This window comes from Lucilia sericata, unplaced genomic scaffold, assembly GCF_015586225.1.
Source record: "Lucilia sericata isolate MDLA Ls3-8-SP2 unplaced genomic scaffold, ASM1558622v1 Contig002124F_arrow, whole genome shotgun sequence".
NCBI classification, from domain to species: Eukaryota; Metazoa; Arthropoda; class Insecta; order Diptera; family Calliphoridae; genus Lucilia; species Lucilia sericata.
Window position 1 is genome coordinate 1 of NW_023995971.1, and position 62926 is coordinate 62926.

Genomic DNA, 62926 nt, shown 5'->3' on the forward strand with positions numbered 1-62926 from the left:
ACTTGTCTATATTCTTTATTACTTAATGTCTTTTGGAAGCTACTAAGTGTGACTAAATACACGTACGGTGTCCGATATAGCTTACAGAGAAATTTCATTTTAACACTTATCTGAATAACGCTTATTTTATTTAATATACATTTTTATGAAAGTAATACTGTCATCACAACAAAAGTCTTGAATTTTCCAACAATGCCTCCTATCAATTCGAACAAATGTAGGGCATCATTTGAGGGAAGAACAATATTTGTTTTCCAACTTTGTATCTGTTTCCAATCCATTACGTTGGTAGTACATATCGTTTCGTATGCAAAGTTTATTGCGTGCATTTTGAGTTTTTACTAAAGTTGTTTTCTTCTTTGCAGTCGTCATTGATTTATTGGTTTTGTGTGTCAAAATTGGCAATATTATCTATAGATGGGTCACTTAGCCAAAAAGTGTAGAAAAAAAGAAAAAAGTAGAAAAAAACGTAGCATAACTTATTTCTATTTCTATAATTCTATTTATTTTAAACTTATGCAGTGATAGATTTTTTCACATTTACTTTCTCGAATATGTACGTAGATGTGTAGCAAATTTCCTATTAACTTTTTATGGATAGGCTTGAAATGCATGATTATGTTTTAGTGCCAATTTTTCCCATTAGCCATAGCCGAAAATGTTTCCTTTTGTTTTTAATGTGTGTAGGTCTGTATGTGTTATTGAAATGAAAGAAATGTACATACAGTAAAATATACATGTCTATAAACAGTAACCCACATTGCTTGCAGGCTTCAGCCAAAAACTATAAACTAGCAGAACTAATGGTAACATTTTACTTTAAGTCCACTCAACATGGAGTACATGTATGACGCAACATTTAAAACACTTTAAAGTTTTTCTATTCTATTCTTTCTTGGGCTTTAGTTTTGTATTTAAAATTTATATCATTCTGTATATCTTTTGCTCTGTCTCATTTGGCTGTTATCATAAATTTTAGTTAGACGAAAATACTTATTGGTTGCTATTGTGAAAGAAATTTGAAAAGTTTTATTGCAATTTTGTCATTGTTTCTTTGTTGTTTTCATTTTTTTTCTAAGTCAGAGTTTGAGTAATATTTTTCAATTTTATAAAGTTAAATTGATTTGAAACGCGTGAGTTAAACAAATTGATATACAAAAGTATCAGCAAGTTAAAGAAAAAGCTGCAACAATAGGAACCCTTTTATATTTTCTAGACATCAGTTGTTATGTGGATAAATCAATTTATGATGTTGTGATTATTTGTAAAAGAAATAAAAAAATCGTTTAAATTCTACTGTCAAAACCAAAATGATTGATTTTGAACATTTCACATGGAAATTGTAGTCTATATAAAGAGTTTTTTATGAAAAAATATATATATAATTTATGTGACTATTTTCACCATATAATAGGCAGGTTTTAAAAATATTTAAATTTTTTTGAAAAGTACACTTCATTAGCTTTCCAATGATATATAATAAGTGGTATCAGCATGTTATTTACCCTTTGATATACATACATCAATTTATACATGCCTTAAAAAAGGTTCTTCAAGTTTTTAAGTTCATAAAAACAGTGCTTACTATGCGCTTCTCATATTTTCATGTACCAACTGCTTATAAGCTAGTTATGCATTGTTGTTGTTTTTTGTTAAAGAGGCCTTAAGTAAACTTTTCTAAACGACAAAGCGGTTACTGAGTTTTGTAGCGTTCATAGAATGAATATAATATAGATTTGCTCTAATGCAAAAATTAAAAATTTTTTATAGAAAATTAAATTATACCTAGAAAAATAAACTTTCACTAAAATTAAACTTAATTTTAATAAATTCATTCTTTTCAAATAAAATGAAAAATTTTCTCTAAAAATTAAATTTTTCATATAAAATTCAAAGGAATCAAAGTTCTTAACCGATTTCAATATTATGCACACCTACTAACAACTACCTTTCAAACATGTATGAAACTATAGTCAGGTGTAAGCGACCATATGATACCCAATTTTGTGAAATTATCCTGAAAATTGCTACCTGCTACGGACAAACAGGCGGTGATAACTTAATCGAATCAGAAAGTGATTCTGAACTGAATTTCATTGTGATACTGGAGTTTTAAGTAATTTTTTTAAGGGTTTTTTATATGCATGCTAGTTCCTCCGGGGCATGTTTCCTTGATGATAGATCCCATCTTGATGTATTGCTTTCCCGGGATAAAGATATACTATCAGTAGCACTAGTCTACCGGGACAATAAAGTGCTGATGACCAAATGTATTTTGGTTGTACCATAGCACCAGATAATCTGGTACTACGCGTGGTCAGTTGCCCGCAGGACTTTGTCCTGGCCGGTGAGTTAGTTGAAATTCCTTCGGGATCCACGTAGTGTCTGTGGTTTAAACAAAAATTGCATGAATCCGCAGGGTAAAGCTGTGGATTAATAAAATTTTAGATTTGAGCTGATAATGCAAAGATTGGGTATCCGTTGTACCATCAGATACTTGTAATATTATGTATTAGTGGAGATCTCGGACGGTTGAAGTAGCGATGGAGTTGGTTGAGACGTTGGTATTAATACCTTTATCATTAATTTATCAGCGATTTTCCTTCATAGTTGAGTGTATTGGAGTTTACTCTAAAACGTGCCCAACTTATCACAGTAGGTTCTTGTAGCCATTTACCAACAAACAAAATAATGGATCCGAGCTTCCGACAACCTATTTTTGTCCCTAGGTGCTATTGCAGAAAAAATAGAGTCATCACAACAGGGGGCTTGGCCACCTTTAAGATGTTAAGGAATGCACCAGGGCGAGTCTTTAGATGATGAGAATGTTGGTAGGGACAGGGCATTCCTCATAACATGATGTTGGGTCCGCCACTTCTATCGACTCTAACCAGTGATTGCTTTTTCCTTTGTCGTTGTTTGATTGAGCTTGACACAGGTACAGTAGGTTCTTGTGGCCATTTTCCAACAACAAAAAAATGGATCCGTGTTTCGGACTACCAATTTGTTGTCCCTAGGTGCTGTTGCCGTAACAACAAAGCCATCTCAGTAGTGTGATTGGGCTCCTTTAAGAGGTTAAGGAATGTACTGGTATGAGTCTTAAGATGATGAGAATGCCGGTAGGGATAGGTTATTTTTCATAACATCATTAGGCCATTTTCACTTGATGTTGGGTCCGCCACTTCTATCGACTCTAACCAGTTATTGCCTTTTCCTTTGTCATAGTTCGATTGAGCTTGACGCATAATACCTGTCAATCCCCTCAATGGGACTGCTATGGCAAGATATTAAATAGCTCGGGATCTTAAGAAATATGCTTGTATATGAACCGGAAAAACCATATACAAAAATTGACACTTGCGTATAAGATGCACAAAGGGGCGTTGGTGAGTCGAGAAGCACACCATGTAGGTAAAAAAGACCACCGTGAAATGAGGCCAACATTGCAGGTGTTCACGTAAAGCACTTCGACATTCTGTTTGGAGGCTATTGTCAACTGTTTGAATCACGCCCTAACCGCAATTGCCAGAAACATTGTTATTTGTCTGTTTCAGACTACTTCAACTTATAATAGTCGTTTATTTTACTCTCATCTTAAATTTGAACTCAAAGTGATTGTGTTACAACTTTTAGACATATAACCAAACTCAGACAGGGTTAATATACAAGTAATAGGTATCGTCTTAAAGACTGATTTTAACATAAATTTGACGAAGCAATGCATTGCAGTGTTTTACATGTTGATTGTTTTTCGTTGTTTCATTTAGAAACCTACAGAATTAGGGATATGAATTAAAGCTAATAAGGATCCAAAAGATACTTTTATAGTTTAATAGCTATACGACCAATATTTCTAATATCTTAGCTGGAATATTTAAATACGCTAAACATATTCTCCAAGAAACATCATTACGTATAAGTAATATATAATCCTATTCTTATTTAATAACACTCATACTCTTAGTGTGACAAAAGCAAGTAATTTAAAAGCGTATGATGAATATCTTTAATTTAAAAATTTGCTTCAATACATTTATAACAGACACCAAACACTGCCTCCAAAATCCCATTTTAAATTACATCATCTTTTTATTACTTAACATTCAGGACATAACGCAATTTTCCAATACATATGTGTGTATGTAATTTATATTTATTCTATTTTATTATTCAGTATAATGTTTTCCAATATTTTTTCTTCTAATGAATTAAAATTTTATCCAGACAAATATAGTGAAATAGAAAAATTTTGTAAGAAAAAGTGTATTACAATCTGATTAAACTTGAGAAACTGCTGCTAAGGGTTTCTGACTTATTTTAATAAATTTTTGTTGTTTTTGCAGTTACTCGTTGTCCTGTTGCAACATAATCAACTAACTAGCAAAACATTGTATTATAGGATGCAATCAACTGTTCATAATGGCAATAAACACATATAACCTTTCAACAGAGTGGTAATAATAGACTGATGTACATGGGTATTTATACATTAGGGTGATGACAAACTTTGTAGCCTTAAAGAAAAAGTACAAAATTTTTGAAAATTTTAGATAAAATATAAGAATTTTTATGAAATTTTATTAAAAGTAAAGAAACCTTTGAATATTTAATCCTATAAAATGTTTTCCTTCATATAAATTGTACCACCTTAATGCCCAAATGTTGTCGAACTCACGTAGTACATACTTACATGCCACATATGGTGTATAATGTCTATATTAGGGCGTTTGCATGTGAGAATACACATGTGAGTAAATATGACTGTAAATCTATGTGTGTCTTGAATCTTATTTGAAGCCAAAGTAAACATGAATGGACACGTTAAACCAAATAAAAGAGTACCTAAAACGACAACTGTCTTTACAAAATTACATTTACTAGCTTAGAGTCTTTCTTCGTTCTTGCGCTTCTTTATTCTTTGTCTCTTCTGTTTAACTGTATAGGGGTTTTATACACCACCATCAGTGGTGATAGGGGGTATACATATACACATATGTTTGTCATTACGTGTGCAAGACCTAACTACTACTAATAACTAACTAACTAACTAACTAACTAACTAACTAACTAACTAAACTAACTAACTAACTAACTAACTAACTAACTAACTAACTAACTAACTAACTAACTAACTACTAACTACTAACTAACTAACTAACTAACTAACTAACAACTAACTAACTAACTAACTAACTAACTACTAACTAACTAACTAACTAACTAACTAACTAACTAACTAACTAACTAACTAACTAACAACTAACTAACTAACTACTAACTAACTAACTAACTAACTAACTAACTAACTAACTACTAACTAACTACTACCTACTAACTAACCTAACTAACTAACTACTAACTAACTAACTAACTAAACTAACTAACTAACTAACTAACTAACTAACTAACTAACTACTAACTAACTACTAACTAACTAACTACTAACTAACTAACTAACTAACTAACTAACTAACTAACTAACTACTAACTAACTAACTAACTAACTAACTAACTACTAACTAACTAACTACTAACTAACTAACTAACTACTACTACTATAACTAACTAACTAACTACTAACTACTAACTAACTAACTAACTAACTAACTAAACTAACTAACTACTAACTACTAACTAACTAACTAACTAACTAACTAACTAACTAACTAACTAACTAACTAACTAACTAACTAACTACTAACTAACTAACTAACTACTACTAACTAACTAACTAACTAACTACTAACTAACTAACTAACTAACTAACTAACTACTAACTAACTAACTACTAACTAACTAACTACTAACTAACTACTAACTAACTACTAACTAACTAACTAACTAACTCTAACTAACTAACTAACTAACTAACTACTAACTAACTAACTACACTAACTACTAACTACTAACTAACTAACTAACTAACTAACTAACTAACTAACTAACTACTACTAACTAACTAACTAACTACAACTAACTAACTAACTAACTAACAACTAACTAACTAACTAACTAACTAAAACTAACTAACTAACTAACTAACTACTACTAACTAACCTAACCTAACTAACTAAACTAACTAACTAACTAACTAACTAACTAACTAACTACTAACTAACTAACTAACTAGCTAACTAACTAACTAACTACTAACTAACTAACTAACTAGCTAACTAACTAACTAAATAACTGACTAACTAACTATCTCTCTTCCAAGTATATACATTAGTGGTTCCTAAAAAGTATCTATTAAGTGTTAATGGATCTTGTTCTAAAACATATACGCGTTTTAGATATTATTATTCTGAACATTTCCATCAAATTTTGTCTTTTAGATACTGTTTCTGGCAGGTGTTCCCGTTATTCGATTGGGCAGAAATTTTATACTACTTAACTTGAGACACTGATAAACAAAATGATATCAATTCCAGCAACATTCAAGGCTTTATTTTTTCAATCGATATGGTGCATTTGAATATGATTCCAACATTTAATTGTAAACATAGTCAGATCCATACTAGCTGCACTTCAATAACTACAGTGACATTTATTACAACTGAACAATATTATAAAATATCGTATGCTATGTATTACTACGAATACCGAAGATTACAAAAGTAGATTATTATTATTATTCATCGAAACATACAAGACAAAGACTATGTTCGCAGAAAGGATAGTAATAACCTAGTAAAACATTTAAAGGGTTACAACACTTTTGGAGAATAAATGTTTAGTGGCAGTTGTAGTTTATTAATGATTTCATCTATTTATATTGCATCTTCTTCTCCAAAAAGTTTTCTTAAGTCTTGATTTGATTGACAATCAGACAGAGTTATGTTTTAATCATTGAAACACTTAAGTGCTTAACGTTGTAGCAAGATTATCAGCGGCAGCAACATTTAAATAGCACGAAATACATGGTATGCATTAGGGTTGTATATTTTTTCATAGAACACATTAGATACAATCTAACATCGCACAGTGGGGCAGAATGGAAATTTTTTGGAAATAAATCTGGCATTTCTAAACGGCTGATCCGATCGGGATAAAATTTGGCGTGAGCGTAGCCAAGGAGTATTCGAGTTTAAGTTTTGAAGATGAACCCTGCAGATGCCCCAGGGACGGCGCTGTGGCGGCTCAAATTAGGGTACCTACGACATGTAAAATTTTTAAACTCGTGCCATTTTTTTGTTTGTCACCCAAATACAAAGATTTTTATATTTTCTGAAAGCGCTCGACGAGATCTTGAAAAAACATGCTTGGACATACTACTTATCTCTTACGATATCAGAGTTATAGGCATTTAAAAATTTAGTGATACAAAATTTACCATACCTTGGTCCGCCTTTTATTGAATACCGGGCGTAATTTTGGGACCAAATGGACTCAATTTTTTCTTGTTAGTTAGACAACAAAATTTCCAATAATATACAAAAAATTTCAGATCAATATCATTTACAGATCCAAAAATATACGTTTTTTAATTTAAAAATTCAAAAAATTTTAGATTTTTGCCGTTTTTTTACCAAAAATGTGTCTTAACTCTTTTATTAATAAAATAAAATTTTCTTTAAGAACATATAACAATTTTATAGTTTTCTAAAAGGTATCTTTACGCAGAACGCTTTGGCGTAAAAAACTTGTCCTATTTTTTGAAAATGTTGCCACTGCGTCTTTCCGAATATGACCTATTTTTTATCAAAACTTCAACTTTGGGCGACATGTTCTAAAATCCCAAAGCTGGGATCAGAAAACTGAAAGCACTTTTGGAAACCTCAATATGTTTTCTATTTACTCCAAAAGTATTTTCCCAGCCCTGAAAGAAATGTGGACCCTATGGGCAAAAAAGTAAAAAATCCCATTTTTGGGATTTTCATTCCTATTTTTGGGAATTGCGGGATGCCCTTTGACATTTTCAACTTTTTTTTGCATATTCTTATTTGAAATGACAAATTTAACAATGAAACAAAATTTCATTGAGTTTTGTTCATAAATAAAGATTTTGTCATATATTACATATTTGTTTAATTTCTAAAACTATGATTTATATCAAAATTTTAATAGGGTCGCAGATAGCTACAACAATTTAGTCCATATTTATCCCTTAATATCATTTTTTAGTTACATATGGAAATTCTCGACCCTTTACAAAAAATTTCAAGCCAATATCTCAATTACATTCAAAAATATGTTCATTTAAACCTGTATCCTTTAATTTCATATATTTCATATTTTAGTATTAAATATGACAGAACATATTTAAATCTTATATTTACCTATTTTCTATTTGTTTGCTAATCCTTATAATTGAAAGGTCCTATTATGCTTAAATTTTCAGAAATTTATAACTATTTTTTACCTAACTTTTTCGACAGATCATTTCGTTTTGTTTCGTTTATGATCATGTAGGTAAAAATATACAGGTAATGATAATTTCGATTCATTCACTAATAAGAAATATCAATGACTGAATTACAGGTTATAGTAATATAGTCCTAAATGTTAATAGGTAACCAATTCGTAATTTTTTACTTTGGATCCACTTACGATCCAGGAAAAAAACAAACTATCCTACCATCACCTATTGCTGTTAATGATGTGGAAGCTTGTATTGATATATCATCTTTGCTCGAAAACACAGCATCAAGAATTGTGTCAGACTTTTCAGAAGACCAACTAAGGAAAATTCATAACTGTGATGTTGTCTTAATGTGTAAGTGGGGATGTGACGGTTTATCAGCACTTCCAGAATACAAACAAGCTTGTGGAAGTCGGACATTAGCAGACTACAAAAGTGTATTTATGTCATCATTAGTGCCATTACGAATTCGTTCATATTCCCTTAATCCATCATCGTCAAGCATCGGAAATTCATTTGATGATATATATATCAATACAACTCCGGGTTCAAAAAATTTTTGTAGACCCATTGGATTTGAATATATAAAGGAGTCAAAGAAAACAACAAAAGATTTAGTGGAATATTTAAAAGATGAAATAAATGCACTGGAGCCCATTTGCATAAAAATAAAGGAATTCTCTATTAACGTATCATATCAGCTAAGCTTAACAATGATTGATGGAAAGGTCAGCAATGCCATAACAGAAACTTCTTCCTTCTGGAGATGCTCAATATGTAATGAGAAAAAGTCGCAATTCTCAAATATAAACAAAAGCAGAAGTATTAATGAAGAATTTCACCACTTCATGCCAGAATACGATTTTTGGATTACTTTTTACACATAGCATACGACCTCAAATATAGAAGTGGCCAGAGAATCTCACTAAATCAACAAAAAATAATGAAGAATTGAAAGAACTGAGAGAGCTGAGAGAGCAGAATCCAAGAAGAATTTAAAGTTCAGATGGGATTAAACATCGACAAACTACTTCCAAGTTGCGGTAGTACAAATGACGGTAATATGGCGAGAAGGTTTTTGAAATTACTTCAAAAATAACTGGAATCGACAAGGAGTTGCTTCGAAGAGTTAACATTATTTTAATGGCACTGAATAGTAAACATAAAATTAATGGAAATTGATTTGGGGAATACACATCTGAAATTACTTGTATCTCTGTATCCATGGAGGGAACTAACACCAACAGTACACAAAGTATTGTGTCATGGTCAAATAATAATTGAATCGAATATTCTTCCACTTTAAGCATGTTCAACTATTCAGCTCAAGAAAATGCTCCAGGCAATCACAGAATGAAGATATTTTTAATAGTTTACTTCTATCTTCTGATCCTGTTCTTTCAACTATGCGAAAAAGATGGATTTGTTATGAAACTCTATCATCTCAAAACAAGGAAGATTTAAAGGACTTATATTACCTTTTGGATATGTATACCGATATGACAGATTATTTTATAGAAAATAAGTAGTGTTAGGAATTAACTATATAAGTAGGTTGTAAGAATTAATTGTATTATGTTTAAGATAAACAGTTCAAATAAAAAAAGCTATTATACTAACTGATGATATTGTATTAAATTGTGTTTTATATTTCGGTGGGCGGGAAAGGTGGTTTGTGTGGGGTGATGTTGTGCGTGGCTCATAATAAAATTATAATTTTTTTATTGTATATACAATGTTATAGTCTTTAATAAAATAATTAACCAAATAATTTTTAAAAATTGTCCAAATATTTTATTCAACACCAAATGTATGTTCTGTCATACTTAATACTAAAATATGAAAAAGATGAAATTAAAGGACACAGGTTTAAATGAACATATTTTTGAATGTAATTGAGATATTGGCTTGAAATTTTTTGTAAAGGGTCGAGAATTTCCATATCTAACTAAAAAATGATATTAAGGGATAAATATGGACTAAATTGTTGTAGCTATCTGCGATCCTATTAAAATGTTGATATAAATCATAGTTTTAGAAATTAAACAAATATGTAATATATGACAAAATCTTTATTTATGAACAAAACTCAATGAAATTTTCAACGCTTGTTAAATTTGTCATTTCAAATAAGAATATGCAAAAAAAAATTGAAAAGGTCAAAGGGCATCCCGCAATTCCCAAAAATAGGAATGAAAATCCCAAAAATGGGATTTTTTACTTTTTTGCCCATAGGGTCCACATTTCTTTCAGGGCTGGGAAAATACTTTTGGAGTAAATAGAAAACATATTGAGGTTTCCAAAAGTGCTTTCAGTTTTCTGATCCCAGCTTTGGGATTTTAGAACATGTCGCCCAAAGTTGAAGTTTTGATAAAAAATAGGTCATATTCGGGAGGACGCAGTGGCAACATTTTCAAAAAATAGGACAAGTTTTTTACGCCAAAGCGTTCTGCGTAAAGATACCTTTTAGAAAACTATAAAATTGTTATATGTTCTTAATAAAAAATTTATTTTATTAATAAAAGAGTTAAGACACATTTTTGGCAAAAAAACGCCAAAAATCTAAAATTTTTTGAATTTTTAAATTAAAAAACGTATATTTTTGGATCTGTAAACGATATTGATCTGAAATTTTTTGTATATTATTGGAAATTTTGTTGTCTAACTAACAAAAAAAAATTGAGTCCATTTGGTCCAAAATTACGCCCGGTATTCAAAAAAAGGCGGACCAAGGTATGGTAAATTTTGTATCACTAAATTTTTAAATGCCTATAACTCGGATATTATAAGAGATAAGTAGTATGTCCAAGCATGTTTTTTCAAGATCTCGTCGAGCGCTTTCACAAAATATAAAAATCTTTGTATTTGGGTGAAAAACAAAAAAATGGCACGAGTTTAAAAATTTTACATGTCGTAGGTACCCTACTTTGAGCCGCCACAGCGCCGTCCCTGGGGCATCTGCAGGGTTCATCTTCAAAACTTAAACTCGAATACTCCTTGGCTACGCTCACGACAAATTTTATCCCGATCGGATCAGCCGTTTAGAAATGCCAGATTTATTTCCAAAAAATTTCCATTCTGCCCCACTGTGCATCGCCACACAGACTCTCAAGTTTGTAAGTGTAAAGTTGTAGTTCAACGTTTGCTTACACCTATAACTTGCTGAAAGCTTGACCGGAAACTAAGGGAGTGAGGTAGTGAATAATATAATAGGAGATATCCTGTACCAACATTGCTAGTACAAATCAAATTCTATAAAGAGTTAAAAAAAAATTGTTATAGCCCTCCAATTATGGGTCCCATCGTGTTATCAAAAGATATGCACTAATACATATAAAAGCAAGCTTTATATAGTTTGAGGCATGTAGTATGTATTAGTAATATATGGTACACCGGAGAATTGGCATATACATAGACTCACTATATAGATACGAATACTACTATATTTATTTAAAAAAAGACTCAGTGACAATTAGAATCTCCTTTTTGTGATTTGGCGACAATTTAATGAGCTTTAGTTGGTATATAAGGCTTTACTTTATTTCTTTATTTTTTCTTTGTTTTCATGTGTTAAAATATTCTTAGAAAAACATCACTTGCACTTGTAAGAAAATACCATTTTCATCTCAAGGCATAGCAACTCATTTCTCCTAAGAATCAAATAAAGAATTTAAAACTTTTCACATTATATCAAAACTATAAAATGTGTCACATGAAGGAGTTCCCAGCAGTTTGGAGTGTCTGTCTTAGAAAAAGCATTTTATTTATGGTTACGGCACTAAACTATAGACTAGACTATAGACTAGACTATAGACTAGACTATAGACTAGACTATAGACTAGACTATAGACTAGACTATAGACTAGACTATAGACTAGACTATAGACTAGACTATAGACTAGACTATAGACTAGACTATAGACTAGACTATAGACTAGACTATAGACTAGACTATAGACTAGACTATAGACTAGACTATAGACTAGACTATAGACTAGACTATAGACTAGACTATAGACTAGACTATAGACTAGACTATAGACTAGACTATAGACTAGACTATAGACTAGACTATAGACTAGACTATAGACTAGACTATAGACTAGACTATAGACTAGACTATAGACTAGACTATAGACTAGACTATAGACTAGACTATAGACTAGACTAGACTATAGACTAGACTATAGACTAGACTATAGACTAGACTATAGACTAGACTATAGACTAGACTATAGACTAGACTATAGACTAGACTATAGACTAGACTATAGACTAGACTATAGACTAGACTATAGACTAGACTATAGACTAGACTACAGACTAGACTGTAGACTAGACTATAGACTAGACTACAGACTAGACTATAGACTAGACTATAGACTAGACTATAGACTAGACTATAGACTAGACTATAGACTAGACTATAGACTAGACTATAGACTAGACTAGACTAGACTAGACTAGACTATAGACTATAGACTATACTATAGACTATAGACTATAGACTATAGACTATAGACTATAGACTATAGACTATAGACTATAGACTATAGACTATAGACTAGACTATAGACTAGACTATAGACTAGACTATAGACTAGACTATAGACTAGACTATAGACTAGACTATAGACTAGACTATAGACTAGACTATAGACTAGACTATAGACTAGACTAGACTAGACTATAGACTAGACTAGACTAGACTAGACTAGACTAGACTACTAGACTAGACTAGACTAGACTCAGACTAGACTATAGACTAGACTAGACTAGACTAGCTAGACTAGACTAGAGACTAGACTATATAGACTAGACTATAGACTAGACTAGACTATAGACTAGACTAGACTATAGACTAGACTATAGACTAGACTATAGACTAGACTATAGACTAGACTATAGACTAGACTATAGACTAGACTATAGACTAGACTATAGACTAGACTATAGACTAGACTATAGACTAGACTATAGACTAGACTATAGACTAGACTATAGACTAGACTATAGACTAGACTATAGACTAGACTATAGACTAGACTATAGACTAGACTATAGACTAGACTATAGACTAGACTATAGAATAGACTATAGACCTAGACTATAGACTAGACTATAGACTAGACTATAGACTAGACTATAGACTATAGACTAGACTATAGACTAGACTATAGACTAGACTATAGACTAGACTATAGACTAGACTATAGACTAGACTATAGACTAGACTATACTAGACTATAGACTAGACTATAGACTAGACTATAGACTAGACTATAGACTAGACTATAGACTAGACTATAGACTAGACTATAGACTAGACTATAGACTAGACTATAGACTAGACTATAGACTAGACTATAGACTAGACTATAGACTAGACTATAGACTAGACTATAGACTAGACTATAGACTAGACTATAGACTAGACTATAGACTAGACTATAGACTAGACTATAGACTAGACTATAGACTAGACTATAGACTAGACTATAGACTAGACTATAGACTAGACTATAGACTAGACTATAGACTAGACTATAGACTAGACTATAGACTAGACTATAGACTAGACTATAGACTAGACTATAGACTAGACTATAGACTAGACTATAGACTAGACTATAGACTAGACTATAGACTAGACTATAGACTAGACTATAGACTAGACTATAGACTAGACTATAGACTAGACTATAGACTAGACTATAGACTAGACTATAGACTAGACTATAGACTAGACTATAGACTAGACTATAGACTAGACTATAGACTAGAACTATAGACTAGACTATAGACTAGACGATAGACTAGACTATAGACTAGACTATAGACTAGACTATGACTAGACTATAGACTAGACTATAGACTAGACTATAGACTAGACTATAGACTAGACTATAGACTAGACTATAGACTAGACTATAGACTAGACTATAGACTAGACTATAGACTAGACTATAGACTAGACTATAGACTTAGACTATAGACTAGACTATAGACTAGACTATAGACTAGACTATAGAATAGACTTAGACTAGATATAGACTAGACTATAGACTAGACTATAGACTAGACTATAGACTAGACGAGAGACTAGACTATAGACTAGACTATAGACTAGACTATAGACTAGACTATAGACTAGACTATAGACTAGACTAGACTATAAGACTAGACTATAGACTAGACTATAGACTAGACTATAGACTAGACTATAGACTAGACTAGACTTATAGACTAGACTATAGACTAGACTTAGACTAGCCTATAGACTTAGACTATAGACTAGACATATAGACTAGACTATAGACTAGACTATAGACTAGACTATAGACTAGACTATAGACTAGACTATAGACTAGACTATAGACTAGACTATAGTCTAGACTATAGACTAGACTATAGGCTAGACTATAGACTAGACTATAGACTAGACTATAGACTACTATAGACTAGACTATAGACTAGACTATAGACTATAGACTAGACTATAGACTAGACTATAGACTAGACTATAGACTAGACTATAGACTAGACTATAGACTAGACTATAGACTAGACTATAGACTAGACTATAGACTAGACTATAGACTAGACTATAGACTAGACTATAGACTAGACTATAGACTAGACTATAGACTAGACTATAGACTAGACTATAGACTAGACTATAGACTAGACTATAGACTAGACTATAGACTAGACTATAGACTAGACTATAGACTAGACTATAGACTAGACTATAGACTAGACTTTAGACTAGACTATAGACTAGACTATAGACTAGACTATAGACTAGACTATAGACTTCTACCAAAGTCATTGCATACATATGTATCGATTTAGCAATATATCCTGTGATATATCCTATGAGAACAACAATCATTTTGTTAAGTTGAGACTGTGGTAGTCTTAGAAGATATTAGTTCATCTTGTTTGAAAATGTTCATAGAATTGTTTTCTATCAGAGTTTAGCAAATATTCAGAATTTCACACAATTATTCAATATCCTTCCACATTAGTAGGACTATTAAATTTTTTACCATGGTGTTTAAGAAGGCGCGTTATAACAGGATTAATCTTGTTGTGGATTTGATAGCTGCTTAACTGTTGGTAAATTGAATATTCTCTAATGCATTAATCAGTTCACTGCTCTTTTTATGGGCGGTATTTCAGTGCATTCGTTGAAAGTCTCTAAGCAGAAATAGACTTTTTGGAGTAAAACTTTTTAAGTCTCGTAATTTTCAAGTTTTTGAAACATAAGTTCCTAGAATCCGGCCATTCGGCCTCTATCCCCCACCAAATGTAATGATATGGGGGAATATATAGATTTCATACGAACTACTTACCAATTACTTATTTTAACTGAAATCAAACCTCAGAATTATCGTACATCGCAACCAATTAATGAGGTTTTGGAAACGTTTTGTTTGTGTGTTTCATCAGTCTTAGGCAATTCGAAAGTAAAGTATGTAGTAATTACTTGTAAATATTTATGCATTTGCCATAGATATTGTATTTTAAATTAATTTATTAAAAACATTTAAACTACAGAAGTTTTTGTGGTGGAATAGATAAACAATTGCTAAAGGAATATCTGTTTAATCAAGTAATTGTATATAGTAATTAAAGTTTACAAGTTTGTAATTTTTTATTTCCAGTTTAAGAGACTATGTGTTTTGTAATTTTATAAAACTTTATTTAAATTATTTTGTGTGTCAATGACATAAGTTTTAAAATACACGATATTATTATTGTTCGCAATGGCAAAAATTAAATTGAATACCTTCTAGGACAAGTTCATGTTAAAATAACTAATCATCTGGCTGGTCGAGTAACAAATGGTGATTCTAAGTTAAAAATCAATTCAGGAACTGTTGGGTAAAATTTGATCAAATAAACTGGTTAAACTCAAAATAGGGTATCATATGATCAGACATGCCTGAATATTTTTTTTTTGTACGTTCGAACTTAAACGCTTCATGTTTTCATTCACTTGTCAAACTGAACGTTGAATGAAAAATTTAATGAATGCCTACGATAATGGCCTGTTTTAATGCGGGTTTTTATGCAGTATTTAACCTTCTTGTAGCCAAGTAATCATTATATTTACGTATATATTTTCCTTTTTCTGTTTCTCTTACACTATAAATAAATAAATTGCATATTTACTTTATTTATTAATTTTCAATAAAGTTCATTGATTACATTTCAACGTTATAAGAAAAATATGAGAGCATAAAGAAAAAGCAACAGAAAAAGTAAATCCGAGAAAAAACAAGCCATTTTTTTAAAAAAAGGAAATATGAAAAACAATAATATAAAATTAATGCATGGCTGAGCCGAAAAAGAGAAAAGTTTAATATAGATTAAAATTTGATGAACATCAACAAAGAAAATGGCGACGAATATACTTTTGTTTTAAGAAATCAATAAATCTAAATGTGTGTGTATACTTGCAAGAGATTTTGTTGAAAGTTACATATAAACTCAAAAACTACTAGAGATATTTTCAAGATTTCGGACCGCCTCACACTTTTCCAAATTTATCTCATAAATGGTGTAGGGAAACTGTCATTACTTTGGATGACACAGCAAAAACATGTCTTGTACTTACTCAATTACAAGTCAATTTCAGTGACTTCTGCATACCGTCTGAATTACTTAGATGGAGTCTAGTCTATAGCCTAGTCTATAGTCTAGTCTATAGTCTAGTCTATAGTCTAGTCTATAGTCTAGTCTAGTCTTATAGTCTAGTCTATAGTCTAGTCTATAGTCTAGTCTATAGTCTAGTCTATAGTCTAGTCTATAGTCTAGTCTATAGTCTAGTCTATAGTCTAGTCTATAGTCTAGTCTATAGTCTAGTCTATATCTGTCTATAGTCTAGTCTATAGTCTAGTCTATAGTCTAGTCTATAGTCTAGTCTATAGTCTAGTCTATAGTCTAGTCTATAGTCTAGTCTATAGTCTAGTCTATAGTCTAGTCTAAGTCTAGTCTATAGTCTAGTCTATAGTCTAGTCTATAGTCTAGTCTATAGTCTAGTCTATAGTCTAGTCTATAGTCTAGTCTATTCTAGTCTAGTCTGTCTATAGTCTAGTCTATAGTCTAGTCTATAGTCTAGTCTATAGTCTAGTCTAGTCTAGTCTATAGTCTAGTCTAGTCTAGTCTATAGTCTAGTCTAGTCTAGTCTATAGTCTAGTCTATAGTCTAGTCTATAGTCTAGTCTATAGTCTAGTCTATAGTCTAGTCTATAGTCTAGTCTATAGTCTAGTCTATAGTCTAGTCTATAGTCTAGTCTATAGTCTAGTCTATAGTCTAGTCTATAGTCTAGTCTATAGTCTAGTCTATAGTCTAGTCTATAGTCTAGTCTATAGTCTAGTCTATAGTCTAGTCTATAGTCTAGTCTATAGTCTAGTCTATAGTCTAGTCTATAGTCTAGTCTATAGTCTAGTCTATAGTCTAGTCTATAGTCTAGTCTATAGTCTAGTCTATAGTCTAGTCTATAGTCTAGTCTATAGTCTAGTCTATAGTCTAGTCTATAGTCTAGTCTATAGTCTAGTCTATAGTCTAGTCTATAGTCTAGTCTATAGTCTAGTCTATAGTCTAGTCTATAGTCTAGTCTATAGTCTAGTCTATAGTCTAGTCTATAGTCTAGTCTATAGTCTAGTCTATAGTCTAGTCTATAGTCTAGTCTATAGTCTAGTCTATAGTCTAGTCTATAGTCTAGTCTATAGTCTAGTCTATAGTCTAGTCTATAGTCTAGTCTATAGTCTAGTCTATAGTCTAGTCTATAGTCTAGTCTATAGTCTAGTCTATAGTCTAGTCTATAGTCTAGTCTATAGTCTAGTCATAGTCTAGTCTATAGTCTAGTCTATAGTCTAGTCTATAGTCTAGTCTATAGTCTAGGTCTATAGTCTAGTCTATAGTCTAGTCTATAGTCTAGTCTATAGTCTAGTCTAATAGTCTAGTCTATAGTCTAGTCTATAGTCTAGTCTATAGTCTAGTCTATAGTCTAGTCTATAGTCTAGTCTATAGTCTAGTCTATAGTCTAGTCTAGTCTAGTCTAGTCTAGTCTATAGTCTAGTCTATAGTCTAGTCTATAGTCTAGTCTATAGTCTAGTCTATAGTCTAGTCTATAGTCTAGTCATATAGTCTAGTCTATAGTCTAGTCTATAGTCTAGTCTATAGTCTAGTCTATAGTCTAGTCTATAGTCTAGTCTATAGTCTAGTCTATAGTCTAGTCTATAGTCTAGTCTATAGTCTAGTCTATAGGTCTAGTCTATAGTCTAGTCTATAGTCTAGTCTATAGTCTAGTCTATAGTCTAGTCTATAGTCTAGTCTATAGTCTAGTCTATAGTCTAGTCTATATTCTAGTCTATAGTCTAGTCTATAGTCTAGTCTATAGTCTAGTCTATAGTCTAGTCTATAGTCTAGTCTATAGTCGTCTATAGTCTAGTCTATAGTCTAGTCTATAGTCTAGTCTATAGTCTAGTCTATAGTCTAGTCTATAGTCTAGTCTATAGTCTAGTCTATAGTCTAGTCTATAGTCTGCTATAGTCTAGTCTAGTCTATAGTCTAGTCTATAGTCTAGTCTAGTCTATAGTCTAGTCTATAGTCTAGTCTATAGTCTAGTCTATAGTCTAGTCTATAGTCTAGTCTATTTAGTCTAGTCTATAGTCTAGTCTATAGTCTAGTCTATTTAGTCTAGTCTATAGTCTAGTCTATAGTCTAGTCTATAGTTTAGTCTATAGTCTAGTCTATAGTCTAGTCTATAGTATAGTCTATAGTCTAGTCTATAGTCTAGTCTATAGTCTAGTCTATAGTCTAGTCTATAGTCTAGTCTATAGTCTAGTCTATAGTATAGTCTATAGTCTAGCCTATAGTCTAGTCTATAGTCTAGACTATAGATGGAGTCTAGTAATGACTAACAAATAATATATTATATAAGTACTTACATTTTAGCTTTGTTTTCGAATGATCCTAGTAAGTACTAACCTAACTCCCTATTTGTAAGCGATCATGGTAAGTACTTGCCTCCAATGTCATAAAATGCAATTGTGTAAGTAAATTTTAACATTTCAAACACTTACTTTTTATACCCACCATCAAAAAAGATGGGGGTATATTGTTTTTGTCATTCCGTTTGTAACAAATCGAAATATTCATCTAAGACCCATAAAAGTATATATATTCTGATTTTGCACAATTATTTTATATTGATGCAGTTTGTTTGGTATTGAAAATGGGCAATATCGGTCCACGATTTCGCCTAGCCCCCATATAAGGTCCCCCTCAGAAAATGACATTAACGCTCATAACTGACTAAAAAAAGCAGCTATAGCAATGAAATTCGACATAAACATATTTTATAGGAATTTGAATATCATTGTAAAATTTTGTAAGGATCGGTCCATAATTGACCCTATCCCCCATATAAGGTCCCCCTCAGAAAATGACATTAACGCTCATAACTGACTAAAAAAAGCAGCTATAGCAATGAAATTCGACACAAACATATTTCATAGGAATCTAAATATCATTGTAAAATTTTATAAGGATCGGTCCATAATTGACCCTATCCCCCATATAAGGTCCCCCTCAGAAAATGACTTTAACGCTCATAACTGACTAAAAAAAGCAGCCATAGCGATGAAATTAGACATATACATACTTTTTAGGAATCTTAATATCATTGTAAAATTTTATAAGGATCGGTCTATAATTGACCCTATCCCCCATATAAGGTCCTCCTCAGAAAATGACATTAACGCTCACAACTGATTAAAAAAAGCAGCTATAGCGATGAAATTCAACATAAACATATTTTATAGGAATCTTAATATCATTGTAAAATTTTATAAGGTTCGGTCCATAATTGACCCTATCCCCCATATAAGATCCCCCTCAGAAAATGACATCAACGCTCATAACTGACTAAAAAAAGCAGCTATAGCGATGAAATTCGACTTAAACATATTTTTTTGGAACCTTAATATCATTGTAAAATTTTATAAGAATCGGTCCATAATTGACCCTTTCCCCCATATAAGGTCCCCCTCAGAAAACGACATTAACGCTCATATCTGACTAAAAAAAGCAGCTATACCGATGAAATTCGACTTAAACATATTTTTTGGAACCTTAATATCATTGTAAAATTTTATAAGAATAGGTCCATAATTGACCCTATCCCCCATATAAGGTCCCGCTCAGAAAATGACATTAACGCTCATAACTGACTAAAAAAGGCATCTATAGCGATGAAATTCGACATAAACATATTTTTTAGGAACCTTTATATCATTGCAAAATTTTATAAGGATCGGTCTATAATTGACCCTATCCCCCATATAAGGTCCTCCTCAGAAAATGACATTAACGCTCATAACTGATTAATAAAAGCAGCTATAGCATTGAAAATCAACATAAACATATTTTATAGGAATCTTTATATCATTGTAAAATTTTATAAGGATCGGTCCATAATTGACCCTATCCCCCATACAAGATCCCCCTCAGAAAATGACATTAACGCTCATAACTGACTAAAAAAAGCAGCTATAGCGATGAAATTCGACTTAAACGTATTTTTTTGGAACCTTAATATCATTGTAAAATTTTATAAGAATCGGTCCATAATTGACCCTATCCCCCATATAAGGTCCCCCTCAGAAAACGACATTAACGCTCATATCTGACTAAAAAAAGCAGCTATAACGATGAAATTCGATTAAACATATTTTTTTGGAACCTTAATATCATTGTAAAATTTTATAAGCATCGGTCCATAATTGACCCTATCCCCCATATAAGGTCCCGCTCAGAAAATGACATTAACGCTCATAACTGACTAAAAAAAGCATCTATAGCGATGAAATTCGACATAAACAGATGAGATGAACATATTTTATAGGAACCTAAATCGCTTTGTAAAATTGTATATGGATCGGTTTATAATTGACCCTACCCCCCATATAAGGTCCCCTTCAGAAAAATACTTTAACGCTCCGAAAATAAGCATCTATAGAAATTCGACACGAACATATTTTATAGAAAGTTTAATATCATTGTAAAATTTTATAAGGATCGGTCCATAATTGACCCTACCCCCCATTTAAGGTCCCCTTCAGAAACTGACTTTAAGGTTCATATTTGCCTAAAGGAAGCATCTATAGCGATGAAATTCGACATAAACTTATTCTATAGAAACCTAAATCGCTTTGTAAAATTTTATAACGATCGGTCCATAATTTATCCTACCCCCTTCGGAAAATGGCTTTAAGCTCATTACTAGCCTAAACTAAAATCGTTATAGAAAATTTGACGAGGATCGGTCCATAATTGATCAAACGTCCCCTCAGAAAATAACTTTAACACTTTTTGCTACCTTAAAAATACAAGGACTGCGACAAAATTCGACAAAAATTTCTCTATACATAGATGTAATAAATGAGAAAATTGTTTTGATAATAACAAAAGCATCGATTCTTAAATATCAAAGTTTATTTATAAGGAAGCATTCCTTTTTGGCAATGATTTGATGGTGGGTATACAAGATTCGGCACAGCCGAATATAACACTCTTACTTGTTTATAGAAGTTTTTGCTGGGTATGTGTAGGTATTATGGCTTAAATTATTTTCGGGTTTGCTTTCCTCTTTTAAATATTATTAATGCAAATATTACAATTGTAATGTTGAGCATGATAAATGAGTTTTTATTGCTATTGTAAAGAATAATAAAAACAATAAAACTAAAGAAAATTTTTGTCTGAAAAACAAAAATGTGTCTGTTGCAACTTATTTTCGAATTTATTTTCATTTCATTTTCCTTCCTGTGCAATATTTCTGTAATTTTGTGTTGTTTTTCTTTCTTTCTTCTTGAAGACATTGTCTATCTTATCTCTATGTTATCTATTGTGGCAGTTTGATGGCAGTTCAAGGTATAATTTCAGTACGTAGTTTTTATACTTAACCGATAAGCCCCCCAGGGGCATGTTAACCTTGATGAAATCTCCACCTTGGTGTTATTGCAATATCCCGGGGAAAAGAGATGCCGAGACTATAAACTGGTGATGATCAAATGCATCCTCGGCCTTTCCTTGGAATGATTTGATATGGGGTCTAATCAGAGGACCATATAATCTGGCACTACGAGTGGCCAGCTGCCCGCAAGACTTGTCCTGGCTGGTTGAGGTTCCTTCTAGGTCCACGTAGTTTAGTTCTAGTACATGGCTGTGGTTCATACTCAAATTCGCGAGGAGAGAATGTTGTTTCAGGGACTGATATATGCAAATGCCATATATGTCTGTATTCTTTCTCCGGTGCTGTTGCCATCTCTACAGATGTCACTGGGTGATGTGACAGAGCAACTTATGCTGGATTACTGAACCCGTTGAGTATCTCTTACTCTTCGTGTAGTATGGCGCCAGTATAGGTTGGGGAATTCTCTGGTTGACACTTGGTAGTTGCCAGTCATTCCGAAGATCGTTCTTTATGGTCTGAGAATGGAACTGATGTAATTGGTGAATGATCGGGAAAGACTCCACTGCCCGACAGGAGTCTAGTACTGGTTTAGTAGACCTTTTACTTCAGGGAAGTTCTCGGTGCTGTTGGCATCTCAACAGGATTAATACTGTTTCATGCTACGCGACTTATGGTTGAAGTCCTTGGTAGACCGTCTGAAGTCTACACAGTGGATGAAAAAGGCCACAGTGAAATAAGCCGTCAAGGCAGGTGTTCACGTTATGCACTTAGGCATCTTACCCTATAAACAGGCAAGGAATATAGGATCATAATGGTAGTATTTACTTATAAAATGAACAAATACTTATTTTTGTTCGATGAGGTCCAAAAACTAACTAGTTACAAATTTACTTATCATACTTTCCCGGACATATGGTCTGTTTACCAAATGCTAACCTTTTATCGTGCTTTACTCGAACCACTAACCTCTTGTCTGGTAGACAAATGCTGTAGACAATTGGCTACAAATCCCCTTCAACATAAGGAAATAATGTTATTGATAAGAACCACTCATTACCAAGTAATGTATGAAATAACTACATCACTTATTACTATTCATTAAAAATCAGGAGTTTAACACTACTGCCAATTTTTGCATTTCATTCCAAGACTAGGGTTTATTTAAACAATACTATTTCCTTGATTGGCTACGCTACACTTTCTCATTCGCCTCTTCTCTTGCCATTTACAAACAAATTATAAGTTTTATTACTATTCTATACTTCCTCCTACTATATGGGTCAACGATAGCTATACATATGTTTATTCCTATTATTCTTTCGTGAATTCCTTTTATTTTTGCTTAACAATAATTCATAACTATTTTAACTTATATACATAATTTTTTCATGATTTTAATAAATGCTGAAACTATAAATAGTATACACTTGTGTTTATTCGTGATTATATTTAAATCTCAGAGCTGGGACTGATGCCAGCACATCAGTATTTTATATTCATTTTATGATAATTGTTGTTATTATTTATTATTTTTTTTATGTTGATTTTTGTTGTGGGTATTTTTGTAAGCCATAAGTCAATGGAAACATGGTAATGTATTTTTTTTTTTAATAATAATTACAATGAATGATGTTGCATTTTTTCCAATAATATTATTTGTATTCCTGTTAGTCTGCATTATTATCATTATTCGTTTTTGTTTCATTTCTTGGTTTACTCTTCTCTGAATATTCATACATTTTGTTTGCATTGGAAAATGGTTTGCATTAACATCAATCAGGTAGTTCGTTTAATAGCACTGCAACAGCTAGAAATCACAAGCTATGCATTACTACGATATTTATAGAAAGTAAATTGAGATATATCTGGACCAAGCACATATTATATCCAACTCTTCTAATTAGTTAGGATAGTCAGTCAGCATATAAGCAGACTTGGATCCAGTACTGACCCACTTGTGATGTCAAAAACGGTTCATACCTCGACCTGTGACATCATAGTAGGTGTCGTTGCAAGCCAGCCTATGATATAAATAAACAAATCTATCTTGAGAATATAGATAAAATAGATCTGACAACTCATCTTAAGTCGGACAGACTAGAACACAGCCAAAGAAAGTGTTCGACGTTTTCCTCTTCATTCTTGTTATTGCAATCTCTACATATATTAGCCGTCTACATGAAAGTTCTAACAACGACCTGATCCCTAGTCAATTGCCTAGTTAATAGTCTAGTCTATAGTCTAGTTAATAGTCTAGTTAATAGTCTAGTTAATAGACTAGTATATAGTCTAGTCCATAGTCTAGTCTATAGTCTAGTCAATAGTCTAGTCTATAGTCTAGTTAATAGTCTAGCCTATAGTCTAGTCTATAGTCTATTTAATAGTCTAGTCTATAGTTTAGTTAATAGTAAAGTTAATAGTCTAGTTAATAGTCTAGTTAATATTCTAGTTAATAGTCTAGTCTATAGTCTAGTCTATAGTCTAGTCTATAGTCTAGTCTATAGTCTAGTCTATAGTCTAGTCCATAGTCTAGTCCATAGTCTAGTCTATAGTCTAGTCCATAGTCTAGTCTATAGTCTAGTCTATAGTCTAGTCTATAGTCTAGTCTATAGTCTAGTCTAGTCTATAGTCTAGTCTATAGTCTAGTCTATAGTCTAGTCTATAGTCTAGTCTTTTTTTTTTTTTTTTTTTTTTTTTGTATAGTGGAGGAGGAAACCTTACATAGGTCCCATAAAGGGTATGTCGGATTCCTACCGACTAAAACCACCTCCATCGTCAACACCACACTCCGCGGAACTGCCACCAGGTACTACTTCGCGGGGTGGTCAGCTTTGACGCTGAACTTCCTTAACTCTCAGAGTTCGTCTCCTAGGCCACGTTCTGGGCCTTGCGAATAATCTCTGCATCTCGCAGAGCTATATTTATTGAAGTTATGTACATGTTCACCAATGACCAGTTATGTTCTGATTTTAGAATTGCTTCTATTATATTGTCTGTCCTTATTTGTTCACCAATGCACGATTCCAACCTGCTTCGTAGTCCAGAGAATTGTGGGCAATTAAAAACGACATGTTCTACTGTTTCATCTAGATCTGGGCATTTCGGGCATCTTGGTGAGTTGTCATGGCCAAACCGGTATAAATAGCTCCTATAGATACCATGTCCTGTAAGGAATTGCGTCAAATGGTAGTTCAGCTCACCATGGCGTCTATTTATCCATATATTGATGTCTGGGATTAGTTGAAAGGTCCATCGGCCCTTACTTGTACTTTCCCATCTCCTCTGCCATTCCCTCATAGTTTTCTCCCTTTCTATCCGGCTTATTTCCACCTTTGGGATATGTGGGTTTCTAGATTTCTCTTCGTAGACAGCCGATAGTTCTTTGGCTGCTAAGTCCACAGGTATTATGCCCGCTACTACATTTGCTGCTTCTGCAGAAATTGTTCTGTAACCACTACATACTCTTAGGCAGCTTCTTCTATGTATTGCAGAAATGTTTTTTCTAGATGCTTCAGATATTGCGCATTCCCAAATTGGTGCTCCATAAAGAATAACTGAGTTCGTTACCCTTGAAATTAAAATTGTTCTACTCTGTCGTGGGCCACCGATGTTTGGCATCATTCTTGCTAAGGCATTTGATACAGCTGTTGCTTTCTCACATGTATATTCTATGTGTTTCTTAAAGTTTAGGCGATCGTCAACCATTATACCTAAGTATTTAATAGATTCAGACGATTTGATTTCAGTTGTCCCCACAGTAAATGAAAGAGTCTCTCTCTTCCTCTTTCCGCTTATAAGCACTGCCTCCGTTTTATGCTCTGCAAGTTTCAGATTCATATTTTTCATCCAATTTCTAATAATTGCAATTGATTCGTTCGCATATAACTGGACTTCATTCAGGTGACGTGCTCTGACAAGGATTGCGACGTCGTCTGCGAATCCTACAACGGTCGCTTCTTCTGGGATTCTTAAGTCAAATATGCCATTGTACATAATATTCCACAGGAGTGGTCCTAGGACCGATCCTTGTGGGACACCTGATGTAATATTATACGATTCCGTACCATTGTCAGTTTCGAACCACAGTGTTCTGTTTGAGAAGTAATCCTTTATTATTGCAATAAGGTAGTCGGGGACATTAAGAGATCTTAACGAGGAAATAATGTGTTTCCATCCCGCAGAATTAAAAGCATTTTTAACGTCTAGTGTAATTATGGCACAGTAATATCTATTCTTGCCTTTTCCATTGATTGCATTCTTAGCTGTTTCAGTTACGAAATTCACTGCATCAATTGTTGATCTAGCCTTTCTAAATCCATATTGCCTATCCGATAGCCCACAGGTTTCTTCTACTGCCTTTAACAGTCTCGTATAGACAATTCGTTCCAAGCATTTGCCTAAGGTGTCGAGTAGACAGATTGGTCGGTATGATTGTGGTTCACCTAATATTTTTCCTGGTTTTGGTATCAGAATTAGTTTTTGTTTCTTCCAGATCTCGGGGAATTTCCCCTCTCTGAGACTTCTGCTGAACAGCCTGGTAAAAATCTCTGGTCTTGATTTTAGAGCGATCTCTAAAGCCCTATTCGGAATGAAGTCAAGGCCTGGTGCTTTGTTATCGCCAATCCTTGCACAGAGGTTTATTATTTCCTCCTCTGTCACTTCTATCTCGCCTTGTTGCACGATTGAATACGGCTCTGAGTACGGTTCTCCTTCCGGGAATAGAACTGATACTATTTCTCTAATAAGGTTAGGGCATGTTATTTGGGCTGACCTCTTCCCCTTTAGCTTTGACATTACAACTCGATATGCGTTACCCCAGGGATTTGCATCGGCTTCGTTGCATAGTTCTTTAAAGCACTCGGATTTACTACGTCTAATGGCTTCTTGTAGGCCTTTCCTGGCTTCGTGATATATTTCCCTTTTAGCTATGAAGTCTGGTCTGCCTCTGCTTCTTTGGTATTTTCTTCTACTTCTCAAGCATTCGCTTCTAAGGGCTGATATATTATCATTCCACCAGTAGTTTTCTTTCCTTCTATGGTTTGATCTCTTTCTTGGCATGGACGCATCACAAGCCATCTTTAGTGCTGCTAAGACTTTTTCTGCCATATCGGATACCGGGCCATTTTCAATTTGCTGGTATGAAAAGGTTTCGGTAAAGGCTTCTTCATCGATCTTATCTTTCGCCCATCCTTGAAATTTAAATTTGTCTGATACTATACTTAATGATGTATTAGGATTAATTGTGAAAATTACAGTCTGATGGTCACTGTGAGTATAGTGTTCGCTAACATACCAATCCATTTCTTTTGATAAACTAGAGCTCACGAAGGTTATGTCGACTACTGACCCATAACCAGCTCTCCGAAAAGTGTGTGCCTGTCCTTTGTTTGCTAGAATCACGTCAAGTCTAGAAAACGCGTCCAGAAGTATTTTGCCTCTTTTGTTTGTTCTTTGGCTACCCCAATCTATTGCCCATGCATTAAAATCACCTCCTATGACAATTGGATTATGCCTATTTGCGTCGTTCACTAGGTTGTCTATTATTTGCACGAATTCATGTTGTGGTATATTAGGTGATATATAGCAGCTATATACGAATATTCCACCGATCTTAATTCTTACGAAGCCTTCTTGTAAATGGTGCATACCTTTCTCTATTGCTTTGTTGCCGCAGGCCCACACTGCTGCTTTACCTGTTGAATCACTTTCCCAAACATTTCTCTTTTTTGTACTGCTCGCAAACAAGGGCGACGTCAATTTGTTGTTCACAGATGGTCTGTTTTAATAGCTCCTGCGCTGCACTACAATGGTTTATATTAAGCTGAATAAACTTCATTTGTGTCTGGAACTTAACGCCTTTCTAAATATAGGACATCTATAGCTACCAGCATTGTGCTTTAGATCCGTATTCCCTCCAGCTTTACATAGCATGCAGTTCGGCTCGGCCTGACAATCCCTCACTAAATGCCCATCGAGTCCACACCTTAGACACCGATTCGATCTATCTACGTCAGATTTACAGAATCTTGAAATATGGCCAAATTCCAGACACCTAAAACACTTAGTGAGTGTAATGGTTTCTCTTATGCGACACATAGACCAACCAATTTTGATCTTTTTTAGCTTGAGTGCTTTCATTGCAGCTTCTGTTGGGAGGCTAATTTTAGCTGATTGAGTTCCTCCATAGGTCTTTCGGAGGGACTTAACAATATTTTCTCTTAGATCTGGTATACCTAGCGCTTTGGAAAAGGATTGACATATTTCTAACTTTGTAGTGATATCATCCATATCTTTACATTCAATAACAATCTCATCTATTCGTGTTTTTACATCCATTGATCCATCCAAAGATGTTTTAATTTTTTCATTAAATCTTTCTGCTAGGTTTTCGCTTCCAGACTTAAGTTCTAAAAGAAGGTCGCCTTTCTGGGTTCTTCGAATTTTGTTTACCTCATCACCTAGTTCTTTTAGTTCAGGGTCTGCCCTAATTTTCTTTAAAATATCAGCGTAAGAGATATCGTTTTTGGCAGATATTATCATAGTATCTGGCCGAGGCTTGCGGGATCTCGTATTCTTTTTCTTCTTAACTATAGCCCATCCGGCTTCTAGGTTATCCGACTCTGGCTTTCTACTAGGGAGTTCTTCTAGTGGAGTTAGTGTTGTCCTATTTTGTGGAAGGCTTTGCTTCAGTCTTTTCGGCGTCGGCATTTTTGGAGCTGTTTTGTCTTCTAAATTTCTTTTCGATTCCCTTTTGGACGGCCATGCTATCGGTGATGTCTGCATGGACTGTTCCACTTCTTGTCGTGGTGATGTCTGCGTGGACTGTTCTACTTCTTGTCGGTATGTCATATTTATACCATTACGTAGTTCTTCTCTTGTTTTATTATACATAGCTCGGATTGCGGTCAATTGATCTTTAATGGCATTGTGTACGTTGTTTTTGGGTTTTACAAAGTCCATCAAATCAACAATTAAGTTCCCTAAAAGGCAGAATGACTCTGAAGGCTGCGCATTATCACTAATTGCCTCTTCTTGAGTCGTGTTTTCTTTGCTGCTAGTAGTTTGCGGTGGAGTTCTTTTTGTAGCCGCACTTCTTTGGAAAGGGTTTATTTGATTTTTCCCACCTTGATTTGTAGTACCACTACGAGAAAAACTGCTTACTGGAGTAAAATAGTGTTCCTGTCCACCAATAGGTTGGTCGCTATTTTCTCCCCCTTTATTGCACTCCTTCTGGTGATTGTTGCTTGTAGCATTATCTGTTACCTTAGCCAAGCTTACCGGGGTAACATTGCAGGCGCTGGATTTCGACGACTGGTAGCCTGCTCGCGCACTACCCAAAGCCGCCGGTACTGGGGTCATTACTCCCTGCACCGTAATTGAATATTCCTTATTAAACTTTTCCATGTTTGTTTTGTTATTCCGGGATCCTACCCGTAGCGTTTTTGACCTAACCGCCAGGATATTGATTCGCAGCCGCCCCTTACTTGGGAAACAGACGCTGATCAGAGAGCCGTTCAATATGAAACAGACGCTTCTGGGTTTAAATATGACTAGAGGAACCACGAAGACGTCACTCTTCTAATTACACCTCTCTAGAGGGTACCTCTTGTGGGGGATGCTTACTTACTGGCGGCATCTAATCGCCATGTCACAGAATCGTCATTAGGCTCATGTAACCTTTTTCTAGCACGCCCTCGAATTCTGCCGCTCATGGTCGGGGACTGCTTATCTATCGCAGCTGGCCTACATATTTGTAGGTCGTTCAGCTATCCGCCACCTGCTGACCCCGATAGTAGCCAGAGCCACGGCCCTAGACTAGACTATAGTCTAGTCTATAGTCTAGTCTATAGTCTAGTCTATAGTCTAGTCTATAGTCTAGTCTATAGTCTAGTCTATAGTCTAATCTATAGTCTAGTCTATAGTCTAGTCTATAGTCTAGTCCTATAGTCTAGTCTATAGTCTAGTCTATAGTCTAGTCTATAGTCTAGTCTAGTCTAGTCTATAGTCTAGTCTATAGTCTAGTCTATAGTCTAGTCTATAGTCTAGTCTAGATAGTCTAGTCTAGTCTATAGTCTAGTCTATAGTCTAGTCTATAGTCTAGTCTATAGTCTAGTCTATAGTCTAGTCTATAGTCTAGTCTATAGTCTAGTCTATAGTCTAGTCTATAGTCTAGTCTATAGTCTAGTCTATAGTCTAGTCTATAGTCTAGTCTATAGTCTAGTCTATAGTCTAGTCTATAGTCTAGTCTATAGTCTAGTCTATAGTCTAGTCTATAGTCTAGTCTATAGTCTAGTCTATAGTCCTAGTCTATAGTCTAGTCTATAGTCTAGTCTATAGTCTAGTCTATAGTCTAGTCTATAGCTAGTCTATAGTCTAGTCTATAGTCTAGTCTATTAGTCTAGTCTATAGTCTAGTCTATAGTCTAGTCTATAGTTCTAGTCTATAGTCTAGTCTATAGTCTAGTCTATTAGTCTAGTCTATATCTAGTCTATAGTCTAGTCTATAGTCTAGTCTATAGTCTAGTCTATAGTCTAGTCTATAGTCTAGTCTATAGTCTAGTCTATAGTCTAGTCTATAGTCTAGTCTATAGTCTAGTCTATAGTCTAGTCTATAGTCTAGTCTATAGTCTAGTCTATAGTCTAGTCTATAGTCTAGTCTATAGTCTAGTCTATAGTCTAGTCTATAGTCTAGTCTATAGTCTAGTCTATAGTCTAGTCTATAGTCTAGTCTATAGTCTAGTCTATAGTCTAGTCTATAGTCTAGTCTATAGTCTAGTCTATAGTCTAGTCTATAGTCTAGTCTATAGTCTAGTCTATAGTCTAGTCTATAGTCTAGTCTATAGTCTAGTCTATAGTCTAGTCTATAGTCTAGTCTATAGTCTAGTCTATAGTCTAGTCTATAGTCTAGTCTATAGTCTAGTCTATAGTCTAGTCTATAGTCTAGTCTATAGTCTAGTCTATAGTCTAGTCTATAGTCTAGTCTATAGTCTAGTCTATAGTCTAGTCTATAGTCTAGTCTATAGTCTAGTCTATAGTCTAGTCTATAGTCTAGTCTATAGTCTAGTCTATAGTCTAGTCTATAGTCTAGTCTATAGTCTAGTCTATAGTCTAGTCTATAGTCTAGTCTATAGTCTAGTCTATAGTCTAGTCTATAGTCTAGTCTATAGTCTAGTCTATAGTCTAGTCTATAGTCTAGTCTATAGTCTAGTCTATAGTCTAGTCTATAGTCTAGTCTATAGTCTAGTCTATAGTCTAGTCTATAGTCTAGTCTATAGTCTAGTCTATAGTCTAGTCTATAGTCTAGTCTATAGTCTAGTCTATAGTCTAGTCTATAGTCTAGTCTATAGTCTAGTCTATAGTAGTCTATAGTCTAGTCTATAGTCTAGTCTATAGTCTATATAGTCTAGTCTATAGTCTAGTCTATAGTCTAGTCTATAGTCTAGTCTATAGTCTAGTCTATAGTCTAGTCTATAGTCTAGTCTATAGTCTAGTCTATAGTCTAGTCTATAGTCTAGTCTATAGTCTAGTCTATAGTCTAGTCTATAGTCTAGTCTATAGTCTAGTCTATAGTTAGTCTATAGTCTAGTCTATAGTCTAGTCTTAGTCTAGTCTATAGTCTAGTCTATAGTCTAGTCTATAGTCTAGTCTATAGTCTAGTCTATAGTCTAGTCTATAGTCTAGTCTATAGTCCTAGTCTATAGTCTAGTCTATAGTCTAGTCTATAGTCTAGTCTATAGTCTATCTATAGGTCTAGTCTATAGTCTAGTCTATAGTCTAGTCTATAGTCTAGTCTATAGTCTAGTCTATAGTCTGTCTATAGTCTAGTCTAGTAGTCTAGGTCTATAGTCTAGTCTATAGTCTAGTCTATAGTCTAGTCTATAGTCTAAGTCTATAGTCTAGTCTATAGTCTAGTCTATAGTCTAGTCTATAGTCTAGTCTATAGTCTAGTCTATAGTCTAGTCTATAGTCTAGTCTATAGTCTAGTCTATAGTCTGTCTATAGTCTAGTCTATAGTCTAGTCTATAGTCTAGTCTATAGTCTAGTCTATAGTCTAGTCTATAGTCTAGTCTATAGTCTAGTCTATAGTCTAGTCTATAGTCTAGTCTATAGTCTATCTTAGTCTCTATAGTCTAGTCTATAGTCTAGTCTATAGTCTAGTCTATAGTCTAGTCTATAGTCTAGTCTATAGTCTAGTCTATAGTCTAGTCTATAGTCTAGTCTATAGTCTAGTCTATAGTCTAGTCTATAGTCTAGTCTATAGTCTAGTCTATAGTCTAGTCTATAGTCTAGTCTATAGTCTAGTCTATAGTCTAGTCTATAGTCTAGTCTATAGTCTAGTCTATAGTCTAGTCTATAGTCTAGTCTATAGTCTAGTCTATAGTCTAGTCTATAGTCTAGTCTATAGTCTAGTCTATAGTCTAGTCTATAGTCTAGTCTATAGTCTAGTCTATAGTCTAGTCTATAGTCTAGTCTATAGTCTAGTCTATAGTCTAGTCTATAGTCTAGTCTATAGTCTAGTCTATAGTCTAGTCTATAGTCTAGTCTATAGTCTAGTCTATAGTCTAGTCTATAGTCTAGTCTATAGTCTAGTCTATAGTCTAGTCTATAGTCTAGTCTATAGTCTAGTCTATAGTCTAGTCTATAGTCTAGTCTATAGTCTAGTCTATAGTCTAGTCTATAGTCTAGTCTATAGTCTAGTCTATAGTCTAGTCTATAGTCTAGTCTATAGTCTAGTCTATAGTCTAGTCTATAGTTTAGTCTATAGTCTAATCTATAGTCTAGTCTATAGTCTAGTCTATAGTCTAGTCTATAGTCTAGTCTATAGTCTAGTCTATAGTCTAGTCTATAGTCTAGTCTATAGTCTAGTCTATAGTCTAGTCTATAGTATAGTATAGTCTAGTAGTCTAGTCTATAGTCTAGTCTATAGTCTAGTCTATAGTCTAGTCTATAGTCTAGTCTATAGTCTAGTCTATAGTCTAGTCTATAGTCTAGTCTATAGTATAGTCTATAGTCTAGTCTATAGTCTAGTCTATAGTCTAGTCTATAGTATAGTCTATAGTCTAGTCTATAGTCTAGTCTATAGTCTAGTCTATAGTCTAGTCTATAGTCTAGTCTATAGTCTAGTCTATAGTCTATAGTCTAGTCTATAGTCTAGTCTATAGTCTAGTCTATAGTCTAGTCTATAGTCTAGTCTATAGTCTAGTCTATAGTCTAGTCTATAGTCTAGTCTATAGTCTAGTCTATAGTCTAGTCTATAGTCTAGTCTATAGTCTAGTCTATAGTCTAGTAGTCTAGTCTATAGTCTAGTCTAGTCTAGTCTATAGTCTAGTCTATAGTCTAGTCTATAGTCTAGTCTATAGTCTAGTCTATAGTCTAGTCTATAGTCTAGTCTATAGTCTAGTCTATAGTCTAGTCTATAGTCTAGTCTATAGTCTAGTCTATAGTCTAGTCTATAGTCTAGTCTATAGTCTAGTCTATAGTCTAGTCTATAGTCTAGTCTATAGTCTAGTCTATAGTCTAGTCTATAGTCTAGTCTATAGTCTAGTCTATAGTCTAGTCTATAGTCTAGTCTATAGTCTAGTCTATAGTCTAGTCTATAGTCTAGTCTATAGTCTAGTCTATAGTCTAGTCTATAGTCTAGTCTATAGTCTAGTCTATAGTCTAGTCTATAGTCTAGTCTATAGTCTAGTCTATAGTCTAGTCTATAGTCTAGTCTATAGTCTAGTCTAGTCTAGTCTATAGTCTAGTCTATAGTCTAGTCTATAGTCTAGTCTATAGTCTAGTCTATAGTCTAGTCTATAGTCTAGTCTATAGTCTAGTCTATAGTCTAGTCTATAGTCTAGTCTATAGTCTAGTCTATAGTCTAGTCTATAGTCTAGTCTATAGTCTAGTCTATAGTCTAGTCCATAGTCTAGTCTATAGTCTAGTCCATAGTCTAGTCCATAGTCTACTCCATAGTCTAGTCTATAGTCTAGTCTATAGTCTAGTCCATAGTCTAATCCATGGTCTAGTCTATAGTCTAGTCGGGCAGGTTAGCCTGTTATCGGCTATTCTTCTTTTTCAATATCTCCTGCTTAAACACCAATTTGAGGAGCCTTGCGATAGCTTTCATACTCTCGTAATTTTCTGTGCACAGCCTCAAGGAATGTGCTAAAAGCATTCCAATTTTCTTGAGACCTTATAACTTTATCTATGATATTGTGAACCGCTATATCTTCGCCAATGTGGAGCATCAGCCTCCATCTTAGTGCATGAAACCGTGGACACTTAAATGTTACGTGCTCTGCATTTTCATCATATTCTGGACATTGTGGACACCTGGATGAATTGTCGTGTCTGAATCTATGGAGATAGCTTCTGTATCCTCCGTGTCCTGTGAGAAAGTAAGTTAGGTTATAGTTTACTTCATCATTTCTACGATGTAACCAAGTTTTAATACATGGTATTAAACTGTTTGGGGAATTTTCCAGATATTTGGGAATATACCATCCATAAGACATTGTGTAAAAAGTTTGGTAAACAATGTCGGCTTCAACTTAATAGCATATTTAAGGCATTATTAGGGCACAGTCTAAGCCTGGGACTTTAATATCTCCGATTTTTGAGCATAAGTTTATGATTTCTTCCTCTGCTACATTAATATCAAGTCGAGGGAGAGTGGATGGCAGATTGCCCAGGGGTTGGAATCTGCTTCGTTGCACAGTTGCTTAAAGCTATCAGATTTGCTTTGGTTAATGGCTTTCTTAAAGTCTTTTCTTGCCTGATGATATGCTTCTCTTTTTATAATATGGTAAGGGCTAAATCTACTCCTTTGGTACTGCCTTCTGGCACTTAAGCACTTACTTCTCAAGGCTGATATGGTATTATTCCACCAGTAGTTTTCCCTCCTTCTGTTGGTTGACCTTTATGTAGGCGTGGAAGCATCGCATGCATACTTTAGTGCTGCTGTCTAGTCTATAGTCAAGTCTATAATCTTAAAAAAATACAGTGTTCATGGAGTAGTATGAACCCTGTACCTCGGTAAAACTAAATAATTAATAAAATCTTTATTTAGGCAACAGTCACCAAAGCTAACCGGTATCAAATCGTAGGTGTTAGTGTAAGTAGTTGTAAATAAATTTACACATACACCTAAGTTCAAGGCTTTCATAAATTAGTCAGTAAAATGCTCAGGATGTTTATTATTTAAATAATATTACAATAGATTTTATGGTGAAAATGATGTTGGCCATAAATTTTTCCATTGAAATGCACTTTACTACGTAGTCATGAATTATAATTCCAACAGATTACCAAAAATACTGAAGACCTAAATTGGTGGTGGTTATCGTCAGGTTTTATAATTATTAATTTTTGGCTAAATATAACTATTAAGGAAAGGGTAGTTGTTTGTTACCGGTCCTACACCCACCTATGACTTAGAATTGATTTCTGATTTTGGCGTATCCTATAGGTTTTAGTGTTTGCCTCTGTATCTCCTTTGGCAGTTAGATAGTTATGCACCCAATAATTTATCAACGGAGAACGGCTGCAATGGTCACAAACAATTTCACTGTTTAACGATCCTACAAATTAATTCATCTATATGGTACCGTTGTAGCAGTCTTTACATTAATAAAGAAATTAAATAATCCCAAGCAATGTCACTCATATTGCAATCTTACCTATACGCACATATATATAAATTTATATTAAAATAGCTTTTCAATTAAAAGCACTTATTTAATTAATAACATGTACAGAGATTAATATTGTAAAGTTGTTGTTCTTTTTACCTTCTTTTTTCATTTTTAAGATGACATGCAATAACTGAAAGCTATATAATGCTCTCTGCAGAGCCATTAAAAATATGTATATGCAACAAAATATTGCATGTAAAATAATGTATACGTTTAATAACGACAAAGCAACGCAATCCCTACTTAAAGTGACACGTTTTCACACCTACTGAGGTGAGAAATGAATGACTGGGAAGGTAAGGATATATGTACATTTATAATAAAATGTCACAGTTTTATATAAACTGGTTTATACATTAATTTGTATATTTATTAAATAAACTGGTAGTGTTACTGTTTTAATTGAATAAAACTGGGAAGATCAAGTATAATACTACGATACTAAAATTTTATAAAGTGATAAAATAACTAATAACATACAAATGTTATTAGAATAGAGAAAACTTAATAATTAAACTCATTTCACTTATCAAAATAACAATCAGGAACAGGCACCGTTCTTCACCTTTGAGTAGTTTTGAGTGTTACTGTACAATTTTAATTAGGAGCTAGGGCCTAAAACATGGCAATTTCATACCAAAACTCAATTTTTTAGGAAAAACATAAAAGACCATCATCCAAAAATAAACTAGAGGAGTTGAAGTTAAACTAGAAGAGTTAGGGCCAAAATAAAGGAAATCTGTGATCACCTGTATTTCCTACCAAAACTTGATTTTTTAGTGAGAACACAAAAGTCCACTTTCTGGCTAAACTAGAAGAGCTAAAGCCACAATAAAGGAAATCTGTGATCACCTGTATTTCCTTCCAAAACTTGATTTTTGAGTGAAAACATAAAAGTCCATTTTCTGGCTAAACTAGAAGAGCTAGGGCCAAAATAAGGGAAATCTGTAATCACCCGTATTTCCTACCAAAACTAGGTTTTTTAGTGAAAACATAAAAGTCCATTTTCTGGCTAAACTAGACGAGCTAGGACCAAAATAAAGGAAATCTGTGATCACCTGTATTTCCTACCAAAATTTGGTTTTTGTGTGAAAACATAAAAAGCATTTTATGTATAAACTAGAAGAGCTAGGGCCAAAATAAAGGAAATCTGTGATCACCTGTATTTCCTACCAAAACTCGATTTTTGGATGAAAAAATAAAAGTCCATTTCTGGCCAAACTAGAAGAGCTAGGGCCAAAATAAAGGAAATCTATGATCACCTGTATTTCCTACCAAAACTTGGTTTTTTAGTAAAAACATAAAAGTCCATTTTCTGGCTAAACTAGACGAGCTAGGGCCAAAATAAAGGAAATCTGTGATCACCTGTATTTCCTACCAAAACTTGGTTTTCGAGTGAAAACATAAAGGTCCATTTTCTGGCTAAACTAGACGAGCTAGGGCCAAAATAAAGGAAATCTGTGATCACCTGTATTTCCTGTCAAAACTCGATTTTTGGGTGAAAACATAAAAGTCCATTTTCTGGCTAAACTAGAGGAGCTAGGGCCAAAATAAAGGAAATCTGTAATCACCCGTATTTCCTACCAAAACTTGGTTTTTTAGTGAAAACATAAAAGTCCACTTTCTGGCTAAACTAGAAGAGCTAAAGCCACAATAAAGGAAATCTGTGATCACCTGTATTTCCTTCCAAAACATGATTTTTGAGTGAAAACATAAAAGTCCATTTTCTGGCTAAACTAGAAGAGCTAGGGCCAAAATAAGGGAAATCTGTAATCACCCGTATTTCCTACCAAAACTTGGTTTTTTAGTGAAAACATAAAAGTCCATTTTCTGGCTAAACTAGAAGAGCTAGGACCAAAATAGGGGAAATCTGTGATCACCTGTATTTCCTACCAAAATTTGGTTTTTGAGTGAAAACATAAAAGGCATTTTATGTATAAACTAGAAGAGCTAGGGCCAAAATAAAGGAAATCTGTGATCACCTGTATTTCCTACCAAAACTCGATTTTTGGATGAAAAAATAAAAGTCCATTTCTGGCCAAACTAGAAGAGCTAGGGCCAAAATAAAGGAAATCTATGATCACCTGTATTTCCTACCAAAACTTGGTTTTTTAGTGAAAACATAAAAGTCCATTTTCTGGCTAAACTAGACGAGCTAGGGCCAAAATAAAGGAAATCTGTGATCACCTGTATTTCCTGTCAAAACTCGATTTTTGGGTGAAAACATAAAAGTCCATTTTCTGGCTAAACTAGAGGAGCTAGGGCCAAAATAAAGGAAATCTGTGATCACCTGTATTTCCTACAAAAACTTGATTTTTGAGTGAAAACATAAAACTCCATTTTCTGGCTAAACTAGACGAGCTTGGGCCAAAATAAAGGAAATCTGTGATCACCTGTATTTCCTACCAGAATTCGATTTTTGAGACAAAACATAAAAGTCCATTTTATGTCTAAACTAGAAGAGCTAGGGCCAAAATAAAGGAAATCTGTGATCACCTGTCGATCCTACCAGAAGTCGTTTTTTGAGAGAAAACATTAAAGTCCATTTTCTGGCTAAACTAGACGAGCTAGGGCCAAAATAAAGGAAATCTGTGATCACCTGTATTTCCTACCAAAACTTGGTTTTCGAGTGAAAACATAAAGGTTCATTTTCTGGCTAAACTAGACGAGCTAGGGCCAAAATAAAGGAAATCTGTGATCACCTGTATTTCCTACCAAAACTTGGTTTTCGAGTGAAAACATAAAGGTTCATTTTCTGGCTAAACTAGACGAGCTAGGGCCAAAATAAAGGAAATCTGTGATCACCTGTATTTCCTGTCAAAACTTGATTTTTGGGTGAAAACATAAAAGTCCATTTTCTGGCTAAACTAGACGAGCTAGGGCCCAAATAAAGGAAATCTGTGATCACCTGTATTTCCTACCAAAATTTGATTTTTTTGCGAAAACATAAAAGTCCATTTTCTGGCTAAACTAGAAGAGCTAGGGCCAAAATAAAGGAAATCTGTGATCACCTGTATCTCCTACCAAAACTTGATTTTTGAGTGAAAACATAAAAGTCCATTTTCTGGCTAAACTAGAAGCGCTAAGACCAAAATAAAGGAAATCTGTGATCACCTGTATTTCCTACCAAAACTTGGTTTTCGAGTGAAAACATAAAGGTTCATTTTCTGGCTAAACTAGACGAGCTAGGGCCAAAATAAAGGAAATCTGTGATCACCTGTATTTCCTGTCAAAACTTGATTTTTGGGTGAAAACATAAAAGTCCATTTTCTGGCTAAACTAGACGAGCTAGGGCCAAAATAAAGGAAATCTGTGATCACCTGTCGATCCTACCATAAAGTCCATTTTCTGGCTAAACTAGAAGAACTAGAGCCAAAATAAAGGAAATCTGTGATCACCTGTCGATCCTACAAGAAGTCGATTTTTGATAGAAAACATAAAAGTCCATTTTCTGGCTAAACTAGAAGAGCTAGGGCCAAAATAAAGGAAATCTGTGATCACCTGTATTTCCTACCAGAATTCGATTTTTGGGACAAAAAATATAAGTCCATTTTCTGTGTAAACTAGAAGATCTAGGCCAAAATAAAGGAAATCTGTGATCACCTGTATTTCCTACCAAAACTTGATTTTTGAGTGAAAACATAAAAGTCCATTTTCTGGCTAAACTAGACGAGCTAGGGCCAAAATAAAGGAAATCTGTGATCACCTGTCGATCCTACCATAAAGTCCATTTTCTGGCTAAACTAGAAGAGCTAGGGCCAAAATAAAGGAAATCTGTGATCACCTGTCGATCCTACAAGAAGTCGATTTTTGATAGAAAACATAAAAGTCCATTTTCTGGCTAAACTAGACGAGCTAGGGCCAAAATAAAGGAAATCTGTGATCACCTGTATTTCCTACCAAAACTTGGTTTTCGAGTGAAAACATAAAGGTCCATTTTCTGGCTAAACTAGACGAGCTAGGTCCAAAATAAAGGAAATCTGTGATCACCTGTATTTCCTGTCAAAACTCGATTTTTGGGTTAAAACATAAAAGTCCATTTTCTGGCTAAACTAGACGAAATGGGCCAAAATAAAGGAAATCTGTGATCTGTATTTCCTACAAAAACTTGATTTTTGAGTGAAAACATAAAAGTCCATTTTCTGGCTAAACTAGAAGAGCTAGGGCCCAAATAAAGGAAATCTGTGATCACCTGTATTTCCTACCAAAATTTGATTTTTTTGTGAAAACATAAAAGTCCATTTTCTGGCTAAACTAGAAGAGCTAGGGCCAAAATAAAGGAAATCTGCGATCACATGTATTTCCTACCAGAAGTCGATTTTTGAGTGAAAACATAAAAGGTCCATTTTCTGGCTAAACTATATGATCTATGTCCAAAATAAAGGAATTCTGTGATCACCTGTCGATCCTACCAGAAGTCGATTTTTGAGAGAAAACATAAAAGTCCATTTTCTGGCTAAACTAGACGAGCTAGGGCCAAAATAAAGGAAATCTGTGATCACCTGTATATCCTACCAGAATTCGATTTTTGGGACAAAACATAAAAGTCCATTTTCTGGCTAAACTAGAAAGCTAGGGCCAAAATAAAGGAAATCTGTAATCACCTGTATTTCCTGTCAAAACTCGATTTTTGGGTGAAAACATAAAAGTCCATTTTCTGGCTAAACTAGACGAGCTAGGGCCAAAATAAAGGAAATCTGTGATCACCTGTATTTCCTACCAAAACTCGATTTTTGAGAGAAAACATAAAAGTCCAAATCTGTGATCACCTGTATTTCCTACCAAAACTTGAGTTTTGAGTGAAAACATAAAAGTCCATTTTCTGGCTAAACTAGACGAGCTAGGGCCAAAATAAAGGAAATCTGTGATCACCTGTCGATCCTACCATAAAGTCCATTTTCTGGCTAAACTAGAAGAGCTAGGGCCAACATAAAGGAAATCTGTGATCACCTGTCGATCCTACAAGAAGTCTATTTTTTATAAAAAACATAAAAGTCCATTTTCTGGCTAAACTAGACGAGCTAGGGCCAAAATAAAGGAAATCTGTGATCACCTGTATTTCCTGTCAAAACTCGATTTTTGGGTGAAAACATAAAAGTCCATTTTCTGGCTAAACTAGAAGAGCTAGGGCCCCAATAAAGGAAATCTGTGATCACCTGTATTTCCTACCAAAATTTGATATTTTTGTCAAAACATAAAAGTCCATTTTCTGGCTAAACTAGACGAGCTAGGGCCAAAATAAAGGAAATCTGTGATCACCTGTCGATCCGACCATAAAGTCCATTTTCTGGCTAAACTAGAAGAGCTAGGGCCAAAATAAAGGAAATCTGTGATCACCTGTCGATCCTACCATAAAGTCCATTTTCTGGCTAAACTAGAAGAGCTAGGGCCAACATAAAGGAAATCTGTGATCACCTGTCGATCCTACAAGAAGTCTATTTTTGATAAAAAACATAAAAGTCCATTTTCTGGTAAAACTAGACGAGCTAGGGCCAAAATAAAGGAAATTTGTGATCACCTGTATTTCCTACCAAAACTTGATTTTTGAGTGAAAACACAAAAGTCCATTTTCTGGCTAAACTAGACGAGCTAGGGCCAAAATAAAGGAAATCTGTGATCGCCTGTATTTCCTACCAAAACTTGATTTTTGAGTGAAAACATAAAAGTCCATTTTCTGGCTAAACTAGACGAGCTAGGGCCAAAATAAAGGAAATCTGTGATCACCTGTATTTCCTGTCAAAACTCGATTTTTGGGTGAAAACATAAAAGTTCATTTTCTGGCTAAACTAGAAGAGCTAGGGCCCCAATAAAGGAAATCTGTGATCACCTGTATTTCCTACCAAAATTTGATATTTTTTTCAAAACATAAAAGTCCATTTTCTGCCTAAACTAGACGAGCTAGGGCCAAAATAAAGGAAATCTGTGATCACCTGTCGATCCTACAAGAAGTCGATTTTTGATAGAAAACATAAAAGTCCATTTTCTGGCTAAACTAGACGAGCTAGGGCCAAAATAAAGGAATTCTGTGATCACCTGTATTTCCTACCAAAACTCGATTTTTGAGAGAAAACATAAAAGTCCATTTTCTGGCTAAATTAGAAGAGCTAATGCCAAAATAAAGGAAATCTGTGATCACCTGTCGCTCCTACCAGAAGTCGATTTTTGATAGAAAAAAAGTCCATTTTCTGGCTAAACTAGAAGAGCTAGGGCCAAAATAAAGGAAATCTGTGATCACCTGTATTTCCTACCAGAATTCGATTTTTGGGACAAAACATAAAAAAAAACATAAAGGTCCATTTTCTGGCTAAACTAGAAGAGCTAAGGCCAAAATAAAGAAAATCTGTGATCACCTGTCGATCCTACAAGAAGTCGATTTTTGATAGAAAACATAAAAGTCCATTTTCTGGCTAAACTAGAAGAGCTAGGGCCAAAATAAAGGAAATCTGTGATCACCTGTATTTCCTACCAGAATTCGATTTTTGGGACAAAACATAAAAAAAACCTAAAGGTCCATTTTCTGGCTAAACTAGAAGAGCTAAGGCCAAAATAAAGGAAATCTGTGATCACCTGTCGCTCCTACCAGAAGTCGATTTTTGATAGAAAAAAAGTCCATTTTCTGGCTAAACTAGAAGAGCTAGGGCCAAAATAAAGGAAATCTGTGATCACCTGTATTTCCTACCAGAATTCGATTTTTGGGACAAAACATAAAAAAAAAACATAAAGGTCCATTTTCTGGCTAAACTAGAAGAGCTAAGGCCAAAATAAAGGAAATCTGTGATCACCTGTCGATCCTACAAGAAGTCGATTTTTGATAGAAAACATAAAAGTCCATTTTCTGGCTAAACTAGACGAGCTAGGGCCAAAATAAAGGAAATTTGTGATCACCTATATTTCCTACCTAAATTTGATTTTTTTGTGAAAACATAAAAGTCCATTTTCTGGCTAAACTAGACGAGCTAAGGCCAAAATAAAGGAAATCTGTGATCACCTGTATTTCCTACCAAAACTTGATTTTTGAGTGAAAACATAAAAGTCCATTTTCTGGCTAAACTAGACGAGCTAGGGCCAAAATAAAGGAAATCTGTGAACACCTGTGTTTCCTACAAAAACTTGATTTTTGAGTGAAAACATAAAAGTCCATTTTCTGGCTAAACTAGAAGAGCTAGGGCCCCAATAAAGGAAATCTGTGATCACCTGTATTTCCTACCAAAATTTGATTTTTTTGTCAAAACATAAAAGTCCATTTTCTGGCTAAACTAGACGAGCTAGGGCCAAAATAAAGGAAATCTGTGATCACCTGTATTTCCTACCAAAACTCGATTTTTGAGAGAAAACATAAAAGTCCATTTTCTGGCTAAACTAGAAGAGCTAGGGCCAAAATAAAGGAAATCTGTGATCACCCGTATTTCCTACCAAAACTTGATTTTTGAGTGAAAACATAAAAGTCCATTTTCTGGCTAAACTAGAAGAGCTAAGGCCAAAATAAAGAAAATCTGTGATCACCTGTCGATCCTACCAGAAGTCGTTTTTTGAGAGAAAACATAAAAGTCCATTTTCTGGCTAAACTAGAAGAGCTAGGGCCAAAATAAAGGAAATCTGTGATCACCTGTCGATCCTACAAGAAGTCGATAAAAGTCCATTTTCTGGCTAAACTAGACGAGCTAGGGCCAAAATAAAGGAAATCTGTGATCACCTGTATTTCCTACCAGAATTCGATTTTTGGGACAAAACATATAAGTCCATTTTCTGTCTAAACTAGAAGAGCTAGGCCAAAATAAAGGAAATCTGTGATCACCTGTATTTCCTACCAAAACTCGTTTTTTGAGAGAAAACATAAAAGTCCATTTTCTGGCTAAACTAGACGAGCTAGGGCCAAAATAAAGGAAATCTGTGATCACCTGTATTTCCTACCAGAATTCGATTTTTGGGACAAAACATAAAAGTCCATTTTCTGGCTAAACTAGACGAGCTAGGGTCAAAATAAAGGAAATCTGTGATCACCTGTCGATCCTACAAGAAGTCGATTTTTGATAGAAAACATAAAAGTCCATTTTCTGGCTAAACTAGACGAGCTAGGGCCAAAGTAAAGGAAATCTGTGATCACCTGTATTTCCTACCAGAATTCGATTTTTGGAACAAAACATAAAAGTCCATTTTCTGTCTAAACTAGAAGAGCTAGGGCCAAAATAAAGGAAATCTGTGATCACCTGTCGATGAAGTCGTTTTTTGAGAGAAAACGTAAAAGTCCATTTTCTGGCTAAACTAGAAGAGCTAGGGCCAAAATAAAGGAAATCTGTGATCACCTGTATTTCCTACCAAAACTTGATTTTTGAGTGAAATCATAAAAGTCCATTTTGTGACTAAACTAGACAAGCTAGGGCCAAAATAAAGGAAATCTGTGATCACCTGTATTTCCTACCAAAACTCAGTTTTCGAGTGAAAACATAAAAGTCCATTTTCTGGCTAAACTAGACGAGCTAGGGCCAAAATAAAGGAAATCTGTGATGACCTGTATTTCCTATCAAAATTTGATTTTTGAGTGAAAACATAAAAGTCCATTTTCTGGCTAAACTAGAAAGCTAGGGCCAAAATAAAGGAAATCTGTGATCACCTGTATTTCCTATGGGACAGAACATAAAAGTCCATTTTCTGGCTAAACTAGACGAGCTAGGGCCAAAATAAAGGAAATCTGTGATCACCTGTCGATCCTACAAGAAGTCGATTTTTGAGAGAAAACATAAAAGTCCAATTTCTGGCTAAACTAGACGAGCTAGGGCCAAAATAAAGGAAATCTGTGATCACCTGTATTTCCTACCAGAATTCGATTTTTGAGACAAAACATAAAAGTCCATTTTATGTCTAAACTAGAAGAGCTAGGGCCAAAATAAAGGAAATCTGTGATCACCTGTCGATCCTACCAGAAGTCGTTTTTTGAGAGAAAACATTAAAGTCCATTTTCTGGCTAAACTAGACGAGCTAGGGCCAAAATAAAGGAAATCTGTGATCACCTGTCGATCCTACAAGAAGTCGATTTTTGAGAGAAAACATAAAAGTCCAATTTCTGGCTAAACTAGACGAGCTAGGGCCAAAATAAAGGAAACCTGTGATCACCTGTATTTCCTACCAAAACTTGATTTTTGTGTGAAAACATAAAAGTCCATTTTCTGGCTAAACTAGACGAGCTAGGGCCAAAATAAAGGAAATCTATGATCACCCGTCGATCCTACCAGAAGTCGATTTTTGAGAGAAAACATAAAAGTCCATTTTCTGGCTAAACTAGAAGAGCTAGGGCCAAAATAAAGGAAATCTGTGATCACCTGTCGATCCTACCAGAAGTCGTTTTTTGAGAGAAAACATTAAAGTCCATTTTCTGGCTAAACTAGACGAGCTAGGGCCAACATAAAGGAAATCTGTGATCACCTGTATTTCCTACCAAAACTTGATTTTTGAGTGAAAACATAAAAGTCCATTTTCTGGCTAAACTAGACGAGCTAGGGCCAAAATAAAGGAAATCTGTGATCACATGTATTTCCTACCAGAAGTCGATTTTTGAGTGAAAACATAAAAGGTCCATTTTCTGGCTAAACTAGATGATCTAGGTCCAAAATAAAGGAATTCTGTGATCACCTGTCGATCCTACCAGAAGTCGATTTTTGAGAGAAAACATAAAAGTCCAATTTCTGGCTAAACTAGACGAGCCAGGGCCAAAATAAAGGAAATCTGTGATCACCTGTATTTCCTACCAGAATTCGATTTTTGAGACAAAACATAAAAGTCCATTTTATGTCTAAACTAGAAGAGCTAGGGCCAAAATAAAGGAAATCTGTGATCACCTGTATTTCCTGTCAAAACTCGATTTTTGGGTGAAAACATAAAAGTCCATTTTCTGGCTAAACTAGACGAGCTAGGGCCAAAATAAAGGAAATCTGTGATCACCTGTCAATCCTACCAGAAGTCGATTTTTGATAGAAAACATAAAAGTCCATTTTCTGGCTAAACTAGAAGAGCTAGGGCCAAAATAAAGGAAATCTGTGATCACCTGTATTTCCTACCAGAATTCGATTTTTGGGACAGAACATAAAAGTCCATTTTCTGTCTGAACTAGAAGAGCTAGGGCCAAAATAAAGGAAATCTGTGATCACCTGTCGATCCTACAAGTAGTCGTTTTTTGAGAGAAAACATAAAAGTCCATTTTCTGGCTAAACTAGAAGAGCTAGTTTCAAAATAAAGGAAATCTGTGATCACCTGTCGATCCTACAAGAAGTCGATTTTTGATAGAAAACATAAAAGTCCATTTTCTGGCTAAACTAGACGAGCTAGGGCCAAAATAAAGGAAATCTGTGATCACCTGTATTTCCTACCAAAACTTGGTTTTCGAGTGAAAACATTAAAGTCTATTTTCTGGCTAAACTAGACGAGCTAGGGCCAAAATAAAGGAAATCTGTGATCAGATTTCGATTCAGAATCAGAATTCGATTTTTGAGACAAAACATAAAAGTCCATTTTATGTCTAAACTAGAAGAGCTAGGACCAAAATAAAGGAAACCTGTGATCACTTGTATTTCCTGTCAAAACTCGATTTTTGTGTGAAAACATAAAAGTCCATTTTCTGGCTAAACTAGACGAGCTAGGGCCAAAATAAAGGAAATCTGTGATCACCTGTCGATCCTACCAGAAGTCGTTTTTTGAGAGAAAACATTAAAGTCCATTTTCTGGCTAAACTAGACGAGCTAGGGCCAAAATAAAGGAAATCTGTGATCACCTGTATTTCCTACCAAAACTTGATTCTTGAGTGAAAACATAAAAGTCCATTTTCTGGCTAAACTAGACGAGCTAGGGCCAAACTAAAGGAAATCTGTGATCACATGTATTTCCTACCAGAAGTCGATTTTTGAGTGAAAACATAAAAGGTCCATTTTCTGGCTAAACTATATGATCTAGGTCCAAAATAAAGGAATTCTGTGATCACCTGTCGATCCTACCAGAAGTCGATTTTTGAGAGAAAACATAAAAGTCCAATTTCTGGCTAAACTAGACGAGCTAGGGCCAAAATAAAGGAAATCTGTGATCACCTGTCGATCCTACCAGAAGTCGTTTTTTGAGAGAAAACATTAAAGTCCATTTTATGTCTAAACTAGAAGAGCTAGGGCCAAAATAAAGGAAATCTGTGATCACCTGTATTTCCTGTCAAAACTCGATTTTTGGGTGAAAACATAAAAGTCCATTTTCTGGCTAAACTAGACGAGCTAGGGCCAAAATAAAGGAAATCTGTGATCACCTGTCAATCCTACCAGAAGGCGATTTTTGATAGAAAACATAAAAGTCCATTTTCTGGCTAAACTAGAAGAGCTAGGGCCAAAATAAAGGAAATCTGTGATCACCTGTATTTCCTACCAGAATTCGATTTTTGGGACAGAACATAAAAGTCCATTTTCTGTCTAAACTAGAAGAGCTAGGGCCAAAATAAAGGAAATCTGTGATCACCTGTCGATCCTATAAGTAGTCGTTTTTTGAGAGAAAATATAAAAGTCCATTTTCTGGCTAAACTAGAAGACCTAGTTTCAAAATAAAGGAAATCTGTGATCACCTGTCGATCCTACAAGAAGTCGATTTTTGATAGAAAACATAAAAGTCCATTTTCTGGCTAAACTAGACGAGCTAGGGCCAAAATAAAGGAAATCTGTGATCACCTGTATTTCCTACCAAAACTTGGTTTTCGAGTGAAAACATTAAAGTCCATTTTCTGGCTAAACTAGACGAGCTAGGGCCAAAATAAAGGAAATCTGTGATCAGATTTCGATTCAGAATCAGAATTCGATTTTTGAGACAAAACATAAAAGTCCATTTTATGTCTAAACTAGAAGAGCTAGGACCAAAATAAAGGAAACCTGTGATCACCTGTATTTCCTGTCAAAACTCGATTTTTGTGTGAAAACATAAAAGTCCAATTTCTGGCTAAACTAGACGAGCTAGGGCCAAAATAAGGGAAATCTGTGATCACCTGTCAATCCTACCAGAAGTCGATTTTTGATAGAAAACATAAAAGTCCATTTTCTGGCTAAACTAGAAGAGCTAGGGCCAAAATAAAGGAAATCTGTGATCACCTGTTGTACGAGATTTTAACTTTTCTAAGTTAAAATAATTTTCAATATTTTTTATTTAAACGGAATAAAAATCCTTAAACTCTTATGTAGGGTATTTATTTAAACCGTTATTTAATTTTATTAAATATTTGAAAACTAATTAAATATAATTAAATGTATGAAAAATCTTCTGTTCGCAGCGAGGCAGTAAAAGCAAGTAAGTTTTAATAATAATTTCAATTTAAAAAGAGCCAAAAAAAGTGCGTATCAATATTTAAATATAGCTTACGCATATAACATACATATTTACATACATGCGAATATGGTAAAAAGTGCGTAGCAAAAAACCAGTATTTTTCGCACTTCTTTTACTGCATTTACTTTAATGAGAGAAAATAAATCTCATTTAAGTAAATCTGCATAGAACTACCAAAATTAAACAAAAAAGTGCGTAAGCTTTTATGTGCATTGTTCACACTAGCAATGAAATTCAAAAAAAATAACTTAAATTGTTAAAAAGAAAAAATAACAAATTAATGCAAATAAAATAATACAAAATATAAATATTAAAGTTGTTCACCAACATTCTCCCCCACTAAGGACGACAGTGCTTAAACCGAGGAAGAATCATCATCACCATGTAGTTTAAAGTTGTAATCATTTTCTTCGGCATTAAAGCTATCATTTGTAGGTAACAGGGCAACTTTAGACATTGGGCGACCCTTACACAACCATCTTTGCCGGGATGAATATCTTGGATTCGGGCAAGCGGCCATTCTCCAGGGGCACCTCGTTCATCGAATACGACCACTAAATCACCAATTTTAGGGTTTTCAGTTATTTTGAGCCATTTGGGCCTAGCTTGAAGTCGACACAGCCATTCGTTACACCAACGTCGCCAAAAATGTTGCTTCAGCTTTTCGACGGTTTTCCATCTATTTAGTCGATCAATGTTGACATCCAGTAAATCTTCTTCCGGAACACATAGAGTAGGTTCCCCAATCAAGAAATGAGCTGGGGTGAGCGCATTGCAGTCAGATGGTTCGGAATTTAGAGGGCACAAGGGTCTGGAATTCAAACAGCTCTCAATCTGGGCTAAAAGCGTTGTAAGCTCCTCAAATGTCAAAATACGGTTCTGCATCACTCTCTTTAAGTGGTGTTTTGTAGACTTCACGCCAGCCTCCCAAAGACCACCAAAGTTTGGAGAGGCTGGAGGTATAAAATGCCATTTCGTACCATTTGCGGCCAGGCAGTCGCTTATCTCATATGAAATCGATGATTTGCTGCGATTATAAAGAATTTGTAGCTCCTTATTAGCTCCAACAAAGTTCGTACCACAGTCTGAGTACAAGTCGGTACAAGGGCCACGGCGGGACACGAAACGCCTGAAAGCGGCCAAAAAAGCATCGGTTGACAGGTTTGTTACTGCTTCCAAGTGTAAAGCTTTCGTAGTCATACATATAAACAAACAAATGTAGCCCTTTGTAGTTACTGAGTTTCTTGCAGTGGATTGTTTTATAGCAATTGGACCGGCATAGTCAACTCCACTGTGCTTAAACGGACGAGCAGGTTTAAGACGAACACTAGGGAGATTTCCCATCATCTGCTGGGCTGCCTTTGCGTTATATTTGAAACACGTTATACATTTTCGCAAGACACGTTTAGCAATACTTCTACTTGATATTATCCAATATTCCCGTAGGACGTAAGCTTGCATTTGGATCAAACCGCCATGTAAAGTTTTTATGTGTGCATCTAGAAATAATAAATTAGTCAAAGGATTTTGCTTTTTAAGTAAAATTGGGTGTTTAGAACAATAATCAAGGTCAGAATTTTGAATTCTACCGCCAACTCTAAGTATTTGAGAGGAGTCAAAAAATGGGCAAAGTTGAGCTAAAGCGCTATTTTTTATAATTTGACCTCTCTTTTGAAGTTCAGAAATCTCTTGCAAAAAATCCACCTCTTGTGAAAGTTTAACAAGCCTTAAACGAGCAAATTTTAGTTCTTCGGTTGAAAGAAACCCTGTCATCTTACCGTTACCTTTTATTTGTGAATGTTTATAGTTTTGAGTATTGTGTTTAAAACGAAATATGTATGCAGTAACACGTATCAATTTGCAAAGTGAAGAAAATCTTGTTAATATTTCTGGATATTGTTTTATTTCAGCTACAACCGAGTGCATATTTAAAGTTGGTTCAGTAGAAATTTCATCCATTTCATTTAGATTTAGTTTCGGTTGTTTTGGCCAATTTTCTGCAGGTTCCGATAGCCATTTAGGGCCATGCCACCATAGTTCATGTTCAACCAATTCATTCGAAGATATACCACGGGAAGCGCAGTCAGCAGGATTTTCACGTGTAGATATGTATCGCCATTGAGAAGCATGACATCTGCGTTGGATTTCTGCCACTCTGTTTCCAACATATACGGGCCACTTAGATGACTGACCACGTATCCACGAAAGTACAGTTGTACTATCAGTCCAATAATAAACATTTGAAATATCTTGATCAAGTGAAGAAGTTATTCTGTCAACTAATTTAGCCAATAAAGTAGCAGCACATAATTCCATTCGAGGTATAGTTAACCGCTTTATAGGACCTACTTTAGTTTTCGCTTGTATTAAATACACTTTTGTACCCAAATCTGAAATAGTCTTAGCGTAGACAGCAGCCGCGTAAGCCAACTTAGATGAATCGGAAAAACCATGAATTTCAATTGAACCACATTTAAACGTTCCGATCCAACGAGGAATTTTAATTCTTTCAAGAAACTTTAGATTTTCGCGGTATGTTAACCATCTTTTTTGCATAGCGTCAGGTAAGCGATCATTCCATTCAATGCCAAGCAACCACAAATTTTGAAATTCAATTTTAGCAAGAATTGTAGTAGGGGAAAGCCAGCCTAAAGGGTCATAAAGTTTTGCTGAGTCTGAGAGTAAACTTCTTTTGGTAACTACTGATGTATCTTCAATATTGATCTTAAATGAAAAGCAGTCGTCTATCGTGTTCCACTCGAGTCCAAGAGCCTTTACGGTATTAGGTTGATTTAGTTCAAATATATCAGATTTTTCTCTGTAGTCTACAGGAATCAATTCTAGCAATTCCTTCGAGTTTGTTGTCCATTTACGTAAATTAAACTTGCCTTCATTAAGTAAACTACATAATTGAGTATGCAAATGGTAAGCTTCAGATAGACTATCAGCTCCAGAAATTACGTCATCGACATAAGTATCTGAATTGAGCACATTACATGCCATCGGATATTTTTCCTTTTCGTCCAACGCTAGTTGTTGTAAAACCCTAATCGAAAGAAAAGGAGCGGGTGTAGTACCATAAGTAACCGTTGAGAGCTTATAAATTGATATCTGTTCAGAGCCACTATTTCTCCACAAAATTTGTTGAAACTTTCGTTGTTCCTGTACCACAAGTATTTGTCGGAACATCTTCTCCAAATCTGCCCGAAACCCAATTTTAAAACGTCTCCACCGATTTATAATTGTGGGCAAATCATTTTGCAATGCAGGACCAGGTGCTAGTTCCTCATTCAAGGAAGATTGAGCAGACCTTTTACAGCTACCATCAAAAACTACCCTCAATTTAGTAGTAGAACTACTCTCTCTTAACACACCATGATGAGGCAAAAAGAAACCATTTTTTTCTAAATCACGTGGATAGGTACCGACCTTTTCCATATGTCCGAGACATTCATACTCTTTCATAAAATCTAGATAAAGTTTTCCAAAGTTCTTATTCAATTTACATTTTGACTCAACATTCTTTAAACGAGAAAGTGCTGCATAATCCGTATGACCAAAGACTGGAAGCGGGAGGCCTTTAAGCAATGATTTAAATGGCAGTGATACGGTGTAACGCCCAGATGAATCACGAGAAGTAGTGCTTTTGAAATGTTGTTCGCAAAGGATTTCTTCTTCTGTCAAAGCTCTTTTTTCCAGCAATTCTTCTTGTTCCCAAAAGGACAGCAATTGCTTATCTAATGAACAAACATTTACTGTGATGATGTGCTCAGATGAGTTATCATGTGAGGGGCCAGAAACTATCCAACCGAAATGTGTGAGTTGTAAGAATAAACCACTTTCAAATTTTTGTTGCTGAGGTAATATGATATCTCCGTATACATCTCCTCCTAACAAAAGGTCAATTTCACCAGGTTTCGAAAAATAAGGATCAGCTAATGAAAATTTCTTTAAATCCGGTAATAATGTTTCGTTTATAGCCATAGGTTGATATGCCGTTATTTTCGGAAGAACCAAAGCCTCGCAATCTATTTTAAAATTTGTTTCGATTCTTGAGAATATTGCAAAATTAACGTATTGCTTTGAAATAGTAGATTGGTTTCCACCTACACCGCATATTTCCACAAAGTTCCTTTTATAAGATAAGTTTAAGGCATCTGCAGCCTTTTTGGTTATAAAGGTTGCTTGAGCACATTGATCAAGAAGAGCACGCAAAACAAAATCTCCCTGAGGGGTTTTTAAAACAACACGCATCGTAGCGAGGAGAACTTGGGGCCTTTTCCTCCTGTTAGATGTTTTACTATTGTCAACGACATGAGCGGTAACGTTTTCAATACCTTGAGAAGACGAGGATGTTTGAGAAGGTATAACAGGTTCAGGGGTCGGAGTATTAGAAACATGATTTATAAAATACTCATTATGAACAGTGGTATGGTGGTTTTGTTGGCAGACTTGACAGCGAGAAGCTACATGACATTTGTTACTAAAGTGGCCTGGGGTTAAACAATTTCGACATATTCGCTTTGAATTCAAAAAATCTCTTTTTTCACTAGATGGTAAAGCAGAAAACTTGAAACACTTGAAAAGAAGGTGACGCTTATTGCAGCAGGGGCAGTTGTAGTCGGTACTTGTGGAAGCAGCATTTACATAACGTCGTAAATTGTTTCTACTTTTATTTTGATGTTGAGGGGTTTTTGGTTTCGAAAAAGGAACATTAGGGCTTGAATCAGTCTGATCAGAAATAGTTTCTAATGTTCGAAAAGTTGATTCCAAAAATTTGAACAAATCTTCAATAGGAGGGATTTGAGTCGAGGCATTAAGCGATTGCTCCCATTCCTTTCGGGTTTGTACATCTAGCTTATTTACTGTCATATAAATAAGCATAGCATGCTCACCTTCGGTGTTTATTTCTAAAGTACGTAGTAGGGCAATACTAGTTCGTGTTGTGTCTAAAATCGTCTGAATGCTTTTGGAAGAGCCATCAGACGAAGGTATAGCAAACAGTTTTTTAAAAATAGTATCAACTATTTTTCTTTTATTATGATATCTATTCTGTAGAGCGGTCCATGCTAAAACGTAGCTTGAATCCGTTGCTGGATATTCGTTCACGATATCCAAAGGAGTTCCTTTACAAGAATTTTTCAAAAAACAAAATTTTTGAACATCAGTTAGCCCAGAATTATTATGGACTAACGAAACGAACATGTCCTGATAAGACATCCAAGTGAGGTAATCACCACTAAAAACTGGCAAATCAATCTTCGGCAAACGAGCCTGAAGCGAAAAGGTTTCATTTCTAGAATGAGAGGGACCAGCAAACGTACTGGACTGAATTCCAGGAGAACGAGTAACAGAAGAATCCATGAAATCGAGCAATTGGCTTTTAAGGGTAAGAAACTCGTCTTGAAATTGATAATAAACATCGTCTTCGAAATACGGAATATTTTCTGTATTAATAGTATTGTCACGGACTACAGCGCATAATTGGGTATTCCCGTCTTTAAATTGCAAAAAATTTGATTCTATTTCGTCTAAAACAGATTGTGCGAAGCCATGCGTTTTATGCTGTCTTGAATTATATAACCTAGCAGTACGTTTTAAATTTAAAAATAAATCTTTTTGATCCTCAATAAGATGGTGAATATCCGCCATTTTGTTCAAAACACTTTTTTATTTTCAGTATTGTATAATACAAAATGTTATGCATACATACAGTTTTCCAGAAACCACAAATTAAGGTAACTGTAACGCAGAGTTCCAAACCTTATTTTATTCGTTGCAGCAAGTTTCACTTTTCAAAATATCTTCAAGACTACAAGCGATTTTTCCAAAGAAGTTCTAGAGCCAAGTTCCAATCGCAAAGCAAGCAGTTCTAAGGGCAATAAGATTCCAATTCGTTACTCCAAATAGCACACAATTATTCATCAGTCCCGGGTTTCGGCACCAAATAATGTACGAGATTTTAACTTTTCTAAGTTAAAATAATTTTCAATATTTTTTATTTAAACGGAATAAAAATCCTTAAACTCTTATGTAGGGTATTTATTTAAACCGTTATTTAATTTTATTAAATATTTGAAAACTAATTAAATATAATTAAATGTATGAAAAATCTTCTGTTCGCAGCGAGGCAGTAAAAGCAAGTAAGTTTTAATAATAATTTCAATTTAAAAAGAGCCAAAAAAAGTGCGTATCAATATTTAAATATAGCTTACGCATATAACATACATATTTACATACATGCGAATATGGTAAAAAGTGCGTAGCAAAAAACCAGTATTTTTCGCACTTCTTTTACTGCATTTACTTTAATGAGAGAAAATAAATCTCATTTAAGTAAATCTGCATAGAACTACCAAAATTAAACAAAAAAGTGCGTAAGCTTTTATGTGCATTGTTCACACTAGCAATGAAATTCAAAAAAAATAACTTAAATTGTTAAAAAGAAAAAATAACAAATTAATGCAAATAAAATAATACAAAATATAAATATTAAAGTTGTTCACCAACACCTGTATTTCCTACCAGAATTCGATTTTTGAGACAAAACATAAAAGTCCATTTTATGTCTAAACTAAAAGAGCTAGGGCCAAAATAAAGGAAATCTGTGATCACCTGTATTTCCTGTCAAAACTCGATTTTTGGGTGAAAACATAAAAGTCCATTTTCTGGCTAAACTAGACGAGCTAGGGCCAAAATAAGGGAAATCTGTGATCACCTGTCAATCCTACCAGAAGTCGATTTTTGATAGAAAACATAAAAGTCCATTTTCTGGCTAAACTAGAAGAGCTAGGGCCAAAATAAAGGAAATCTGTGATCACCTGTATTTCCTACCAGAATTCGATTTTTGGGACAGAACATAAAAGTCCATTTTCTGTTTAAACTAGAAGAGCTAGGGCCAAAATAAAGGAAATCTGTGATCACCTGTCGATCCTACAAGTAGTCGTTTTTTGAGAGAAAACATAAAAGTCCATTTTCTGGCTAAACTAGAAGAGCTAGGGTCAAAATAAAGGAAATCTGTGATCACCTGTCGATCCTACAAGAAGTCGATTTTTGAGAGAAAACATAAAAGTCCAATTTCTGGCTAAACTAGACGAGCTAGGGCCATCCTGTCAATCCTACCAAAACTTGGTTTTCGAGTGAAAACATTAAAGTCCATTTTCTGGCTAAACTAGACGAGCTAGGGCCAAAATAAAGGAAATCTGTGATCACCTGTCGATCCTACCAGAAGTCGTTTTTTGAGAGAAAACATTAAAGTCCATTTTCTGGCTAAACTAGACAAGCTAGGGCCAAAATAAAGGAAATCTGTGATCACCTGTATTTCCTACCAAAACTTGATTTTTGAGTGAAAACATAAAAGTCCATTTTCTGGCTAAACTAGACGAGCTAGGGCCAAACTAAAGGAAATCTGTGATCACATGTGTTTCCTACCAGAAGTCGATTTTTGAGTGAAAACATAAAAGGTCCATTTTCTGGCTAAACTAGATGATCTAGGTCCAAAATAAAGGAATTCTGTGATCACCTGTCGATCCTACCAGAAGTCGATTTTTAGAGAAAACATAAAAGTCCAATTTCTGGCTAAACTAGACGAGCTAGGGCCAAAATAAAGGAAATCTGTTATCACCAGTATTTCCTACCAGAATTCGATTTTTGAGACAAAACATAAAAGTCCATTTTATGTCTAAACTAAAAGAGCTAGGGCCAAAATAAAGGAAATCTGTGATCACCTGTATTTCCTGTCAAAACTCGATTTTTGGGTGAAAACATAAAAGTCCATTTTCTGGCTAAACTAGACGAGCTAGGGCCAAAATAAGGGAAATCTGTGATCACCTGTCAATCCTACCAGAAGTCGATTTTTGATAGAAAACATAAAAGTCCATTTTCTGGCTAAACTAGAAGAGCTAGGGCCAAAATAAAGGAAATCTGTGATCACCTGTATTTCCTACCAGAATTCGATTTTTGGGACAGAACATAAAAGTCCATTTTCTGTTTAAACTAGAAGAGCTAGGGCCAAAATAAAGGAAATCTGTGATCACCTGTCGATCCTACAAGTAGTCGTTTTTTGAGAGAAAACATAAAAGTCCATTTTCTGGCTAAACTAGAAGAGCTAGGGTCAAAATAAAGGAAATCTGTGATCACCTGTCGATCCTACAAGAAGTCGATTTTTGAGAGAAAACATAAAAGTCCAATTTCTGGCTAAACTAGACGAGCTAGGGCCAAAATAAAGGAAATCTGTGATCACCTGTATTTCCTACCAGAATTCGATTTTTGAGACAAAACATAAAAGTCCATTTTATGTCTAAACTAAAAGAGCTAGGGCCAAAATAAAGGAAATCTGTAATCACCTGTATTTCCTGTCAAAACTCGATTTTTGGGTGAAAACATAAAAGTCCATTTTCTGGCTAAACTAGACGAGCTAGGGCCAAAATAAAGGAAATCTGTGATCACCTGTCAATCCTACCAGAAGCCGAATTTTGATAGAAAACATAAAAGTCCATTTTCTGGCTAAACTAGAAGAGCTAGGGCCAAAATAAAGGAAATCTGTGATCACCTGTATTTCCTACCAGAATTCGATTTTTGGGACAGAACATAAAAGTCCATTTTCTGTCTAAACTAGAAGAGCTAGGGCCAAAATAAAGGAAATCTGTGATCACCTGTCGATCCTACAAGTAGTCGTTTTTTGAGAGAAAACATAAAAGTCCATTTTCTGGCTAAACTAGAAGAGCTAGTTTCAAAATAAAGGAAATCTGTGATCACCTGTCGATCCTACAAGAAGTCGATTTTTGATAGAAAACATAAAAGTCCATTTTCTGGCTAAACTAGACGAGCTAGGGCTAAAATAAAGGAAATCTGTGATCACCTGTATTTCCTACCAAAACTTGGTTTTCGAGTGAAAACATTAAAGTCCATTTTCTGGCTAAACTAGACGAGCTAGGGCCAAAATAAAGGAAATCTGTGATCAGATTTCGATTCAGAATCAGAATTCGATTTTTGAGACAAAACATAAAAGTCCATTTTATGTCTAAACTAGAAGAGCTAGGACCAAAATAAATGAAACCTGTGATCACCTGTATTTCCTGTCAAAACTCGATTTTTGTGTGAAAACATAAAAGTCCATTTTCTGGCTAAACTAGACGAGCTAGGGCCAAAATAAAGGAAATCTGTGATCACCTGTCGATCCTACCAGAAGTCGTTTTTTGAGAGAAAGCATTAAAGTCCATTTTCTGGCTAAACTAGACGAGCTAGGGCCAAAATAAAGGAAATCTGTGATCACCTGTATTTCCTACCAAAACTTGATTTTTGAGTGAAAACATAAAAGTCCATTTTCTGGCTAAACTAGACGAGCTAGGTCCAAACTAAAGGAAATCTGTGATCACATGTGTTTCCTACCAGAAGTCGATTTTTGAGTGAAAACATAAAAGGTCCATTTTCTGGCTAAACTAGATGATCTAGGTCCAAAATAAAGCAAATCTGTGATCACCTGTCGATCCTACCAGAAGTCGATTTTTAGAGAAAACATAAAAGTCCAATTTCTGGCTAAACTAGACGAGCTAGGGCCAAAATAAAGGAAATCTGTGATCACCTGTATTTCCTACCAGAATTCGATTTTTGAGACAAAACATAAAAGTCCATTTTATGTCTAAACTAGAAGAGCTAGGACCAAAATAAAGGAAACCTGTGATCACCTGTATTTCCTGTCAAACCTCGATTTTTGTGTGAAAACATAAAAGTCCATTTTCTGGCTAAACTAGACGAGCTAGGGCCAAAATAAAGGAAATCTGTGATCACCTGTCGATCCTACCAGAAGTCGATTTTTGAGAGAAAACATAAAAGTCCATTTTCTGGCTAAACTAGAAGAGCTAGGGCCAAAATAAAGGAAATCTGTGATCACCTGTCGATCCTACCAGAAGTCGTTTTTTGAGAGAAAACATTAAAGTCCATTTTCTGGCTAAACTAGACGAGCTAGGGCCAAAATAAAGGAAATCTGTGATCACCTGTATTTCCTACCAAAACTTGATTTTTGAGTGAAAACATAAAAGTCCATTTTCTGGCTAAACTAGACGAGCTAGGGCCAAACTAAAGGAAATCTGTGATCACATGTATTTCCTACCAGAAGTTGATTTTTGAGTGAAAACATAAAAGGTCCATTTTCTGGCTAAACTAGATAATCTAGGTCCAAAATAAAGGAAATCTGTGATCACCTGTCGATCCTACCAGAAGTCGATTTTTGAGTGAAAACATAAAAGTCCATTTTCTGGCTAAACTAGAAGAGCTAGGGCCAAAATAAAGGAAATCTGTGATCACCTGTCGATGCTACCAGAAGTCGATTTTTATAGAAAACATAAAAGTCAATTTTCTGCCTAAACTAGAAGAGCTAGGGCCAAAATAAAGGAAATCTGTGATCAACAGTCGATCCTACCACAATTCGATTTTTGGGACAAATCATAAAAGTCCATTTTCTGTCTAAATTAGAAAAGCTAGGGCCAAAATCTGTGATCACCTGTATTTCCTACCAAAACTTGGTTTTTGAGTGAAAACATAAAAGTCCATTTCTGGCTAAACTAGAAGATCTATGTCCAAAATAAAGGAAATCTGTGATCACCTGTCGACCCTACCATAAGTCGATTTTTGATAGAAAACATAAAAGTCCATTTTCTGGCTAAACTAGAAGAGCTAGGGCCAAAATAAAGGAAATCTGTGATCACCTGTCGATCCTACCAGAAGTCGTTTTTTGAGAGAAAACATAAAAGTCCATTTTCTGACTAAACTAGAAGAGCTAGGGCCAGAATAAAGGAAATCTGTGATCACCTGAACTTGATTTTTGAGCGAAAACATAAAAGTCCATTTTCTGGCTAAACTAGAATGGCTGGGGCCAAAATAAAGAAAATCTGTGATCACCTGAATATCCTACCAAAACTCGGTTTTTGAGTGAAAACATAAAAGTCCATTTTCTGACTAAACTAGAAGAGCTAGGGCCAAAATAAAGAAAATCTGTGATCACCTGTATTTCCTTCCAAAACTTGATTTTTGAGTGAAAAAATAAGAGTCCATTTTCTGGCTAAACTAGAAGAGCTAGGGCCAAAATAAAGAAAATCTGTGATCACCTGTACTTCCTACCAGAATTCGATTTTTGGGACAAAACATAAAAGTCCATTTTCTGTCTAAACTAGAAGAGCTAGGGCCAAAATAAAGGAAATCTGTGATCACCTGTCGATCCTACCAGAAGTCGTTTTTTGAGAGAAAACATGAAAGTCCATTTTCTGGCTAAACTAGAAGAGCTAGGGCCAAAATAAAGAAAATCTGTGATCACCTGTATTTCCTACCAAAAGTCGATTTATGAAGGAAAACATAAATTTTCGTATCTGAAATCTTATGCAAAATATGTAGAACTCACTCCAACACAAACACGGTTTGTCACCATAGTTATGATCTTGCACACATGTATAAAGTGTCATTGTTAAGTTTACTTTACATCATTAGAAAACGACTGTATGGAAGCTGCTTTTAAACTTTAGACGACATCAAATGTATGAAATCCTTGCCAAGGATAATGTTGTTAATAAACATTCTTATTGTTAGTGGTGGTGTTGTTATTATGATTGCTGGTGTGTTTGTTTTATAAATTGTATATTTAATGGTTAAGAAAAAGGCGAGAAACTAATTATGAATCAACATAAACAGAAGCAGAATCAGAAAACAGCAACTGCTAGAAGGATAACACCTTCCGGCAGGCTGTGCTGGCTGTCCATGTAATACAAATTTCCTTAGTATTCAATATATTATGCCTGAAAGTAAGATTTTAAATATTACACTTATTTATAATAACACTGACCACAGCTAGTGTTAATATATAGCAAAAACACAATAAACTCTGTCATTGGGTATTCAAAGTATAAAAATATATTTAAATATAGAACTTTATTCATTATGCTTCTTTAAAATTGGTTTGAAAACAACGAACGCCAATGAGACGTACAATCTTATTGTATATAAACTTATAGTAATAACCGTCAGCATTTTCACGTTATTATCATTAAAAGAATTTATAGGTTTAACAACAACGATAAAAATCTCAATTACAATACGACTATGAGAGCAGAAGTGCAACTTTTGTAACTGATCGTCGATCGGATTCTATAAAAACCTGTGAATTTATTCCACCATACATATAGGAACAGCTACATGTGATTATTGATAGAAACAGTTAACCATTCTCAGTATACAACAGTATTATTCATTCGCTTCTAAACTTTATCCTTCCTTAAAAATAAAGAAATCTGTATAGGAATTACTATTATATGCATACTGTGGTTATAAAGATCAATATAAAGATCAAATCAGTATCATGCTTTTGCAGTTAAATTGTCAATAATTTAAATCAGTTTATGAGCTGCGCCGATAACTGACTAAGTGCTAAAGCTATGCAATAGTTAAATTGTTTCTTTGTAAGTTTAATTTTTAGTAAATAGTTTTTTTAACATACATGAATATGTAATGAAGTATGTATATATGTAACATGTTAACAGACATATTACGTATATATGGATGTAGGTATGTATACAGTCATACTTGTTCTACCATTTCTAAGAAGATTACAATAATTGAACTTAACGATTAGCAAGTACTTATTTTACCACATTCGACGCCATTATGTACATAGATATGTATATGCTTTTCTGTTGAAACGTGGGTTGTTTAAGAAGTTAGTAAAATTTGTAGTAGCATGTCATAATGTCCATGACACCATGTAATGTAAGTATTTAAGTATTATTTTCCCGTATAGAATTGTTCCTTTGTGTAAGTTCCGTTTTGGATCCCCGAGTTGTTGGCTACAATTTCATTGAAGAAATTGGAGTTGAAATCTCTTTTAGACTCAATGGCGGTTGTAGTATACTTCATGCTAAAATATCAGCGATCAAGAGGGCGTCGAATTGGCCAAGGTACTATCGGATATCTAATTTCCTTTATTAAAGTGTTTTCTAATAAACTTGTCCATGAATGAAGGACGTCTTTGGCTAGAGTTGGAATCACGCTAAGTTGAGTTCCATTACCTGTAATAAACAAACAGATCATAGGCATCTGTAGTTCTAAGACTCAGGAACGTTGGTTGAGTGTATACATGCGCTTGATCGCTGTGGCTTTATATAGAGACACGTAGAACTATATATCTTCTTGGTCTTCAAAGACTAATATTAGGTAATCTGGTATTGGTCATTACCGGTCACTGTAAATTTTGTAACCATGCTAAACGGATTGGTCTTCATATAAAGCCAGAAACCAGTATTTGTTCGAATAGTCAATCAGAACGATTTGTCGTATTCTTAAATTTGACAAAATTGACTAGTTTTAACGTAATCATCACAAGACGTTTGTCAAGACTGTTGCCTTTACTCTTACAAACGGATCAACTTGGATCCAAGTAAGTCACACATATGAGACTTATATGAGATGATAAAGTGACTGCAGCCCATCTTCTTGCCACATACTTTTGAACGACTAAATGCATTTCTGAACTTGTCAAACTGATTTTGAACTATCTCTTCTATCACTTCATTGTCCCTCTACTATTTTTTCTATCTTCCGCTTGCATCCCTTCCTTCATTATTTAAATCTAATTTCGACAAACATCACATTCGGTAATGGGATAGATAGTGTTCAAGAGTTTTACTATCCACACCATAGGCTCAGCATATGTTGGGCTCACAGTCTCCCTGTCCAGTCTGGATACGTACTAAGAATTAACAAAAGCTGGTCACTGAAAAGGTAACACTCTTAACTAAGTGAAATTATACAGCATGCCGCTGCAACGATTACTCATGGACAAACTACATGTAGCAAGGTGCATGCAAGAGTACGTCTGTATGCACAACATAATTGTACGTTTATTGAATCAGCAATAGAGTGTTTAAGTGCATGTTGTTGTACATGTGTTGTCAGTTTAAAAAGACCCATTCAATTTGGCCGCACACACAAAGCAACCAACCAAAACCGTTTCAGAGGCAAAACCAGACCAAACCGCATCTCCAGTTCCAGATACGCTCACACATTTTAAAGCATTTTTATTGAACATATAAGAGTATATTGAATTAACAATTCCACTAATTCGTAATTTATTAGTCCACCAAAACCAATCAATTGGTACGATGGAGAAAAAAACTGTTAAGAAAACAGTGAAAACAAAACTATGATGCGGCTGCTGATATTGCCATGTCTTGAGCCAAAAATCTTGAAAAGTTTAGTATGCAGAAACTTTAGTTTTTCAATTGCTATTTGTGAAAAATCCCATTCAATTGAGAGCTGGTGGTTTTTAGTTTCTGAGATTAATTTTTATTACAAGATTTCTATGACATAAACATGCATTTAATTACATGCGCAAATATACAAAGACTCACAATTCCATATGTATTTGTAATAATTTATGTCATCATCGTAAAGTTAGAATTTAATTGTCTACAAACATAAATTTGTAGACATTTGCCACGTCTATAAAAGACATTTTAGTGGTGTTTAAATGACATTTTATGGAACTAATTGTAGTTATATATAAAACAAA

The 62926-nt window shown here is 34.5% G+C and overlaps 1 protein-coding gene across 1 annotated transcript; it reads right to left on the reverse strand.

The window, feature by feature from the left end:
- Window positions 1-28805: 28805 nt before the first annotated feature.
- Window positions 28806-54024, reverse strand: LOC119613444 (the record flags this gene model as incomplete). Its single annotated transcript, XM_037969458.1, has 2 exons — window positions 48844-54024; window positions 28806-29720 (listed from the first exon to the last, which is right to left on the reverse strand). Coding segments are annotated over exons 1-2 (6096 nt in total), but the record flags the coding sequence as incomplete, so codon positions are not given.
- Window positions 54025-62926: the final 8902 nt, after the last annotated feature.